Raw genomic sequence first — 57,095 nt, 5'->3', positions numbered from 1 at the left:
CCACAGTCCAAAGACATGCGCTATAGGGGAATTGAAAAAGCTAAATTGGCCATAGTGTATGTGTGTGAATGAGTGTGTATAGATGTTTCCCAGTACTGGGTTGCAGCTGGAAGGGCATCAGCTGTGTAAAACATGTTGGAATAGGCTAGTTGGTGGTTCATTCCCCTGTGGCGACCCCTAATGAATAAAGGGACTGAGCCGAAGGAAAATTAAAGACTGAATATTACACTGTAACTTTTCATTTATTCGCAAAGCTTCATGGGATTGTAGTTTTTTTTCATTGTTCTTTTTTAAATGATTATTATTTTATGCAAAGTTAAGTATCTTACAAGGTTATAATATATTCCATAAAACAAACACCAAACATTAAGTTATATGAATAGTGACTATATATTGTTTAGCCCACATCCCCCAGTTAGGTGTGAATAGGTATTTATAATGCTGCCTTGAGTTCTTTAGTTTTGCGGATTTTAAATCAAACTGGACGCAGTGGCGCAGTAGGTAGAGCTGTCGCCTCACAGCAAGAATGTTGCTGGTTCAAGCCTCGGCTGGGTCAGTTGGCGTTTCAGTGTGGAGTTTGCATGTTCTCCCTGCATTCGCGTGGGTTTCCTCTACAGTCCAAAGACATGCGGTACAGGTAAATTGGGTAGGCGTATGAGTAGTGTATGAGTGTGTATGGATGTTTTCCAGAGATGGGTTGCAGCTGGAAGGGCATCCACTGCGTAAAACATATGCTGGATAAGTTGGCAGTTCATTCCGCTGTGGCGACACCAGACTAATAAAGGGACTAAGCCGAAAAGAAAACAAACGAATGAATGAAATCAACCTGAAGTACTTCTGATTTCTAGTAATTTTTTGATTTACTTTCACTGCATAAGTGCCCTCCAGCATCGTGAATCTCGTCTCTCCATCACCCCCCTCCCAACACTACTGAAATAGTCACTGAAAAAGCCATTTTGAAACTACAAACATGGCAGATGCAAAAGACTACGTTAATGATTATAGCCAGTTTGTCTGCAGTCAGTAAGTCATTAACTTTTGATCGCATCATGCAAACATCCAAGAAAATTCTCGGCATTAAAAACCTGCTAAAAATGACAGATTAACATCCACAGTTTAGGAACTTAAATAAATGTGGAGGATATGAAGATGATCAACAGGGTAATTTAATTAGGTGGGAGAACCATTAATCAATGTTCTCTATTAATGATGTTAACTTCTTCTCAAAAACAGTGGGCTTACTTTTTTTGTGGTGACCAAGGGATGGCTACAAACTGAACACTGAAACTGAACTCACAAAATCGAAAAAATAAATTAAATAATGAATTCGTCAGCACTCTATATATATATATAGCATATGTATATGTAGCATGCGCATTGTAAGGGCAATATGCTGAATTTTGTTTTATTGTACAGTAGAACTCTGTCACAACATACAATCGTTACCGTTTTTCTTTATTTTTAAAGATATATTTTGATTTTATTGTGAACATATACAAAAAATACACATTTTGTAGTTCAGAATGATGTCCAACTTGTTATATCTGTATAACCAAAGTTATCAATATGATATACTATGAACGTGAATCTGTGAATGCGCCACAGCCTCTCCTGCCTGAAACACATTTATTGCATTAACTTTCGTTTACTTTAGTTATACTGAACTGTGAATCTCTCAATTAACTGATATTGGATCCTTGTTAACTTACACAGTGAATTATAAACATCACTCCTCAAAATGAGCAAGCAAACTTAATCAAAAACTATAATAAATATCATAATTTCATCTTTAACTTGAAAACATATTCTCTTGCCTTTTTGTCGTCCTCAATCTGAAAATAGCTTGCGCTGGCAGCCAAACTCAAATTAAAACACTTTAAACGAATGAGATGTCAAACAGAAACTGCCAGTATAGCAAATATAAATTTGGGGTGGGATCTGAGGTGGCCAATTAAAATCAAGCAATTATTTTATCATTCATATCCTCTGTTCAAGTGAATAAAGTGCTTTAATGATCCAAATATTTTCAGTTTTTGTAAAATAACAAGACAACCTGAATGTCAAGAAAACGTTCCAGGGTAACCAACAGAGAACATTCTGGAAACTATTTTGGTAAATTATTTTTTTCAGTTCTCAGTTTAGATCCAGTTTAATTCTTACTGGATTAGAATGAAGACTAAAACCAACACAGGCTCATTGTGAACATATACCCCCATAAACATTTTTGGAGAGCGTAAATTACGTAGCCAGAGCTACGTATGCCTGCGTTTTGTCTATAAAATGAACTGTACGGGGCACCATTGGTTTCCGTTTTTTCCCCTGCTACTAGCTTGGCTTACCAGACCGCGACAACAGGGTTTCAGTCTGTCAAAGAACAGATCCAAAGAGCAGGTTAAATCAAAAACAAATTCAAAAAATAAACAAGTAAATGACCAAGTAAGTATCCACTTTTGCTCCGCTTCAAATCATGTGTACAGAGTCCGTTTGGGAAACAGCGTCTATTTACTAATATGGAGCGCATTTGACAGTCATACACGCTGAACAGACTGTTTTAAAAGGGGTAACGGCGTCTGTAATGGAAAGGAAGGGAATACAGATGTTTTTATATTTATTTCAATATGTTTTTATACCTAAACAAAATGAGAGCATAGAACATATTCATATTCAAGAGCAAGGGGTGCCCCCTGGTGCTTCAGCAGTGTGGGTTGTGTATAAGGAGGAAAGGCTCTTTAATGTTTATTGCCAGGCTTCATAGAAAGATTAAAATATCTAAACAATTCCCAGAAAAAACGAGAGGGTTGACGGGTATGTTGGGTGGGGGATTGGTTGATCAGTCAGTCAGTCAGTCAGTCAGTCAGTCAGTCAGTCTGTCAACGGCGGCCTCTGCTGGATTTACACGAGAACAGCAGGCGAGAAAGGCACTCGCAAGAGGGAAAAAAAAGCATACACATCGCCCTCTAGTGGTTATGTGAAAACAAAAACTTAAAAAAAAAATGTACCTCCTGGAACGTATTTGGCGCTCTCCAGAAATTTATATAGGAGTACATATCAATAATGAGAGTCTGGGTTAACTAAAACACAAGTCATCATCTTTAAAGTGACAGTTCACCCAAAAATTCTGTCATCATTTACTCCGCATCTGTGTTTTAAACCAGTTAGCGTTTCTTTCTTCAGGCCAACGCAAATGAATAAGATATTTTGCAGAATGTTGAAAACCAGCAGCTGCTGACCTCCATATCTAGATGCCATTGGCTGCCAGTTTACAACATTCTTCAAAATATCTTCTTTTTGTTCAACATAAAAAAAGGAAAAATAATGTGAGTACATTTTCATGTTTGGGTGAACTAACTAACCCAGGGGTGGGCAATCTCGGTCCTGGAGGGCCGGTGTCCTGCATAGTTTAGCTCCAACCCTATTCAAACAGACCTCCCTATAGAGTTCAAGTGATCTTGAAGACATTGATTAGTTTGTTCAGGTGTGTTTGACTAGTGTTGGAACAAAACTCTGCAGCGACACCGCCGCCGGCCCTCGAGGATCAGGTTTGCCCATCCCTGAACTAACACTTTAACCACTGCAGTTCTTCCTTTAGGATTAATAACATTTTATTTAAAATCGACTGTATATTTACCCACTAATGTATATCAGTACGTAACACCTATAATTTAGTTTAATTATAATGTCTAACAATCATTCACACATGTTGCATGAGAGCAAACAGTCCTCTAGTTAAACAGACATGCATCAAAAAACTCATAGGCCTGACACTACGAGGACGTTAACTGTACCATTTCACCCATCAGCGATTTTCCTCTACTGCACTGTTTGGGGGTCTTTGCATCTCTCTGAAGCCTCAAGCTGGTGATTTTGTTGTCCAGCTCGTCCATGAATCCCTCATCCACAGACTCGCTGTCTCTGTCGTCCTCCAGTGAGGCGCCCTCTACAGGCAGAAACACATGCAGCTGCGTGCGGGACGAGGAGGACATGTTTGAATGCTGGCTCAGGACACAGGTTTTTCCCCTGATGGATAATGTCTCGGGGTTTACGGGCTTGCTGAAGGGCCTGACGAGCGGCTGCGGGACTCTGTTTTCTGTGGTTCTCCTCTGAGCGCGAGTAAGTGTCTGTGCAGGTTTGGGTATCGGCCTGAGAGGCTGGGAGAAACGCATGTACACTTGATTGTAGTCCTCAGGGCACTTGCTGGAGGGGAGAGACGGAGCGCGGTTGCGTAAAAATGGACCACGGTTTTTGGACTGGAAATCTGCCCTCTGGCCTGGAGTGAACAGGGATGGCTCACTGATGCTGGGAAAACAGATCGGAAACAAAGTTTATAAGAATATTTCAGGGTAAAAACTTTTTTCGGAGAATTAATGCATTGCTGAAGAATGGTCCCACAGGTGACATTAACTAATGTTCTTACCAATGACTGTATAAATATTCTTACACTGGAATTAATAATTTGTTACAATGCACATATTGTGTAAATACTTTTTTTTACATTGCACTTATTGTTGGTTAAACACATGCAATCTATTTTTTACATTTGTAATTACACTGTTGACCATCCTTTAAACCAGGGATCACCAACCCTGTTCCTGGAGAGCTACCTTCCTGCAGAATTCAGTCCCAACCCTGATGAAACACACCTGAACCAATTAATAGTACCTAAAGCAGCAGTTAATAATTACAAACAGGTGTGTTTGGTCAGGGTTGCAACTGAAATCTGCAGGAAGGTAGCTCTCCAGGAACAGGGTTGGTCACCCCTGCTTTAAACCTTAACCCACCCTCATATATCACCAGACCTGCCCCTAACTCTACCAGTATCCCATCTAAAGTGCATCAGAAGTGTTCTGCAGTACATCATCAACACAGTAATTTCATTGTAATTTAGGGGCACCTAATGTAAAAGGGAACCAAAAAGTATGTAAGACTGTGTTAAAGAACAAAAACATAAATAGGATGAAAGATTTTTATTTCAGCATTTTAAGACATTGACAAGAAATACACATTGAGCACAAAATCAAATATGAACATTTTTGAAGACTGGAGACACACATTTATATATATACACAGATGAAGTCAGAATTATTAGCCCCCCTTTGATTTTTTAAAATATTTCCCAAATGATGTTTAACAGAGCAAGGACATTTTCACAGAATGTCTGATAATATTTTTTATTCTGGAGAAAGTCTTATTTGTTTTATTTCGGCTAGAATAAAAGCATTTTTTAATTTTCTAAAAAACATTTTAAGGTCAAAATTATCAGTCCCCTTTAAGCTATTTTTTTCCAATAGTCTACAGAACAAACCATCTTTATACAATAACTTGCCTAATTACCCTAACCTGCCTAGTTAACCTAATTAACCTAGTTAAGCCTTTAAATGTCACTTTAAGCTGTATAGAAGTGTCTTGAAAAATACCTAGTCAGACATTATTTACTGTCATCATGTCAACGATAAAATAAATCAGTGATTAGAAATGAGTTATTAAAACTATTAATTTTAGAAATGTGTTGGAAAAAAATCTATTTTCCAATTAACAGAAATTGGGGAAAAATAAACATGGGGGCTAATAATTCTATACATACACACGTACATACAGTAACTGACAAATGTCTTGTCGCTGATCCCAGTTGTAAGAGCAACAAATAATAACTTGACTTCTTGTTGATCATTTGGAAAAGTGGCAGAAGGTTGATTTTTCTGATGAAATATCTGTTGGGCTGCATCCCAATCATCACAAATACTGCAGAATACCTATTTGACCCAAGATTCTTATAGAAATCAGTCAAGTTTGGTGAAGGAAAAATTATGGTTTAGGTTACATTCAGTATGGGGGCGTGTGAGAGATCTGCAGAGTGGATGGCAACATCAACAGCCTGAGGTATCAAGACATTTGTGCTGCCCATTACATTACAAACCACACGAAAGGGCAAATTCTGGATAGCGCTCCTCTTACCTCAGCCTCCACATCAAAGTTCCTGAAAGCAAAGAAGATCAAGGTGCTCCAGGATTGGCCAGCCCAGTCCCCGGACATGAACATTATTGAGCATTTTTCTGGTAAGACGAAGGAGGAGGCATTGAAAATGAATCTAAAGAATCTTGATGAACTCTGGGAGTCCTGCAAGAACGCTTTCAGACATTCCAGATGACTTTATTAATAAGTGATTTGAGTCATTGCAGAGATGTATGAATGCAGTCCTCCAAGCTCATGGGAGTCATACACAATATTAATTCTGTTTCCACTGCAGCATGACTTTATATTCTGTACTGGACATTATTTCTGTTAAAGACAACTTTTGACTAAGCAAAGTCAGACCTTACTGTCCTAATTAAATAATTACAAGTCAAGGCATGATCATATTTTATTTTGGTAAAATAAGCATAATCTAGAGGCCTTTGCCTTTCATATAAGCCACTTCTTATACCAAATGATCAACCAGAGGTCAAGTTATTATTTGTTGCTCCTAAAACTTGGATAGGCGACAAGACTTTTGTCAGGTAGTGTACAGACACACACACAGCTATGACAATTTTTCACAATAGTACTGTTTTTTATAATAACACTTATTTAGAATATGCAGATGAGCATTTGTGACTTATTAAGTATGTGTGAGATAAATTAGATGAAATAGAATAATCTATTAAACTACATAAGATGATATTAAAATGAAAAATGTATAACATACACTGACTGAAACATTAATATAGAAAAGTATTTGTGAGTGAATAAGATACTTTGCGATTGTGTGTTGTAAGATCAGTACTAAGATTAAGAAGATTTGCTGCCTGTTTGTCATGTGCATTTGGCAAATATACTAATTTTAGCACATTTTCACTAACAGTTTTGCAAACTAACAAACAAAAAAGCTTGCTGGGTAGGATTACTTGAGGGTTGAAAGTAAAAACAGCGTGACACCCCAGACAGGTCAGTTGGGATTTCAATGTGGAGTTTGCATATTCTCCCCGTGTTGGCGTGGGTTTCCTCCAGGTGCTCCGGTTTCCCCCACAGTCCGAAAACATGCAGTATAGAACTGAATTAACTAACATATTCTGGAATAGTTGGTGGTTCATTCCACTGTGGCGACCACTAAGATAGAGACTAAGCCCAAGGAAAATGAATGAATGAATGAATGTTAAATAATGATATTTTGGGGAAAAAAGATGTACTTTCTGCTTGATTCACAGTGTCCAGCACACATTGTACTGCCGCCTGAGAAGCCCAGTGAACATTAGCTGCTGTCACTGGATAATCAGTGTAATATAGCTGCTGTTTTTTTTCCAGCGAGCTCGCTGGGTGTGTTGACATGTAAGAAGAATGATTCTCAAGTTTCAAGAGGTTTCATTCTCCATTGTGCACAGCGGATTTGACACTTCCTGTTATTGCCTGATGAAGAGACGCGTCTGCACTTACACGTGAACAGAAAGTTTCATTCAAACCACTTTAAAATAAAAAAGCTCCAATTCTAGGGAGTGAATTGCTTCATTTAAAAGAATAGTTCACCCCAAAACACAAACATTTACAATTTCATTCATTCATTTTCCTTCAGCTTAGTCTCTTTGTTCATCAGGGGTCACCACAGCGGAATGAACTGCCAACATATCCAGCATATGTTTTATGCAGTGGATGCCCTTCCAAATGCAACTCAGTACTGGGAAACACTCATATACACTCATTCACTATGGCCAATTTAGCTTATTCAATTTCCCTATAGTGCATGTGTTTGGACGGTGCACTTTAAAAACTGCTAGGTTAAAAAACAAATTTGGGTTGTTTTGGTAACCCAGCATTGGGTAAAAAGGAAACAAACCCCGACATTTAGCACATTTTAGCATTTTTTAACCCAACTATGCTGGGTTTTATGTAACCCAAAATTCAATAAATTGAATCAAGGAACTGGTGATTAAAATGACTAAAATAAAAACAATTCTACAGCAATGCATACTTCAGTAATGGAGTTTTATTTACGACACAACATATAAAATGTGTCCATATGAGTTTAAGACTTTTCCTCATCTCCACCTCAGCATTAACCCTTTGACTGTCTGCTCTACCAAATGGTTGACCATGCTTTGTCTGTTTTGAAAAACGACTGTTAAAATACTTAAAAAATAAAGATGATTTAATATTCAAAAATGTTTTATTTTTAATATATATTTATATTAAAAATAAATTGGTCTTGCGCTTAATTGTTTTCAGATTTTTCATAGTATATGTCAGGAACACCCAGAGGACACTTACGTCAACACGGTGAGAACATGCAAACTTCACACAGAAATGCCTACTGACCCCGCCGGGACTTGAACCAGCGACCTTCTTGCAGTGAGGCGACAGTGCTAACCACTGGGCCCCCATGCCGCTTTTGTTAAGATATTTTGAAGAGAGCTGAAAATCTGTCTCGCATTGACTTACATAGTAGGAAAAACAAATACTCCAGGAGTCAATGGTTTCCAAAAGATCATCTTTTGTGTTCAACAGAAGAAACTCAAACATGTTTAAAAAAAGTGAAGAGTAAACAATTGCATAATTGTTCAGTTTTGAATGAACTATGCTTTCACTTCAGAACTTTAACACTAATATTAATTTAAGACTAAAAAAGACATGTCAAGGTTAAAATGAAAATATAGTTCACACAATTTAACAGCACTAAAAATACAGGTTTCACACAATTGCTTCATGTTGTCTCAACACAAATTGTTCAAGTTAACTTAAATAAGCAGATTGAACACAAATTAAATTATGTTGTCCCACCAAAAAACTCAAGTTGAAAAAGTTAGTGAACTCATTGCCTTCAAATCATTTAGTAAATAAACTATGTGCACAATTATAAAAATTAATTTAAGTCATCTAAACAGTTCTAAAATACAACAAAAATATTTAGTCTTTAAGTCTTACAAAGTTTAACTTAATATTTTTAATTAATTTGATTGATGCAAGTAATGATGACTAGATAAGTTCATTAGAATCAACAAAAAAGTTTAGGACAGCAAGATTTCTTTTACAGTGTAAACAAAAAACAATTGTTTGTTTAAACTACTCATTTTAAAACAAGCTGAAAAAACACAATTCTTGAGTGTCTGGACAGCTTAATTGTTCTATGTTCAATCCACTTTTATCAGTAAAAACTCATAAGATGACTTATTTCATTCGTGTTACCCCAGGACAAATCGATTTTGCAGAACCAAGGATTTTTTTTTTAGCCATACTAGAACAAAAGACAATTAAGACCCGTTAGAAATTATTTTTGACCTACAACTAAATATTTAATTGAATTTAAGACTTTTTAAGACACCCTGTTGCTAAATTTAAAGCCATAGCTCAGCTAAAAAAGAAAACATAATTATCCTTTACTTACCCACAAATAGATTGACTCATTTTTGAGTTTGCTCAACACAAAACAATGTATTTTGAAGATTTTATGGAAACCAGAAGTCATTGACATACATAGCAAGTTGAAAAAAAAAAATACTAACATTTTTCAAAATAGCTTTCTTTCATGTTTGACAGAAAACAAGAAACTCAACCAGGTTTAAATAAATAACAGAACATTAAACTTTTGAGTGAACTATCCCTTTAAAAACACTAGAAAAATGTAATAATGTCAAGACAACAAATATTTTAATGTAACTTATTTTAATAAGATAGTCAGGCTTCAACTAAATTGTTTAGGTCTTACAGTTTAATTTAATATTTCTAGACAGTTTGATCGATGCAAGTTCAGATGACGAAGTTAATTTGAATCAACTAAATGAAGGCAGCAAGAATATTAGTTTAAACTACTTATTTAAAACAAGCTGAAACAACACAATTCTTGAGTTTTCTTTCGGGAAATGTTCATCGTTTTATTTTCAATCCACTTAAATTTGTAAAAACTCATAACTCATTTCCCTCATGTTGTCTAAACACATATTGATTGTGTGGAGCCCAGCATTTTGTTTGCAGTGTACAATTAATGGCTTTTCTCAAATTGATCCAGTGCTCCCAGTACAGAGCCCCAGACCTGGAGGCGCCAGGTATCATCTTACCTGAGAGGCACAGTGGTGGTCCGACCATGTGTTGATCTGGATAATGAAGGAAGCCTGAAATCATCCCTGATCCGTGCGCCGGGAAGAGGAAGCGCTGAGCCGGACAGCAGGTACGTCTGGACCAGACTGCGGTTTCTCTGCATCGCCCACTGATGCTTCAACTCCACCGTGCTCATGTTGAGTCCAGAAGCTCCTTTGGCAGCACTCATGTCTGAACGGACGGCACCAGACACACTGCAGCCGCCCCTCAGGGGTGCATGTGTTCACATACGATGATCAATCATTCACGAGCATTAAAAATACATCAGGCAAGCCCATTGGTCGCACACCACCAAATTCTGCCTCCCAGTCTCCCTTTCCCCTTGTTCAGTCATCAGCTTACAGTGCAAAGAAACACTACAGCATTTCTTAGAGATGCTGGAGCAGACTTGATACTTCTTATATTTAGTTTAATTAATCCCAATATAGGCGGTTCATTCCGCTGTGGTGACCCCGGATTAAAAAAGGGACGAAGCCAAAAATAAAACGAATGAATAATCTCAATATACCAATTAAAGTGATGGTCCACCCAAAAGTGACTTATAAATTTACATGTTTCAAACATATTTGAGTTTCTTTCTTCTGTTGAACACAAAAGAAGATATTTAAAGAAAGCTGGAAACTATTGGCTTCCATAGTATTTCTTTTCCCTACTATGGAAGTCAATGGTTACAGGTTTTCAGCATTCTTCAAAATATTTCCTTTAGTGTTCAAGAGAATAGTAAAAATAAATAAAAATTTGGGAGCACTTGAGTAAATGGTGAGGATATCGTCAAAGAAACTATGTAAGTCAATGGTTACAGGTTTTCATCTCCTTTAGTGTTCAAGAGAATAGAAATGTATAAAGCTTTCAAACCACTTAAGTGAAGAAACAGTCAGGAAATTGTCAAAGAAGCTGAAAGTCAATGGTTACAGCTTTTCAGCCTTCTTCAAAATGTCTTCTTTAATGTTTAAGAGAACAGAAAAGAAACAAAGCTTTGGCATCACTTGAGTGAACAGTGAATAAATTGTCATAAATGAATTTTGGAAGTCAATGGTTAAAGGTTTTCAGCATTCTTCAAAGTATCTTCTTTAGTGTTTAAGAAAATAGAAAAGAAACGTATAAAGCTTTGGAAGCACTTGAGTGAATAAATAGTGAGTAAATTGTCAAAGAAACTATGGAAGTCAATGGTTACAGGTTTTCAGCATTCTTCAAATTATCTCCTTTAGTGTTCAAGAGAATAGAAATGTATAAAGTTTTGGAACCACTCGAGTGAATAAATTGTCAGAAACTATGGAAGTCAATGGTTACAGGTTTTCAGCATTCTTCAAATAATCTTCTTTAGTGTTCAAGAGAATAGAAAATAAACGTATAAACCTTTGGAAAAGCTTGAGTGAATAAATAGTGAGCAAATTGTCAGAAACTGGGAGTCAACATTACAGGGTTTTAGCATTCTTCAAATTATCTCATTTAGTGTTCAAGAGAATAGAAATGTATAAAGCTTTGAAAGCACTTGAGTGAATAAATAGTAACTTGTCAAAGAAACTATGGAAGTCAATGGTTACAGGTTTTTAGCATTCTTCAAATTATCTCATTTAGTGTTCAAGAGAATAGAAAAGAAATGTATAAAGCTTTGAAAGCACTTGAGTGAATAAATAGTAACTTGTCAAAGAAACTATGGAAGTCAATGGTTACAGGTTTTTAGCATTCTTCAAATTATCTCATTTAGTGTTCAAGAGAATAGAAAAGAAATGTATAAAGCTTTGAAAGCACTTGAGTGAATAAATAGTAACTTGTCAAAGAAACTATGGAAGTCAATGGTTACAGGTTTTTAGCATTCTTCAAATTATCTCATTTAGTGTTCAAGAGAATAGAAAAGAAATGTATAAAGCTTTGAAAGCACTTGAATGAATAAATAGTGAGTAACTTGTCAAAGAAACTATGGAAGTCAATGGTTACAGGTTTTCAGCATTCTTCAAAGCATCTTCTTTAGTGTTCAAGAGAATAGAAAAGGAACTTAAGCTTTGAAACCATTTTAGTGAAGAAACAGCGAGTAAATTGTCACTTTTGGATGAGTTATCCCTTTTAAATGTTTCTTGTATTAGAAAATAATCATTATAAGTAAACTAGAATGCATGTAGCAACAGTATATAGTTTAACACTAACCTAATTACTGAATGATATAGAGTGACTGTCTAATTTTCAGTCTAAAACTATGAATTTAGTATTTTATTGAAAGTCCTGCACTTTAAATGGTCATTATTTGGTGTATTTGTTGAAAAAAACACTGGTGGAAACCCATCTAACCCACATTCACTGTAGCAATCGTTGCAGACTGCAGGTTTGTTTTCCTTTTTGATCTTTTTCCAGAAGTAGGCATCAGCCAATGGGACACAACAGTGATAAAACAAGAGAAACATAGCACCTTGACCTTAATTGATACTGGACAGCAGCCTGGGTGCTACTGGGTTACAGAGGTCTGTCTGTGTTTATAGACCTAGCGAACTCTCCAACACACAAAGTGTTTTTCCTCTCACTCCGCAGTTTAAGTAATAGACTGATATGCTAATCTAAAATGGCAACATTCTGATAAAGGTACGTGATTATCATTAAAAAGAAAAGCTTAAACAATCATAGAAGGAATTTTAAGTTTATTTAAATAAAAATAGATATATTTGAGGCATCCAGAGCCATCTGCCAGATTGCGTCAGTCTCCAACATGTCTAGAAAAGAAAAAATAAATAAAATGAAATTAGTTATGTGCTTACATCACACTATTTGACACATTGTTTTAATACAGCATTTCACACCTAAATGCATAAATAAAAATATTTATGTTGTCATTTTTATTTGATATACACAAGGATAAGCAATATGTGCATATTTATATTGTGTTTTCCTTACAGACCTGCACATTTCTATCCACTGTGCAGGAACATCTATCACTGAACATCTGGGGCTGTGAAAGTCAGTCGACCGTTCAGAGAACAGCTTCTTCGGTTTAAGATCTAAAAGAGAAGAACATTTTACTTCATGCAAACACTTGACAGATCATTTGGTAGTCACTGTGATAACTCACCCAAAAATAAAAATTCAGCCATATACTAACCCAAAGTAGCCCATTTTCTTCTTTATATTATAACATATAGAGAAATAATAATTAGGGATGCACCGAATATTCAGCCACTGAAAGATTATCACAGAAACAACATGGCCGGAACAGTATTTTGTGATGACGCAAACAGAAATTGTGGCTTGCACATGTTGTCTAAAGCAGCATATCTGCGGTGTCTCTATTCGGATCCTCTGCACTTCATTGTGACTATATTCGATCTAAAAATTTGATTCGGAAAAAGCAGCGTGCACACAAAATTTTCCAAATCGATGAACGGATCGGAGAACCTGTAGGAGACTGAGCGCACTCGCATGCAGGAGAGGGATATCGGAGCGCACAAGAAAAAACAACAACTTGTCTCTGTGGATTAGAATGAAGAGCATTTTTCATGCAGAAATCCTGCAAGTAAGTGTCTCAAATTATAATAGGTAGGCTATTCTGTTCTGACTTGAGCTACTGTATGCAAAAATCTTAATTCATGCACTGACCCTGTTTAAACACACTCTCTCAAATGTCAGTCAGACGATAAGCTCAACCTCTCAACAACTAGATGTTCTCTGTCTGAAGTCCCCATCCGGAGAAGTGATAACCCATTGTTGCAATGGCCTAAATTTATATTTTAATAATTTGTAATTTTATTTATTCTTTGACGCTTTAATATTAATTTATGCAATTGCAATGCTTTGATTTCAGTAAGATTAGTACATTCATAAAAGCGTCTGCTAAATGACTAAACGTAAATAGCTATAAATGCAATGGTACTAATAATTAGCACAATTAATTTCAGTGTTTCAGTTTCTCGCCTTGGTTTCCTTTTTCAGTTTCAGCCTAGAAATTTCATTTCGGTGCATCCCGAAATAATAATATTAATAGTAAACTCTTTACTGAAAGGGGTAGTTGACAAAATAAAATTTGCTTCCTTCATCTACTCCTCCTTGACTTATTCAAAATTAGTTTGAGTTTTTTTTGTTTAGCAAACAAGATTAACACCACGTCAGCAACAAAAAATATCATGGCAAGAACATTATCAATAAACATACAATTAAAAACAACAAATGAATACATAAATTATACAGGATTTTTACCGTCTTGACATGTCGCTAAATATCTCGAGTCCATCTCATTCAAAAAGCAGGACAGTACAATAGAATGTTTTTGAGTCCACAAGACATTTTGAAACATGTTTGAAATCTGTAACCATTGCCTTCCATAGAAAGAACAAATACTATGGATGCCAATGGTGGCCATATCCAAACATTCTTCACAATATCTTCCTTTGTGTTTAACAGAATAAAACTGGTTTGGAACAAGTCAAGGGTGAGTAAACGATGAAAAGTTGATTTTTTTTGGGTGAACTAAACCTTTAAAAAGATGACAATCTGGTTTTTGACTGCCTTTGTGCGATCATTGAAAATCTCTGACTAACAGCACAGCAAACATTTAGTGAGAAATCAAGAAATAAATCTACTGTCTTTTAGAAACGTCAGTCAGTCAGACCATCATCCAACTCCATTTTTTTGTATTGTTAGTCACGGTCTAGATTTCATTCTTATTATTTTAAAAAGGTTTATTGTTTACATGTCAAATACAACAAAATGCAAATTTTCGTCGTTTACCTAAAGAATGCTTTATGCCCCCAATAATCCTAGTTGCTATTCTCTGCACTTATGAATGTGAACAGGACTTTTTTTGATCCCAAAATGCAATGCCTACATTTAAATTTTTGGGTGATCTATCAGTTTAAGTGAACCCAAGCTTACCCATGTTTTCAATCGCACGATGCTTCTTAACCTGCTTCAATCACCCGAGAGCCCTGCAGTGAGAGACAAACAGTGAGAATACAGAAGGATAGTAATGCAGCAAGTCCTACTTTAGTACTTTACACAATTGACTTCTAAATATACACATATATAGAAAAAATACATTGGGTTAACATACAATATAATATAATTACAGCTATTTTAGTTCTTTCTACAAAAATCAAAACTCCTGCATCACCAAAACTACAAGCACAAATAAAAATGTGCAAGTAACTGGCTAAGAATGTTCAGAATTACAGCTAGAATAATACAAATATACCTAATATTTATATATACACTGCCAAAGAGCCATTATTATTTAATCTCATGCAGAAACAATGTTATGGTTGCTGTAAAGCTCAATAATTCACAGGGTAGATGATGAACTCATTTCCATACAGACAACAACACTTCAAACGCAATCCCGGATTGCTAAAATGTGTAAGGTTAAAGACCTGGCTCTCTGAAGTAGCCATCAGGACAAGGGCAATTCTGGCATCACACTCCATAGAGGTTAAAATAAGTTATGGTCCTTATTATAGTTATCAAAATGACAGGCTGGGACCAAGGCAAATGGATCACAGTGCAGACAAACATTTACCCATCCACCCAGAGTCAAAAAGGCTGATCCAGTGATACACGTATGTGGTGAAGAACCATCCACAGGAGCAGGAACACGCACACATTCACAAGACTGATTTTAGGGCACCATTAATACAGTGTTGAGCAACTGCTACAATACATTGCTGGAAATCAGTCACTGCAATGAGTGTAGTATGTTTTTGAAGAATGAAAGGTCATAGTAGAGCTTAAGCATGGTTTCATTACCCAGTATTTCCCACCCCGGTCCACATAGGGAAGTTTGTTGTAAGTGGAGGCAGCAGTATTGTGATATCCAAATATAATGAACTGCAAGGGTTGAGCAGAGAAAGACTGAGGACAGAAAATCTTCTTAAACTGCCATAAACTCAGTTTTTTTGCAACAAGACAAACTTAAAGGCTTCGCAATATAGTGAAGTAGATCAGTTTACACACTCAGAGACCTAAGAAATGACGAGTGGCAAAGACTAATGGGTTACAGTCTGAGAAATCAACTGTCAAAACTGGACGAATGCCAAATGTGTGCTGATAATACAAACGTCACCCAATATCAGAAGCATCATGAGTGCAGCTAGTTGAATACAATTACAAAAAAAAATAGCCGAGACGTTTACCTTTACTTTCAGACAACTGTTGTGATGTTTCTATTCTAGGAAGAAAAAGTCATGCTTTCCACACACACAGAAAATAGTAATCAAACTGATTTAACATTGAGAAATGTTCCTTGATCAGTCAATCAGCATATTATGCTATGTTCAATGTACACAATATCATCTCGTTTTGGCATGATTCATTTGGTCATCAGGAAATTGTGGAATAGGAATTTTGCTGTGGAGTGTTTACTGTTGGTTTTCCTCCTTTTTTAGGGGATTAAAAATAAAATGGAGGGAATAAGATATGAACTTCTTGAAATCAGTCACTGCCACAATGACATTATGCATATCTTTAAAGAGCACCTATAACAGGTTTTTCAAAATGACTTTCTATACAGTTTGTAACAGCTCTAAGCGAATTAAAACTTCTAGTTGAGGTTTAAATCAGAAAGTAGACCAATATTAAAACTACTGATTCTCAAAAAAAATAAAAAAATAAAAAAAATAAGAGTCAGAGTTGTTTATATGAATGTGAATTGTGTTGGTTTCAAATCTTTCATTTCCTTTTGGAAAGGGGATTGGGATGATCATGACTGATCACTGAGAGATGGCCAGAGATGAGGAGCTGTGAAGAAAAAATGGTTCAAATTTATTTTCACATCCCTATACCACAGTACAGGCAAGCCAACCTTTTTCCATTTATGATGATTCATACAGTAACCTAGCCTGCAACAGGATTCACTGACCATTTATTAAAGGAAGATTCCGCTCCAAATACTATGTATGAGACTACGTAGAGTCAGTACACTAGTTTCCTTTCTCCAGATCACCACCTGCTAGTGGGATTAAAATAGTTGTCTCCATTTTCTCTAGCAAATATGCTTTAAATTGCATCTTTTTACTTGCCCTGCATGGCTTGTACTGTTTCACTTCTTGGCTAAATCGTTTATGGGGCTATTCAACATGTGCAGATTCCTTTACTGATTTAAATGTGTTTCTGAGATCACAATACCCAGGCATTTGTCATTGCTATGGCCACAATCAGCTATTCTTACATGCAAGGAAAACACTGCTTTTGCTTTTTAAGTCAATGGTTTGAGATGTGCCCAGCAAACGCACCTCCAATGAGCTCACAGTCATGGCGCAGTCAGTTTTAAAAGTAGTTCAGCTTTTTTTTGATTAACACAATGTGTTGTTGTTGTCATTACTTGGGGTTATGGTTAAGAATAGAGTAATATGCTTTGTGTTTAACTGCATTGTTTTAATAATTCTCTATACTGTAGTCTAAACAAGGCACTGTTGGTAAGTCATGGTGGGCATTTACTTTTGGTCTCGTGATGAATGTACTCATCCAATCACAACAGCATGGGTCATCGGACAACATATAGCAGATTTAAGTCATGCAAAGAGAGTTTGGAAAAAATATATATGAATCAAGGAACAAATCATATGGGAGTAGATGGGATAATAAAGTAACAATAAATGCATATTATAAGACAATGAATGTATCTGTTGTTGGAGACCCCCAAAACCAAAATATACCTCTTATAAAGCCTAATAGGCTCTTTAATATGACAAGAAATAACTGGTCTACAGGAATCAACACCCAAAATAAAAAAATAAAGTAAAATAAAAAAAGCCAAAAACTTTGTGTAGTCTAAAAGTGACATTTCTCAAAGAATTTTTTTAAGATTTAATGTGTTGCTTTATTTGATAGGACAGTAGGATGACAGGAAATTAAGTGAGAGAGAAGGGGAGACATGATCTGGAAATGTACCCAAGCTGAGATTCGAGCTTGGGACAACCAGAGGCCTGTTGTGCCATATATGGAGGCACCAACCACTGGACTATCGGCGTCTAACACGTTATTCTCCAGTATGACATGACACTGGTTTGGGGCTGCTTCGAATTCAGCCTTGCAATAGCAAAAATAAACAGCTTACTGAAAATAAAAGTGTTTTCAAATTAGAATATTACAATTTTCTCCACATTTTGACAAAATTAATCAGGGGTGCGAACTCACTAGAGATAAAAAGGGTGACAACTATTAATAGACAATTCTATACAGATCAGTAATACGTAGTTTAGTAAAACTGATACGTAGTGGGTGGGCTTGAGCGGCAGCTGGTTTAGGCAAAACTAATGGGGTAGGTGGAGGGCGTAGTGGGCTACACTTACCCTAATAGTTCATAAGTATTTCACACAGAGGACAGTCATGCATTTGCTTCCAAAATGAGGTGTCTAAATGATTATAGATATTTATATTGCAGCCTTTGTGTTTAGAGCCTGCGCCCCACCTCAATTCGATTTTTATAGACCAACAGGATTGATGTAAATGACTCATTTCAAGACGCAAACTAAATTTCACCAAAAGGCAACAGGTTTGCACCACTGATTAACGCAAAAAAAATTAATAAATAAAAAATCTATCTGCATGTGCAACAAACCAACATTTAGATTTTACTGCTCAAGTTTAAAATCACAAAGGAAACATACACAACCAAACAAAGCATATTTCTATAGCTGCTAAAGAAATATAGCAGCATTACATTAGACTTTTTTGCTGCAGCACTGTTATTGCACTACTACAATATGTCGGTTTATCAAAGGGAGAGTTTCAAGTAACCAATTTAAAAATTATGTAGTAAATAAACAAACAAAATGTTTTGTTCTGGAGGAATCTTCCAAAGGCATAATTGAGAAAATCCTCTCACAAAAACCACACAATTCACCAGTGTCTTTATAGCTAAAAACAGAACTGAACTAAAAACAGGGGCAGCATATTATAGATGCATGCTTTCGTTCATCCCTCCCCATTCCCCAAGGAGCACTTCTGCATCTAAAAGTACATGGTCACAGCACCATCCTATGTTGAGGTGTGCAGTACTGAAATGCATGATGCCTGTTGAAGCAGCGCTACTGTGTGGGAAAACCTTACAGAGTAGCTACAATACACACAGAGGGAGTCAGAGTAACACAAGCATTTGCTTACAAAAACCATTTCTGCACTGTGAAACCATTTTCAGGAGTGTGATGCCAGAACTCAGGTAGTATTTCAACACGGCTGATGAAGGAAGTGAAGCACTTTATTTTCATGAAACAAAAAAAAGACAAATCACTTACCTTTTCCGGTGATATGCAAGCATACCTCTTGATGCAAATAACTCCAGGCTCAACTGTCCACTGATCTGTAGAACTAATCCTCAATGTTACCAACTGCTGGAGTCTGTGGGTAAGCTGGACACTGGCCCCTAATGCTCAGCTATAGCACCACCATTCACTCAATACACAGTACAGACAGAGACAAGCTCTTGCCACAGTTGCTAATATCTCAAGAGCCTAAAATGCATATTTCAGTGTTTTCTGCCAAAAGGAAGAAAAAGTTAACCATAGAGTCTGGTTATGCAGTCAGTGGTATCCAGTGCAGTCTCAGTGTACTGTTTTGACTACATGCAAGGGGATTACTAGGAAAATAAAACAGGCTCTTTAAAGCAGAAAATGTTACATTTGTGTCTTGAAATTTATTTTATTTGAAAAAAATAATAATAATAAAAAATTCAAGTTATAAGAATCAGTCACCAAATGATCAATCAGAACAACAATGGCTTATGTGAGCACTGGCCCAACATCAAGTATTTCGACGGGATGCATTGATCATCCACCTACAATAAAGCCTCTTTTCCACTGAATGGTATGGTACAGTTTAGGTCGCCTTTACCAGGGCTTGCGTCTTCACTTCCAAAATGGTACCCTTTTGGTGGGTATGGTGTACAGAGTTGCAGTCGACATCATTCTTGCTTGAAACGTCAAAGTAAAGCTATACGGGTGGTTCACATTTATACAAAACAGATGCTTTACACACTTAAATAGATCTACTTGTGTATAAATGATATTAATGATAACTAACTTTTCCATGAACATGATTTAAATATGGTAGATCAATATCAAAATAGTACTGTAACTGCAATTATATATATATATATATATATATATATATATATATATATATATATATATATATATATATATATATATATATATATATATATATATGAACACACAAAGGGAATAAGTCTCTAAAATGTTACTAATTACAAAAACAAAAATACCCAAAACATACATTTAGGGCTTTTTTGGGTAAATGATACAAAACCTATAGAGTAAGCACAAACCTCTCATCTTTATTCTTTACCGGCACATGCAAGTTAAAATCTTTGATAATAAGATTGTTTATAATAGTTTATAAACAATTTTATAAATTTTATAGTATTCTTTCCGCACTTCACTCTCGCATTTGTCCGTTTCTGAAAGGATCAGATGTCAGAAGCACTTACACAATCACGCACACATAATTATAATCAGCTCAAGTTCGTTATTTTAAATATAGACGAGTGATCGCAAGTTGAGCCCTCTAGAAAAAGTGAAACCACTCATGCTCTCGTAAACAACAGGACACACAGCGGATTCATCTATTCTTGGCTTGGAGGCTGCTCATCAAGATAAGATTTGTTTGAACTCGGGTAGACCATGGTTTGCCATTATAGGTATATATTATTACGGTGTAATGTCTCGGCTGTGAATTTAAAAACAGCATTTTCTTTGTTTTCATTCTCCTGGCTTGTACACAAGCTAGTGTTGTTTCTCTGTAAACCAATAGCATTCAGCTGCACGTCTCACTCGACCTTTTGGTACCCTTTCGAAAAGGTACAGTTCACTTTTGGTACCTTTTTGACAATGGAAACAGACATAAAAGCATACTGAACCCTTTCCATACCACTCAGTGAAAACAGGCCATAACTCACGTGTAAGGACTGCTAGTGGAAAAAAAAAAAATTCATGTTAGCATTACAGTTTTACTTCCATGTTAGAGGTGAAATTATGACTTAATTTAAGTTACTAAACAAAACGATTATAAAAAATATCAAAATAGCCCCTTAAATTAATAGAAATATATGAAAAGACAAAAATATTCCAATAATGTGAATGCCCAATTCAAAAAGCTTCAATGTGGAAAATAAAATTGTTTCAGTCGATAGAATAAATTCAATTAATACAACTAAAAAAGTCATTTACTATACCTTGCATCACTCCAAACCTACATACATTTCCTCTTACTGAAGTTGTGGTCCCATATGCCATAAAAAAAAATCCACATTTGTCTTGTACCTTTTAGAGTCAACTGAATTTGATCTTTTAAAATCATCCTGAAGGGGACCCTATTATCCAAAGTTGGGACGATAGTTCTATTTCGGTCTCTAACGGTTCATAAAAGTATAAAGTATAAAACAGCACAAGCAGTTTCCAACAAATATTCCTAAAACTATCTTTTAAGAAAGGCTTTGAGCTCCATTGAATAATGACTGTTAAAACTTGCTGTGGAGTTAATGTTACTCAAAAATGAAAATTATACAGGTTTGGAATGAAACAAGGGCGAGTGATTTTTATTTATTAACACTGCTTTAGATTTAGTGTGAGCGATTTCATCAGCTATTTTTTATTTTTATATTTCATCGCTCCTGGATTTCAAAATAAATAGTATTAAACAAAAGTAGCAAAACTATCAAGATAAAAACAGTAACCCACACCCTCCCTACAGTAGCTTGCTTGCAGGACTTGGCAGACTGTAAAGTAACCATGCGTTGTGCACTTACCAAGCGGTAGTGTGGTGCTCTTGTAAATTGAGAAGTCTTTTATATTGTTTTCTTCCTTCCTGCTAATTTCCAAGCAACTAGCAAGCTAAAGTTTCAGGTAGGAATAAGAACACTTCCAACACAAAAGGATTTCATTAAGAAAGTCAAAATAATGTGTGAAATTTGGAAACGTTGCATCAGGATCTTCCTCAAAGTTAAGCATAATCTGTGCATTCATCACTCCTGTAGAGCGACAAAAATCTGGTACAAACATAAACAAACCGCAGCCATACGGTATTGCATGTGTTTTTAAATTCAGCTTCTGCAATGACTGTTTGATAAGATTCATTAATAAAAAATAAAGCAGGTTTTGGCGTAAGATTGAAATTTACCAGTACTACCAATTTATTACTTATTTAATTTTAACCAAATAAAACTGCTCAAAGGATCTTGAATTAGTAAAAAAATAAAATAGAAAATCAACAAGCCTTATGGCTTCATGCAGAAAGCATTAAGAGGTGCATTGAGTAATTAAGGTTTTCAAATGATAGCAACAACAAAATATTGAAATTCTTGCTTTAATTGTTAATAGAACTGAAGACTGCAAAACTAATGTTAACAATTTCATCACTCTGAAGAAAACAGTGAGTGACTAATACGCCAATAATGGCAGTAAAGAACAAGTATATTTAAGTACAAAAACCAAAGTGCCAAAATGATGTAGAACCTACTCACATCATGCAATTTGCATACAAATTACTTTAGCAATAATTGTATATTTACAAGAATAATATGACATAATTAATAACAAGATGTCTTGTTAAACTAGGTATTTAATTAATTAGTTGCTACAATTTCAATGCACTTTTTAGTCTAAAAATACATTTAAATTAGCAATATATTTGTACAAATAAAAGAAAATGTCTCTGCTTCTGAATTGATTTAAACAGAACTGTTGAATTGGTTAATTTCTGTCAGGTACTTTGACAGTAACTTCAAATTATCTAAAAAGGAAAAGTAATCCCACATTTTGTTTTCATGGGATACGAAACTTAGTTACTTTAGTTACTATTTTAAATTTTACCCAATACTAGTTCTGAAAGGTTTGTACTCATTGATATTCAGGGACAATAACTATTCCAAGCTTTAAGAAGTCATTTACAATTTAGGGTTGCAAATGATGTCTAATGTGAAACATCGCGATGGACGATGGCATCGTTGTCAAAGGCGGAGGTGAATTAATTATGAATAAATAATTAACTCATAACAAATTAATTATATGTAGCCTACTGTTTCAACTACCTACTGTAGGTAAAACACGGTGTTGATGTGGATCATTTTCATTCTAAAATGCCATTTTAATACTAAGACGTATTAGCGTAAACGGGGCCTCAGTGTGTGTTTTTTGTGAGCGGGTTTGCGACAGGGGCGGGGTGGAAGATCGCCTATGCCAGCTCAGCATCGTGTTGTCTATTGGCCATTGGCGATGGCATCGTCTATCGGCCTAACCTAATTACAAGTAAGACCGTTTTTAAGAAATCGAATTCTGAAGTTTCATCTTTAGAATGACATCAAAAACAAAGTTTGAAGCCATTTTCTATTCCAAATAAACTTGAGAAAATAAGAAATCTGAAAAGAAAAATGAATAATCAACTTAGAACTGTAGGCTTTGATAAACTCTTCTAAAAGTAGTGTAAAAACTATAAAAATATAAAAGCAAAGTGTAATTTTTTTTTTTTTTTATCAAATTGGACAAAAATAAGCCCAAAAGATATAATTACTGGTAAGTTAAAAACTTCATGTCAGAGGGTCTTTTGTAGTGGAATAATATATAATTATTCGGTCAAAATCAAATGACCTAGCCTAAGAGAAATTGCAAACTGACCAAACTGTTGTAAAACATGGCATTGTAAAAACACGAATAATAATAGGCATATAATACTGGTGTCATCAAAGATGGCTTGTTTACTTGCTGCCAAGTGTCTTGGTAGCAATCTTAAAAGCTTTTAAAGATGTAATGCCTCAAGACACTAACTTTGACAAATACAGCAACTAGTTCTTCCCTTGAAGTGTTTACTGAAGATGATGGAAACGCAAGTACACCTCCTGGAAACCAATAGTCAGCCAATCAGACTAGAGCCTGCTGCTCTGCAAAACATCTAGCCATTTTGTAGACATGTGCAGACAGCTGATGAGTGGGTCCTTATGGGACTTATATAGGCAAAACATGGCTAAAAATCCCAAACTCCAAACTCGAAGATACTTCAGAAGTCACGAGCAAACCTGTTAAGAAAAAAAAAAGTATAGACAACCAACAAAAGACAACACAATTTTATCACAATGTATTTTGGAATAATCTGTATGTGGAATTACCTTTTCCCAGCTCCATTCTTAAGTTTAAAATTGCTTTAATTACATAAAGTAATCATTGATTATGGCATATAAATGTTAGCAATTACAGGCCCAAATTCTTGAAAAACTTGGTTTAACTGTTAATAAAAGTGAAGATGGTCAAAGTTAATGTTAGCCATTTCTTCACTCCAAAGAAAACAGTGACTTGTACTCCAATAATGGTAGAAAAGAATAAGTACAAAAACCAAATGCTAAATATGATGTAGAGGCTACTCACATCATGCAATTTGCATATGAAACAATATATGTTATAAAACAATAATTGTATATTTACAAATAAAAAAATGACACTAATAATTACAAGATGCATTGTTAAACTAGCTATTTAATAAATTCATCCGCTAAAAGGTTTAAAGCCAGTATGGCTTTTCCCCCTAAATATAAACTTCAAATTATCTGCAATATAGAAATTAAGCTTAAATATAAATTAAATCTATAAATGTGTCAACTACAGTAGCAGAGCAAGTTTAAGTGCAATGTCTATCAATTAACTTACCAAAAAAGTTGTGTAGATGTATAAAAGTTTCCAGCAAAATAAATGTTATTTTTTTTGTTTAAGAAGCTTTGATTTTCTTTTTGAATTTTGCTTATACAAACTGTAGAATGAACCTGCATGCCTGAAGTCACTGCAATTAAGATGTTAAGGTAGTCCTTAAGCTTTTTTGCATTAGAATTTTTTTTTATATAAAGTTCTATGTAGTGATAGAAAAACACTGAGATAAAGCAAGAAATTTTGTTTTCTTGGCGTTTTAAATACTAATAACTTCACTACAACACCAGAAAATAAAACAGGATCTCTGAGGTGGTCCTGTGAATGCTATATAAAGTACTGCTTAATTTACATTGATATTATCAAGCAGAAAATGTCATTATTTCCCTCCAAAATAATCCATCGCAACTAGAAAATTATAGGCTTGGAAAGGAGGAAGTAAAAAAACAAGACATTTATTGGTGAAATATCTTTATCACCTGGTAACCTTTACTTTAGTTCTACTTGGATAAAAATTAGAGCCCCAGGACAAACGCCATAACACCAAATAACAATTTCATTCAAATTACAATATATATTGCAATTTATATATTAACTGGTGTTAAAAAAAAAAAAAAGCAAAACCATAGTCTGAAGGACTTGCCCAAAGCAGCAGCAAACAATATACTAGGCCTGGGTATAGTTTAACACAAAAAAAAAAAAAAAAAAAAAAAAAAAGACAAACACCCAGTGATGCTTTGAATTCAACACTACCTTTCCTTATTGAAATAACAATGGTCCTAAAGAATTTCCTCTTTTACATTTCTCATTTCCATTGCTTCTGAGAATCCAGTAGGTTTAACGTATTGATAAATAATGTTAGGACAGCTATTTCAATGTAAAGCTGTGATTGAAGTGCCTCTTTAGTTATGAAATAGTTTGACAAGAAGCAGGAAGTTTATGGGCCAATGTCATCACCACAATGAAATGGTCTATACTAATTTTATAAAATTTGTTTAAACTGGATAGAATGATACATGTCTGTTTACAGTTTTAGTGTTTTTCCCTTTAACAGCCAAACTCTTAAACAATTTCATGTTAGTATGTGAGGTTCACTGCTGCATTCCATAAAATGCTTAAAAGTTCATCTTTTTAAGAAGAGCTACAAAGTGATGCAAGGATGTCTGGTTGCTCCTTTTGGTTAATAAGGATTTTTCAGTCAAGTGAACCAAAAAAATTTAAAAATACTTTATGCATTGAGTAATATAACTCTGATGTGACATCCATTTTAAGTATCCAAACTATTTTTATTTGTTTTTTGCAATTCAGTAAGTGGCTAATATGTATTGAACTCAATACACAGGTATCAATATACCAGATTCCATCCATTTCCAATAGGTAAATCAAACTATTTTTTTCTCCAATCCCAATGGTTTGCTGAGGAATGCTGTTTTTGTAAAAAGCTAGAAAATGCAACAAAAACTATTAGGATGACTCTACTGAAGTTTCCAAGAAGTCCATCATGAGCCAAAACGTAGTAATCCCACGTAATGAAATAGGAATTCTTCTGTTGACCATTGGACACGATGTCTTTGTTGTGCAATCTTCCTTCTGGTTGGAACTTGTAACTGAATAACTGTCTGTCAGTCAAGACTTCCTCGCCAATACTGCTTAAATTTTTTTTACAGGGCTGGTTACGATCGGTCGAGTCCAGTCACATTAGGCACTTTTGATTAGGATACTCTTCGATGATTGATCAAAAGTTGATCACTTCATGCATTCCACTGTCCACTCCAGATGCCTATAGAGCTATCCAAACCAGCCATGGTCAATTGTAGCATGACAAAACAAGGACTAAATTATTGGAACGGTTTATGAAAAAAAAAAAAAAAAGTGAAACTGCAGATGAAGAGTAAAACAACTGAGAAAATCGAATGGATGTTTGGGGGAAAAAAAAAAATTGTCGAAGATTACGTTTACTGAATGTCATTTCTATTAACGTTAAACTGGCAAATGCAATTTCAAAAGTTTGACAGCATACAGAGCATTGAATTTCTTCTGAGTGAAAGATGAATAAGAGTCGCATCTTTCACTTGATCAGACCTGTCAATCATATGTGATAACTCCTGCCTTCCAAATGATGACATCCTGGATGCTTCTTTGTTCAAAGTTCCATATACAAAGAACTAAAACATCTCTACAGATTAGACAAAGCCAAACAAAAATGATTATGAATAAATACATTGTGTGTTTAGAGTTATTTTAATAAAAGATAATTACACACACACAAAAAAAGGCAGCAGCGTTCAGTTAAAAAAAAAAGAAAAACACTGGAAAAATGCATGACTGCCCATTACAAAAGTTACAAAAAATAAAGTTTCATGTTAAACGAGTTTTTAAAAAGCGAGTTTAAAAAAGTGAGTTTTGCACAAAACAGTACAGATTGTAAAAAATTAGCTGCTATCAGACAGATTAGCATGTTGTGCTTTGTGAAAGCAATTTGCTGCCAAATTGTTACACTATTGAGCCACATTCCGTATGAAAAAGCCTTAACTTTAAAAAGCATGGATTGGTGGAAAAACTGAATAGCTGGAAAGTTCCAAAATTCCATTAACAAAAGGCATGGATGGGGAAAATAAGGAAAGCTTTAATAACTATAGCAAATTTAAAATCACTAATCTGACTCAATCTCTTATTTAAAAAAAAATCTTAATGGCTAATATGTAATTTTAGTCAAATTGAGGGTGCTTTCACACCTAGACTTTTGTTTCTGAACCTGGGATGTCACTCCTACTGGTAAATGTGCGTTTCATATCAAATACTAAAGTGAAAGCATAACTATTAACTATTAACGAGAGCTGTTTATTCACTGTTTAACTAATGTCTTGGTTTATCTGTTATTTCTCTTTGTAATGTAAGGCCTATGATGCATAAGCCAATGGCTATGTATGAAAGAATCTTACTTCTTATAGATACCTGGTGATGATGTCTGTGGGTGTCACCATTCAAAATTAAAGCACAGCTTTTTGCTTATAATGTCTTCTTGCTCATCGTCATAAATTAAAATAAAGATGCACGAAAGCAGAGCGGGCTAAATAAACTGTGGAACTCGGACCGATATAAGGGGAGTTTATTCGCACGTGACTTGTTTTAACCATTTTGGTTCGTTCAAAAACTTTGCAGTGGGAAAGTGAACCAAACCAAGAACAAAAAACAAACAAACATTGCAACCATTTAATCCCTGTTTCGGAACAAAATAATCGATCCACAGGTGTGAAAGCACCCAGAATTTCTAAAAAAATAAATAAAAAATTTGCACAAAAAGATAAACAAGCCATAAAGCAGTTTACTTTTAACTGGCTGTTGAAAAGATATATCAGAGCTTAAAAATTGTAATATAAACAAATCTGTAAGATGTGCAACTAAACAACACCATTTAAGATTAAGAAGATATACTAAATGCCTGTAGGAGCCAGATAAACATTTCTGACCCAAAATTAAAAACTGTGCCAACACCTGAATGGGGTTTGGGAGAACCAACTGCACTCTTTATTGAAAATGTACATGAAGTATTTTAAATGTGAATGGCACAGAACACAGCCATAGAAAGATCAGAACAAATTTACAATATTCACCAGTATAACACAAGCAACATGACAAGATAAAGACTAGTACGAGTAGGGATTACATGTTAGAAGCACTATGCTTGTTCTGACTTCAGTTGTTTTATTATTAAACCTATTAAGAATACAAAATAAAAATATGATGAAAAAAAATCTTGCCACAAATGGGATGAGTTTTCAGGCTAAAACTGCAAGAAAATTCTTTAAACTTAAATACATCAATTGTGACTCTAAATCAGAGTCTCTGGAATTCCACATACAAGCTTTGCTTTTAAAGTGCCAGATCAGAAGCGTGGCTTCTTGGCAGGTCCATCAAATTCCTCACGGACCCTGCCAAATCCTGAATTTCCAGCACCAATGCCCCTCTGACCCCCTGAGCCACCTTGCTGGAAACGATCATTGCGCTACATTGACCGTTTCAGTCATGTATCATTTAGTTTGACAGAAATTACGAAGTTTACGTCCATCAGTAAGGGGTCAAAAGAAACCAAGCAAGTTCCATGAGTTCATATATTGAGCAAAGAATAATAAAAGTGGGATCCAAGGAAAACAATCGGCGAAACAGTTCCAACACGCAGATCCACAGGTGCCAGAGGTGACATAGGAAAAGGAAGAGAGGGTAATGTATTCATTAGTCAAATCCCATTACATTGCATTCCAACAGCGCTGCTATGATAAATACTGCAGGATAGAGAAACTAGCCTCGTTTTGAACCGGTCAAGGCTACGGTTATCATGAGTTTTGGATTACCAAAACATGGTATTACTTCATACGATTATGTACTTTTTCTACAAGACAAAACTCCTTAATTACACATGCTAACAAGAGCACGAAATTTGTTTCAAGATATTTGTGATGTAAACATTTTTCACCAATTTGAAAATATATGCTTAAGAGTTTTACATAATTACATTTGAAAATCTGTAATAGACTTATTTAATTCTAGGCCATTTAATGAACTATTTAGCATTAGAGAAATATGTTTAATATTTAACTAATTTCATATTTACCGTATTTTCTAAAACATAAGTTCCATTTTTCTTTTACTATCTGATACAGATGCCAAAGCGGCAAACTTGCACAATGCATCCGTATCTTGATTTGTGGCAAATGAAGGGGATAACACAACAATTTGTATAGTGCATATCCAAAAGTTTAATTTGCTAAAACAGTTTAGGCTTAATATTTATACGTTTATATGAGTATTTGTAAGAATTTGTTGCACGTTCTTTTTTTCCATTTTTTATTTTGAATGCAGTTAAATTATGGAGTTACAGAACAAAAAAACACATTTATAAATGTTTCAAAAGGGCTACCGGTAAGGAGACCACCAGGTCACTATACTGTTGCGACAACAGATGTGATTGTGGAATTTGGCGCAAGAGATGCATTTACTATTAAAATATATAAATACTGATTTACAGAAAATGTATTGCCAATAAGCTTTGCATTTGTGACTGGTACTAAAATGTATGAAGTTTGAGTCATGCAATCCCTCAGGACTAATTCAGTTTACAAAGTGAACCAAGTAATACATTTAGCAGCATTTTACCAAATCCAGTGCACCGTACACTTGTATTTAATAAGATTTGACAGCTTCAAGCAGGACGTTTTAGGGCTGGGCAATATGGCAAAAAAATGCAATCTCGATAATTGTTTTGTCCATATTGAAGACAACAATATATATTTCGACATAAGTTAATACCTCCAGATTTAAAAGAGTACCGCAACAATGACTGAAGACAAATTCAGAGTTCCATTAAATGGCACAACATTTTCAGCTGATATATCTTCTGTGGTCAAAAATTTGCTACATCAACACACTTCGAGATTCCCATTGTTGCAGTTCTACTGTGTGATTGCCTCTTAGATCAATATAGAGTAAAAAAGTCCAGAGTTTATCATTGTTATTGACAAATTATCACAGTTCAATATAATATTGTTCAATATAATATTGTTTATCTGTTTATCTATATATTCTTTTTCATTGTGACCACAAGTTGGAAAAAAAAAAACAAACATGAATGTTCACTATGGTCGGTTATTTTTTCCTAACGTGCCTATATGACAACAGTGCAAATGGCTATTCAGAAAACCATTTACACTTTGTAGTGTTAACACGTTTTTTAGTTTCAGGGTAGAAAACAAGACAAAATGTAATGGGACACAACGTACATTTTACAAGACAAAATGTTTCCCATTTCAAGATTGTCCTACAAAATGCAGAATGGGTGGTCACCCTACCAAAAGCTACCGGTAGCTTTTATTTATTTTATTTTTACATTTCTGAAAATTACAAAATGCAGCATACACCAACGCAACTTAATTGTTTTTCACACAGCGTAATTTGACATGGCTGAAAGAGAAATGTCACTTATTTCCAGAAAATACGGTACAAAATTGATTTGCCGCTTGTAAATGTCAAAGCATGCAGTTGCGATAGTTGATTGGGTGAAAAATATCTGCAGTGTAACAAATGACATCCTGAGTTTGCATTTAAAATAAGCAGCATTTTCTTATTTACATGTAATATTGTTCAAATAAATAGTGTAACTTTGATATGGCCAAGAATGAAATGTCACTTATCTCCAGAAAATACGGTACAACATTGATTATACGTTTGTAAGTGTTAAATCATGCATTTGTTTTAGCTGATTGGGTGAAATATATCTGCAGTGTAAAAAAATGACATCCTGAGATTGCATTTAAAACAAGCAGCATTTTCTTATTTACATGTAATAATATGTTCAACTGAATAATTTGACCAATCAAAAAAAAAAAAAAAATGCTGAAGTGGATTCCAAAACTCTGATCATAAATCCTCAAAATCTGAAAACATGGTAGTTGAATGGGTTTTTCAACACTGCTGCAGCATATTGATAATCTGTATAAAGATCTGCCACTACATCATGTTGATGGGTCAATTATTTCTACAAAAATGATTGACCACTTAAAGTCAACATGAAACTGCATTTGCAACCCATTTTTCTTTCACTAGGCAATATTTCAAAGTGAAACATGATATTCAAAGAAAATTCTAAATCTGTATTTAGACGAAACTCAGATTTGTACATTAATGATACTTTCGATTGATACACAAGATCTCATAGGCCTGAATTTACTTTGCCTTGGTAATATTCCCTCATAAAGGAGAAAAGTCTAAAGAGGAGCATGTTATAAAATTACAAAGATTGTTGATTAGAATAACTTTTACAAAACACTTAAAAAATCATTTGTGGTCCATTTTGATTTCATGTTGACTTTAGAAGTTAAAAATGAGTAAAAGAAGTAAAAAGAAAGATCCTTGCCCACTTTACACATTCACATACAAAACGAAATATACTTGCCTTTGAACACATAAAAAAAAAACATCACAGCTCAATCAAAATAAAATTCCTTTGCTAAATGCAAAATCCAGTTGTTCGTTCCACTCATAAAGGTTCAATAGAATCGAGATTTAGATCAACAGTTTGAGATGTATGCACACAGATTCACTTCCAAATTTTACGCATTTACTCATGTCTCTCTAAAACATGGCAGATAAACGGGTCCTTCTTGCTGAATTCTATTGGAAGGTAAACTCATTCCCACACTTTTAAAATCAATGATTGTAAATAAGTTTTCAGAATGTTCAGTTATAAGCTTGATGCAGCAAAAGCACCAATCAATCATGCAACACATCTTCAGGTAAATATGTAGTATAAATTGTGTCAGTATGTATAGACTTCAAATGCACAAAGGGGCTATATGCAGAATTCAAAAACCATTATTACCAGCTACAACAAGGGTCACTGAGCGTATGCACAAGCAGAATGTTGCTGGCTGCAATTCACTTATTTACTAGAATCTGAAAGGAGCCCCTTTCACACAGTAATACCAATAAATTGCTGTAAAATTACCAGAGCTGAATTAAAAAAACAATTAAAAACGCATTGTTCACACAGGAAATGGGAGTTTTTTCCCTTTCTTTTTTGAGAAGCTCAATACACATTACAAAATACTGGTAAATTCTGCAACATCAAAACCAGAAGAAACCTCTAAGCAGTTGCGCTTGTATTTGTAAGCATGGAGTCAATCTTTTTTGTTGACAGCTTCATTCCTTTCAAACTTTCTCATTTCACACAGCTGCGTTTCAAAAGACAAACAACAATTAAGAGTATTATATTAAAAAATATATGTTTGCTATTTATAGCAATTGTCTACAGTGGTGTTGAAGTTTGAATGTGATGCAGCTTGTCAGACCCTCTGTATAACAAGACTACCAAAATCCCCAGTTGGCAAATCACACAAAAAGTCTTTGAATAAGTACAATTAAACTGACAAGAAGCTTATTGTCTAACAGACGCGCATAGACCTCTCATGTCAGCGTGCTCTGGACTTGTACATGCCGATATAGCAATAAAGATAATTTTCTGTCTCTTCACATAGACACACGAATTTGCAGTTCACTGAAAATGTTACAACTTCTTATTTTTTTAAAAGGGCCGGTTTACACACAATCTCTTTACGATTATTAACTGGTAATTTTCTGGAAAAATTTTGTGTGAAAGGGGCTAATGACATAATTCCCTCACTTGATAGCAAAATTTATTTCAGCCTTTGATAAAGTTGGGTAATATATTGTTGGTAAACTGTTAATAAACAAGATGCCACGTCTGCTGAGAGCAACAGCACTATTTTTTAACAGCTATACATGTAAACAACTAGCATGCGGATTGTAACAATTGTAACAAAAGCATCTGCTAAATGTAAATGTGTGTGTGTGTGTACACATGCGTTAGCGATGTCATAAATTTCTAACTTTAATACGTTAAGAAAAATATTGATATTCACTACCATTTTCAATATTGCAAGGAATAATCCATATTTAATTTACAAAATATTAAAAAGTAAAAATAAATATTATTCTAGGCCTACGCCAACAGCCCTAGAGTCAAAAAAGCACAAAATAAAATATTATATACCGAGATATCACACTAAAGACTATTACATATTCTTATTTTCTGATTTAAATAAAAGTGACACCGCAGTAATCACTTTCTGAAGTCAAGCCTTTCTGTTTTGCACTTCATTATTGTGCACTGAATGTTAAATAAATTAATAGTGGACACCGAGGAGATGTGGCTGTGTACTGTAGAGCCCTCACGTGCAGCATATGAGTCAACTGCTGCTGGTGAGAAAAGAGCCAAACTGGTATTGATACAAACCAAAAGCAGGACTGTATCGTTTTAAATATTCCAGTATCGATACTTATGAAAATATCAACATTTTTTACACTAGTGTGTGTGTGTGTGTGTGTATGATGTAGTGCATGAGAAGCTCAGCAACTAACCAGTATCATTTTTGCAATTGTAATAATTTAGGCTATAGTATGGATTAATCTCTTTTTTTGCATTATGCCATGATTTTTCCGTACAAATTAGCTCTTCCTTCATTATCCTGAACATTTTCTAAACATTTGTCTTCATGTCAGAACAGATGAAAGGTTCCTGTTGAGTAAACATAATGCCATTGGGATATAATGCCACACCTTTGATAATAGTCTGTTCGAATAAGACCAGGATGTACAAATTCTCACATATAGCCCCTTTGAAGTATCTGTGCAGTTACATTAATCCAAGCTATTGTATTGGTCTTGTTTAGAGATGAGCATTTGGTGATTTGTGAATGCGTACCATCAAGTAAAACTCCCAATCTCCTTTATGTACAGAAAATATGTATAAATCCAAACTCCATTTTCTCCTTTCAAAAGCAACAAAATCCAAATACGAATGCCAACAAAAACCAACCAGCACTTTAAAAGCTCAGCAACATCATCGAGACTGTAGATTCATTTCATATCTATTTTAGATTAAGTTGCTTTTAAAATCCATCAGTACTAAATGCCCAGTGTCTCAAAACTACAGAGAGCTACAAGCATGGAAATTGCATTTCCACGTAATTACCATCGCAACACTGACATGCCTTCGCCATGGATTTGCAAGAGTAAAAAACTACAGTACTTCAAGACAAAAACAAGCACAGCATTTCATAGGGTATTGCTTCTCATTTCGTTTCACTGGGTGTTTGATGGCAGATTGCAAAATTAAAGACTACACATCAAACAGAGTGCAAAATGCCTGTCTTTATTGGTCGTTTAGACAGGACTTACAAGTAGGAGTCGTAAACATATGTATAAAATACCTGGGCTTTAGTACAGACAGACTAGTAAATCAACAAAAAGAAAAATGAGGAAGCTGAGCTTAAGTGTGGTCAACAACATCTACCACTAGATGGAGGCAATATAATCAAATCCCAAGGAAGTAAATAAAAGCGCTGTCCACTGACAAGCCTATAAAAAATCCATCCACTTACAAACAGAAAAGTCCCTCATTTCTTATAAACCACTACAGGTCACCTCAAACAATATAGACCAAAAATGACCCCCACACACACACACGCTCACATTCACTCATGCTTTCAACTCATGAAAACATTACCATTTCGTTGGACGCTAGGCCCCCTTGTGTTGATCCACTTAGTCCCTGGTGTCCATCAAAGCTCATTCCGGTCAATGAGAACTTCTGGTTTGGTGATCCAAATGACATATCTATTCAATTTTTAAAAGGGGTAAACATTAGTGTCAATAACCCTGTAAAGCACAACCTCAAATGTATATTTTTATAACGGCTTACAAACCTCACAAAGACTATAAACTGGTTTGTGTATGTTTTTTTGTTTGTTTGTTCCATGCTACATTAGAATTTAAAATCATATAGCTTGATTTATAGTAAGATTTATGATAAAGAACTTATGCTTACTATAGGGTATATGCAGGAATCCTAAAGGTAATTTCAATACCTTTTTATGACTTTTAAAAGACCTTCTCAGAATATTAAGACCTCATTGCCACTTCCAAGTTCTAATCAGTATCATACCTTATAAACAGTTGTAGTTAAAAAAATCTCTTGCACGGTTGTGCTTCATTGAACTTAGATAAGCTCGGAAGAAACAAACCTTAAAGAATAAAATATGTTGTTGTCTTAAGCTAAAGGTTTCAACGACTGTTTTAAACTCGTTTCCAACCCAGGTATGCAAACTTGCATTATCCCATTTCGCCATCTGTTTTGTTTTATGGCAGGGCTATTTAATTAGTTTGTCATGGGGCAAGTTCACGAAAAGCATCCCAAATGAGGGGCCGGGGAGTTATGACTTGCAATATAAGAGCCTATATGTTTTATTTTTGCTCCTTAAGACATCCATATTGCATTTTTCTATATTAAAATGTTAATATACTGTATTTTGAAACTAGATTACATCACTGCAATGTGGCTTTTTTTAAACAAACATTCAAATGTTGTATCTCAAAGTACAACAAAAGCAGTTTAATTTTGGTAATTTTAATTATAGATTTTGGTTGTACAATTATAGTCTGAAGATAACCGTTTCACGGTTATCACATCTAATGTAAATTTAAGCTTTATATTAGGTAAGCATTTAAATGAATTGTTGTTATCATCTGCGTTCCTACATAATTATTTTAATAATTTGTGATAATTTGTCTAACATATCTTTTTGTTTACATTGCACTGAAAGCCACGCACAACTCTCTCCGCTATGGGGTGAGATGTTTTCTACTTGGTGCTTCTGAAAGACGCTACGCTTGTGCACGCATATTGGCATATACTATAATATTGGAAATAACGAACTTGTACATGGAAAAGATGCGATATGTGAATGGTCCACTGCTATACCAGTGTGGGTGCATATAGCCTCAGTGTAGCTATATAAGCGCAGAACTTTAAACTAGCACAAAGGTGGCATAACTGCTGTTAGGAAGCCTTTAAGCTCAAGTATCCAAATGTCAGGTGACTCGCGGTCTGTGCAGCCTTCAAAAGCAGCTCATGCTGTATTAAACAGACGCATGTCACTTCATAACTTTATTAGTCGTTTTTCAACTGACCTAAGTTTATTTTTAATGTCTTGGTCACACTATTTGGAGGGCCAGAACAAATTGCCTCGCCGGCCGCCAATTGAACAGCCGTGCTCTATTGGTTCGCTACATGTGGAGAGTGTCACATCACCTTCAAGCGTTTGTTGCAAACTACGTGACATCACCTGGGCAGAGGAGCTTGGCTGGACGCACCCGGCTCAAACCAATCGATGAAAATAAATATATTTATGCTTTTTTGGAGTCAAACACTTTGGAGAACGCTTGAACAAAATTTAGGACATCGTAAAAACAGGATTAAGACTTTTTTTATACCTTTTAAGTGCCTTAATTTTCTCACAATTGATTTATTAACTCTTAATTTATGATCCTCCGGACACTTTGTACTAATATTTACAAGACACTTTGCTTAGTAGGGTTTAACAAAAAAAAGGAGAAACACTAATAATAGTTCTTTCTGGAATCAAAACAGCATGTTTATTTAATGAACTTCTAGATCTTCAATGCATCTTACCAGACAATCCCATGCCTCCACTTGTGTTCATTCTCATCTCCCTGTCTCTCTAATGAAAAAACAGGTAAAAAAATAAAAATAAATAAAAAACATTTGTAAGTACTCAACCAACCTCGTATTTAAAGAGTTTACTAGATGCATTACTTACATTATCCATGAAGTTGTTCATTCTGTAAGATTCCTCGCGTTTGCGCCTCAATTGTTCTTCGATTTCCCTCTGCCGCATCATCTCCTCCTCTCTCCTACGACGTTCCTCTTCTTGCCTGTTTGTCATAAACAAATCAGTTGACTGCTTTCACAGCAAGGGCCTCCAGCACAATACACAACATTAGGCATACCTAAGCTGCATCTCTTTACGCTTCTGCATCTCCTGACTGTGCAGCTCCTCCATGCGGCGAAGTTCCTCTTGACGTCTAAGGAGATCTTTAAAAAAAAAAAGAAAAATTGTAACAAAAAAAATCATTATTCATTCAATAATCTTTTTTTAAGTGTAGTTGAAAGCCTAAGCACAAATACTGTACTGTAAACTGAAAGAGCCCCAAATCTTACCCTGTCTGAGCATGTTCGCTTGATGCTCATGATATGCATCGTCCATCTCCGTTTCCAGCTTCTCACGGGCTTCACAGATGTTTTTCTCCACTTGCTGCCTCTGCTGTTTCTCCATCTCATCAAGGGACTTCCATCGCTGGGAGTATTCATACTCAAAGGTGCCAGGACGGGCAAACCGAGGAGGTTGCTCTCGTTCCCTGTGGTCAAACCAAAAGCCATTAACAATGAGGTCTCTCAGAGCCTGATCGCAGCTGGTATTTAGATTATTATCATGCTGATCACGAGAGGTCAAAGGTGGCACATTAACATTCACACATGGTGTTTAAATGAGTCTATTCTGTCCACTTTCAACCACTTCTCTGATGAGGGAGGGTCTGTGGACTAGTTTGGCCCGTTTCCACTGAGTGGTATTGTATGGTACACTTTTATGGTTGTTTTCACTGTCAAAAGGTGACTAAAAGTGAATCGTACTGTACAACTTAATAAACACCCTTCGCACAACAAATGAATACTAAAAGGCAGAGCTAAATGCACAGCTGAAAGCTTTTGGTTTACAGTAAAGCGTCACTCGCGCATACACAAGAAGAAGAATGAAAACAAAGGAAACGGCATTTTTAAATACACAGGTGAGACATTACATCCCAATACTATATGCATATAATAACAAGCCATGGTCGACCCGAGCTCAGACAAACCTTGTCGTTGTCTTGATGTACATCTGCCATGTCCTGTTTTTGTTTTACGAGGCCAAAAAAAGTGGGCAGTTTCACTTTCTCCAGAGAGCTCACTATCGTTTCTGTGTGCGTCTATATTTAAAATAATTAACTTTTTGAGCTGATGATAATAATGTGTGCATGATTATTGAAGTGCTTCTGACATCCGATCATGATTTTATAAACAGAAAAAGGTGAAAGTGAAGTGCAAAAAAAAAAAAAAATTAAATAAAAAAATAAAAATTCCAAAGGAGAAGACTGAAAACTAAAAGGAGCGGCGAACGACTGATTCACCAACCTAAAACATGAACAAACTGCCATGTATAGCTATTATCATCGCCTTCTGGAATACTACGAACTCAGAATGACAGATTTACTTTCTAACAGGAGGTTTCACGTGCTGGTAAGGATTAAAGATGCAGATGAGAGGTTTGCACTGACTGGGCTATATGTTGCGTGTCGTTTTTGAACCCAAATAAGGACTAAATGTATGCTGTGTGTAATTTTTCTGTAAATGGTAACACATCCGAGAATGTAAGGGACTGTATGTGTTCATATGTGTTGGATTTATTTATTCATTTAATAAAATTGCAGAAGTTACAGTGGGCTATTTTACACTGTCAATGATCTGCAGTCATAATCAAATTGTGTTAAAGTTAGTATTTATTAGTCAAGTGTTTATGTGCATTAAGCCACTGTTTTGTAAGAAGTGCTTCTTATATGATACGTAACGACCTGTAACGCTTTACTTTGATATTTTCTTGAGCGAGAATGGCATTGACCGAAACTTTCTGTTGGACACCACACCCACCGAAAGGGCACCCTTTTAGACAGTGAAAACGCAAACCTGATAAAGGTGACCAGTACCAGTCAGTGTAAACGAGCCAGTATTAGCCTTCTCTGATTTTTCAACATAACACTTCTAAAAAATAAAAAAAGAAATCAAATTTTTTTTCTCAGAATTTAAAAACAAAAAATATAAAAAAATTACAAGATAAGCAACCTATAGGTTACTTAACCCAGACTAAAGAAATCATATTAACTTTTATTTTGGTCCACTCCTATTATACCTATACATTTTGTTTTACAGTTTTAGCATATATACATATGTGTGTGTGTGTGTGTGTGTGTATATATATATATATATATATATATATATATATATATATATATATATATATATATATATATATATAAAATTTAACAGAATATTTTTAAACATCAAAAGGTTAAATTAGGTGGAAAAAAACAATCACCAAAGGATCAGGAATTGATGTTGCAAAAAAAACTAATAATACAATGGATGCATCATCTTTAAAACTAGGATGCCTGAATGTTTTGTAAAATTATGAAAAAGTACTAAAAACCTTTGCTTAAAATAAAACAATCACAAAACTACATCTCACATGAAAAACAATAGTTCACATGCTGATTAGATTTCACGAATCTGATTTGTAGTCATATTTAGAACTATTCATTTTTGCAACAAAAATAACAATTAAATAGATTGGGACTGACAGATCATTTTACTTCATGAATTTGTTCCACCGCTAATTCAAAATCTAAGATTGCCAGCGAAAAAATGTAACTAGCCCTCTCGGTTTATGAATGAACTTAAAAAGTGGAAAGGAAGTGGTCTTTGGTGGCGGTTCAAACACATTTAGCCACCTGCTTTTGCGTTATGTAACGCAATGCTTCTGGAAGGGGTCGAAAGTGGATCACCTAAAAAATGTTTTACACATGTACTAGGTTTTCACCAACTGTGATCAGATCGACAAAATTGTATCCCCCACACCGGGTGTGTGAACAGGGCCTCGCTGCAATCAATACTGAGGAGGTACCTTCTGTTTTCAAATCACCCCCACCCAAATGCTCGTCACACCATCTGCCCAACTTAATTTACATCACAAAATGACCACGAATAGTTTATAGCCACTAGAAAGCTCTAAACTGATTGCATGTCTCAAGTGAACCTAATACTAGTCACAGAATGTCAAACAGATGTGATCAAACATTTGGAACCTACTTTTGATAACTGGGGTTTTTCTGTGCAAGCTTCTCGGGCAAACCGTCCTCGTCATCATACTGCTCCAACAATTCAACCACAATTGGACGGGGGGACCTAAAAGGTAATCAATAGTGTTAAAAAATAGCACTCTAGCCGCAGTCATTTATAATGATTCTACTAACTACACATACACCAAAAATACTTACGATGTGAGAAGGAACACCCCATCACTAATGCGATCCATGGCCTTGCGGGCAGCTGGCTTAGAAGAAAACTCAACAATGCCTTTCCCTGTTGAGCGTCCACGGTCATCCACGATGACTATAGCCCTTTCCACCAGTCCAAACTGAGAGAATGCCTCCTCCAGCAGCTCATTGGACACGAACGGAGATAGATTTCGCACAGAAAGTGCAGCAGAATGAGTAGCGAAGCGAACTCGGAGTGGTCTGCCTTTCATTGGAGTATCATCCAACTCTGCTTTCGCAACCTCTGCCAAGGCACGGGATTCCTAAAAAACAAAATAATTAGATTTGTGTATGCTACAAAAACAGCTTACTTTATATCACATGGAGTAAGTTAAGTCTTACCAGACGGATGAATCCAAAGCCTTTGCCTTGATTGATGAAAATCTCACTGGGTTCCCCATACTTTGCGAACAATTTCCTGAATTCGGGTTCAGTGATGTCGTTTGGAAGGTTCCCGATAAAAAGACGACAACGTTGGGTGTATGTTTTCTCCCCAGGCTTGCGCAGCAAAGAGAGCGTTGCCTTCAATTCCTAAAACAAACATTCACACAACAAAGATTAGTTGAATACAATCTAAACTGAAGCGAGAAAAGGCTAATCTTTAATCTTCTTCAGATTTAACTGTACATCTACGAAATTAAACCTTGATTTCACCAACTTACACTAACCATAGCTCAAGAATTTTAGTAACGTTAAAGCAGTTGCTAAACGTTGTGTAATAAAACATTTAACATTTGAAGAAATGTTCCAAAAAGGTGTCAAAATATACTCTTGGAAATAATTACTTTAACTTATAATCTCAACCAAGCAGTTAAAATGCATTTTTATACTGAAATGGGCGACGAGGAACCGGTGCGGCGTTCAGCCTTTGTTAAAGGCTCTATAAAATGGCGGATCTGCCTCGGCTACATCCTAGCCCTTTAGTAACCGACACATGTTTCAAGACGACACATTTGCGCCTCTAACTATTGCAAATGGTAATATTTCTCACTAAACGACTTTATTAGACTTAAAACGTTCATATATTTACCTGGGGCTGAGAGCTCTGCTCGTTTGCGGGAGTCTGTTTTTGTTGTTGTTGCTGTTGCTGCTGTTGTTGTGCTGGTGGGGGTGTTGGTGCTGGCGTCTGCTCTTGCTTCAAGGGAGCAGGCGGCTTCTGGCCATTCCCCATCGCGGGTTTGGGTAGGTTCTTCCTTTGCTGGTTTTGAGGGGAAGCTATTTCTGGCGTCTTCGCGTTATTCTGTGCTGGCGGAGGAGACTGAATCTTCGGCGGAGGAGACTGGATCTTCGGTGGAGCAGACTGGATTTTCGGCGGAGCGACGGTGGGAGTCTGCTGGGGCGTCGGGCCTTTGTTGGCGGCCTGCTGGGCCTGACCGGGGCCTTGCGCAGGAGGAGTCTGCACGACGGGCTTGTTCTGTGCGGGTTCCTGCGGCTTCTGTTGTGTAGATACCTGGTTGCCTTGATTTCCCTGATTCTGCCTAAATCCACCACCCATTTGTGGGCCTCGGTTTTGAAAATGGTGCTGGTTTTGATTTCGAAAGTTCGGGTTTCCCATTCCCATCCCCATCCCCATTCCCATTCCCATGCCCATACCCATCCCCATGCCCATGCCACCGCGCATCCCCATTCCTCCGCGGCCTCGGGGCTGGAATCCTCCACGATTACGAGATCGGTCACGAGACATTATCACACAGAAGCGGACGGGATAAACCGTATAAAAATGAATATTGGTGAGTTTTAAATCACGTACTAAATGCAACTGTAACGATAAACACCGACAAAGAGAGGAGCACCCTCACGCTCGGCGGCAGCTTTGTAAAATGGCCGCTGGCTGCAAGAAAAGACTGTAAAAATGGGAGAAATGACGTGAACGAGAAACTCCACCCCTTAAAGTGCCAACGTGTTGAAAGCGCACTCTAGTGGCGCTCACGAGTAAGACAAGACAATGCAGGAGGTTTTTGTTTGCAGACTAATATAATGTATTCACTAAAAAAAATTACATTTGCTGTTTGTTCAAATTACTTATTTAAATAGAACTGACAACACATTTTTTGTTGTGTTTTTGTGGACAACTTGATTGTTTTATGTTCAATTCACTTAAATTGGTTAAAACTAATAAGTTAACTTAATTCCTTCACGTTGTCCCAACACAAACCGAGAAGTGGAACCCAGCATTCTTTACAGTGCACTGGAAATGTCCATTATACAATGAATAAAATAAGCTTTAAAGTAAACAAAACATCATAATGTATAATATAACTCAACAAAAATAAACAACGAAGTGCAACTATATCAAACAGGATCTTTTGTTAGTGTAAGTAACATAATATTCATTAATCAAATCATACAATTTTGTAGCCTTGTCACCCTACATTATTTTTTAAGCCTCTATAAAGGTAGCAAACTCCTTTTTAAAGACAGTCATTTGGAGAGCTATTTTCGAAAAATGTACATTTATTAATGAAGAGTTTCAGCAAAATAAGTAAACAATTTTCAGATATGTGATATTGTTTGTTGTTTAAATGTACTCCTAATTTCACAATATTTCAACAAATAAATGGAAACATTGAAATGTATTATTTTATCCACATCAGATCAGAAAGGTTTAACCAGGTAACAATGAAGAAATAGAGGTTCAACAGTTTATATTGTAGGAGGTTTAAGAAACAGTTTCTAGTAAATAATAATAATAATAATAATTATTATTATTATTATTCATTTTCTTATCGGCTTAGTCCAGGGAGAACATGCAAACTCCACATAGAAACGACAACTGAGCCGAGGCTCGAACCAGCGACGTTCTTGCTGTGAGGCGACAGCACTACCTGTGCCACTGCTTAGCCCATAATTATTATTATTATTTATATAGTGCTTTTCTGAACGCTCACAGCGCTTTACACATTTTTGGTGGAAATCTCCTTATCCACCGCCAATGTGCAGCATCCACTTGGATGACACGAACGTAGCCATATTGCACCAGACTGCACACCACACACCAGATGATTGGTGGAGAGGAGACAAAGTGATGGAACCAATTATGATGGTTAGGTCATGATGGACAGAGGCCAGTGGGCAAATTTGGCCAGGTTGACAAGGTTAAAGCCGGTTGTTACTAGATGAAATATTGTTGCAGATGGAAGTTAACGAAAATGATTTATATTGTTTATTAAATTTCTTATTAATTGGACTATATTAACCAGGGTCGATTTTAGGATTTTCATTTTAGAGGGGCTCAGCTCCTTATAAGGTAGTATATAAAAAAAAAAAAAAAAAAAAAATATATATATATATATATATATATATATATATATATATATATATATTTTTTATACTACCTTATATATATATATATATATATATATATAAACACACACACACACACACACACACACATATATATATATATATATATATATATATATATATATATATATATATATATATATATATATATATATATATATATATATATATATATATATATAGCATAGCATATATAATATATATAAAGCATAATATTACATTTATAAGTAGTAATTTAATAGTAAAACATTTTAAAATGTTTGTTTAATATGGGTTGTGTACTAGTGTTCAACTTACATAGACAGGCCCGTTTGAGTTCTGAATAAGCCAAATAGGCTCAACCCCCCGTTTGCTATATAGTTCTACTCAGCCCCCCTAAAACTTTTGCGATTAGCTTATAAACTGCAAACTAAATTATCGCCTCTGTCCCCTTTCAATTTGATAAGTAAACGGCGGCAGAATTTCGGCTCCTTGTCTTTTTTTTTTTCATTTGATCATCAAAGCTGTGGACAGTGATAGAACGAGGTGTTTGATTATTAATAAATGGTTATACAATCTGCTTATTTGCAGTTCTTTGATATAGATAACCTTGTATCAACTGTATCCCAATGTCACGGGGGAGCAGTCGAGTTTTCTCCTCATCAGCACAGCTGTTTCCTCCAGCGAAAAATGTACCTCTTAACGAACATTTCGCTGTTTTGATTTCAAAATAAACTACAAATATTAAACACTTTACAGTTCATGTAGCATTAACTATAGCATACAGTTTTGCACAGAAAGGTGGTAGGACCTGTCAGGACCTGTGTTTAACGTCTCATTCGAAAGATGCCGCTCACTGAGCAGTATAGAGTCTCCATCAATATACTGGGGCATTATGGACCCACACAGACCACGGATTAAGCACCCCTGGTGGTCTCACTAACACAACTTTGGCCCAATCCCAACTTTATTTTTGTATATTCTATTTTATTAGGGATTATAGATTGTGAAATTAAGCAGTTTTTTTTAGCATTTAAAAAAAAAAAAAAAAGCATGACGGTAAAACATGTACGCCGTTATGAATTTATATAAAAATATGTGCTTGTTTGTCGTAAAAATTTGTAATAATGACAAAAATACTAATTTGTGGATTCTTCTTACCTCCGAGTTCAGCAGTACTGCCGTTGTGGCTGGTGTATTAAATTTTCTTACCCCTTGGTTTCGAGTGTAGTCCTGAAAAATCTTAAATCAAAGAACTATTTACCCCTCTTTCCCTTAGCCCTACGTCTTCAAGCTAAAGAAAATTTAGACACCCCTACCCCTTGAAGTAAAGGCACAAAATGAGGGGTAAGGGAAAGAGCTAGAATTGGGATTGGGCCTTAGTGAGTAAATTCTGTCCTCATTTGCTTACCCTTTACTTGTTTCAAACCCATTAATTTGTTTTTTCCTTCAGTTATATTTAATATTTAGGAAAGTTAAAAACCTGCAACATTGACTTCCACATAGCATTTGTTTTTTTCCTATGTGGAAGTCAGTGGATACAGGTTTCCAACTGTCTTTACATTTTTTTTTCATGTTCAATAGAAGATTGAAACTTATAAAACAAGTAAAGGGCGAGTAAATGATGACACTTACATTTTTGTGTGATTTATTCATTAAAAATGGAACCAACAAATAGTTAAAGTCACTACACTTCTTTAGTTGATTGATCTTGTGGTCATTTCTATACATTCATATAGCACAGTGAAAAAAAAAGTGTCTTCAAGTCAGGTTTGGTGGTTCATTTTACTGTGGTTACTTCTGAAATAAAGACTAAGCCGAAGAAAAGGAATAAATAAGTCAGTGTTGAAATTAATTAGATTTATTATGAAAAAATTACATTGAATTTTACATTTTAGATATATAATGGCTCATAATTGAGAAAATAAATGTTAAAATATAATTTATTAAGTTTTTGGAAAGGGATACATAGAAATTTAGAATATATCTTAAATTTTTCAATTGATTTTAGCTTTGAGGTACTTTATGCTGTCAATGGACTCCTTGGACAGAAAAAACAAACATAGAAATCCTTGCTTCAAGTAAAAAAGCCATTACTAGAAGCTGTTTGGAAATATTAAATATTATTGCCATCATGCCAAAGATAAACATAAATCAGTTATTAGAAATGAGCTATTAAAACTATTATGATTAGAAATGTGTTAAACAAATCTTCTCTCCGTTAAACAGAAATTGGGGAAAAAGTAAACGGGGATAATAATTCAGGGGGGCTAATCATTCTGACTTCAACTGTATATACACTTTATATTTATTTCAATAAAGAAAAGAGAAATATGTAGTTTCATTCAGGCAGTCTTTTAAAAATAAAGATTTCTAAATGGTTCTTTGTTGCTGTAGTAGACGGGTCTTTGAAGAAACTTTAACATCCATGGAACCTTTTCAACTCACAAATGGTTCTTTGCACTACACTGAAAAAAATGCAGGGTTCCACACAATTCATTCATGTTGTCCCAACACAATTTGATTAAGTTAACTTAACACTTTTAACAAATTTATATGGATTGAACATAAAAAACAAGATGTCCCAATGAAATCTCAAGAGTTGTTTTGTTTCACCTCATTTTAATTAGTTTGAAGTGTTTGAAATGGTCCCACAGTAAACTACCATAACAATACTTTTGTGTTTTTCCAATTTAACATTACATAATCTGACAGACTTATATGAGACAAATTGTTTTGCCATTAAATGTTTAATCTCTCTTCCTGGATTTTCTTTATTTACTGCATTTAGATCATGGACCTTCTCATAGATGATTCTACAAAGATCTGACCTGTTAAAGGTTCTTTAAAGAACCATTAAAATGGTTCTTTGCATTACCAAAAATGTACTTAAACACTCTCAGAAATAAATAAGGTACCATTATGGACCCTTCAGGTACAAATATGTACCTTTTAAGAAGGTACTGCCCCAGTGACAGTTCCTGTATATTTAAAGGAACCATTTGGTGAAAGGTTCTATAAAGAACCAAAAGAGGTTTTTCTATGATTGCTGTGAACCCCTCTGGTTCGTTGTGGAACCTTTTTTTCTAAGAGTGTACCTCATGGGTTTCTGATTTTTTTTTTTAGCCCTTGTATGGTTTTCGGGTCTGTGAGACTCGTTTTCAGTCTTTTTTTCAAAAGAAAAATTAAAAAATTAATTATTTTTTAACCTGAAATTCATTGGCTTTGGCTTATTTTCTGTGGGGGGTAATGTACCTCCCCCCAAACATTTACATTACAAGGTGTTCGGGTCCACTAGACCCAGGTCTAATAAAAGCGTTGAAAGTGTGTGTTCCTACACTCTGTCTTCCTCCTGTCTGGTGCTGCTGTTCCCCCCCCCACCCCCCCTTCCGCACAAAGTTGCAACATTGTTGAAAATTCCACCATCAACACTGTCTGCTCTTACATTCCCGCACATTTTACCCTCTCTCTTGCGGGAACCAAGCTTTATTTTCTCATAACCCTGTCCCATCTGCGAATTTAGGGCACAGTCCTTTAAATAAGACGTTGCCAGTGTGGTTCCTTATCACAACTGATCAAGATGGACAAAAGATTATCTGCTGCGAGGGCCTTGAAATTGATTGTGGAAGAGAGAGGAGCTCCTGATGATGATGTCCATGACCATGATGGGAACAAGAAAAAACAAATCTGTGAGTTTTATTTTTTTTCATAACATTATTAAAAAATAAAAATAAATAAATAATAAAAATAATTAAATAAACGAGAAGCACATTAATTTATCAATATGATCTAACAAAGGTGAAGGGGAAAATAACCACGTTTGTTGTTCATATGGTTTGTAATTGGGATTAAATAAACACTTGTTGAGTAATTTAACATAAAATCGTTTGATAGTGTTAATTTGGAAAGCCAAAACTAGCGGGTCCACCAGACCAATGAAAACTGGTTGAGTAACAAAAATACGAACACAACACAAGGGTTAATCTAAAAATCAAAACCTGCTGCTTTAATTTTTCTTTCCACTAGAGGTCAGCATCAGCTCACACAAAAACGTCTTATTTATTTGTTCTTAGTAACTCTTTCACTCAGTATTATTTAGAGTGGAAAAGTCTTGTTATATAGAAAACAGTCAGAAATAATAATTTAAAAAATCAGAAAAAAAGTTAATTGAAAGAAGTTGATGAAACGCAGGAGTCTTTTAATTTCCTCATGTTTAATCTAAGATGTCTCTCAAGTAGTTGCATAATGTAAAATAATTCAATAAAATGGCATATTAATGTAAAGCATTTTCGTCTCCTAGATAAAAAAAAATGCAGTATTCTGAATAATATCATTTATGTTCATGCCATTTCGTTCCAATGCATTTTAATGAGATGCCACAAGAAAAGATGACAACTGTTACTGAATCTTGCTGTTAAAATTGACAAGGATGTGCTCTAGGTTGTTACTAATGGGTTTCGCTTGAAACATCTGATTGCTTCTGACGCATTTGAGAAAATCAAACAAATATGATTACTGTCATTTGTAACTAATACAGGAATAAATATATGTTAAACGCATACATCAATTAGTCTGTTGCGAGCAATAGTTTCTGCTCTGTGCGCTCAGAGTTAATTCCCAGGCTGATGAGAACACATTCATTTGTTGGTGCTTCAGAGCAAAACAACAAAGGGCTTCGGCGTCTTTAAAGTGTCAGCTCTGTCAATTTAAATGATCATTTTTTTCATTAATTACTTCAGGATGACAAGCGAAAAATATAGTTTGGGTCATTATTATGGGTTGCATTATCTTGACAGTCCAATTTCGTGACTCAACTTCAAACAGAAGTTTCTTGGCCTGAAGCTAAACATGCCCTGAAGCTTTTCAACTTAAGCTTTTTTTTGACTCTATAGCTGAACTGAAGTCTAGTTGCTGACCCTCGATGTGACATTGTCTGTTTCAATTTAAATGTACTCTCAGTACACTTGTCCCAAGTACTACCATTGCATTTCAAGTATTTTCCTAATAGACACTGTGCTTTTCAAATTGTCTTTCTGCAACATACTCCTCCGATATGCTTTGATTTCGATGTACATTCCATGTACATTATACTCATTAAAGACACAGCATGTAATTTTCACCACTAGAGGGCGCATATTCACAACAAACAAAGATGTATGCTGCATCCCAATTCATTCGTATACTTATTCTACACCCTACTCTCCTCTATGTCTTAGTGTTCTGCAATCATGCTTGAAATGTTGATGTGATAAAGCTTTTTCCGAAGCAGCTTATTCGTTTTTTTTTTACAAATTTAAGTAGTTTGAACATGAACCAATCAAGTTGTCCCCAAAAAACCCCAGGAGCTGTGTTATTTCAGCTTATTTTAAGTAAGTAATTTGAACAAACAGCAAAAGTCATTTTAATTTATTTTATTTTCGGCTTAGTCCCTTTATTAATCTGCGGTCACCAAAGCAGAACGAATCACCAACTTATCCAGCATATGTTTTACACAGCAGATGCCCTTTCAGCTGCAACCCATCACTGGGAAACATCCATACACACTCATTCAATACGGACAATTTAGCTAACCCAATTCACCTATACCACATGTCTTTGGACTTGTGGGCGAAACAGGAGCACCCTGTGGAAACCAACGCCAACACAGGGAGAATATGCAAACTCCACACAGAAACGCCAACTGACCAACCGAGGCTCGAACCAGCGACCTTCTTGCTGTGAGTTTATTGTGCTACCCACTGCGCTAAAAAGTCACTTTTAGAATTAAAAAAAGATATACTATTTACTATATTGAGAGACAGTCAGTGCTGGGACTCAAACCTGCAACCTTCTGATAACAAGGCCCACACAGAATCTGCGCGCGCAGAATTCCGCAGATTTTCCACAGTTTTACAGCAGAATTCCGCAGATTTTTAGCCCATCATTAATTCTGTTTATTTACTTGAGTAAACGTGTAAATCTGAATTTATTCAGTTTATATTCAGTAATTTATTACTTTTTATTTAATATATTAAGATTTTAGTAATGATACCACTTTCACATATTTTGGAGTTGCCCAGCCATTAGTCATATTGGAAGGACGTAAAGCATGTAATATGTAATATTTCTGGTGATGATGTGGATCTTTCTTTTACAACAATTTATCTGGGAAATATTGCAGTCAACTTAACGGTAAAAGACAAATACTTAATAAAAATACTCCTAGCAACCAGTAAGAAAACTGTCTGATCTAATGTTCAAAATATGAAGAGGATGACTTTTTCTTTAATCACTTAAACCTGGTCCGTGACGTCATCGACTTTCGCTTTCAGATTTAAAGGGCTCGCGTTGCACCAGACCCCCATAAGTGGTGTCGTTTTAAAGGGTAGAATCTATATTTTATGCACATATGCATCACTTTGGTTTTTATTCTACTATATAAAAGTTATTTACACTTATTTACTTACAGTATTTTGGATACCCGAGCTAGGTATTTTACATTGGTTCATTTTCATATTTTTTCATATGACACATGTACAAGTTATAGCTCAAATGAAAGCTCTTGCCGGTGCTCATACAGTTTTAACATTCATTTTACTGAATTATATTCATATGCCAAACAGTTGTTCAATGAATTGTGTTGTTTCCATGGCGCAGAAATGTAAACAATACATTCATGATCAATAAGCAGCCCCAGATAGCACAGACAGCTGTCATCTCTTACCTTATGCTGTGCCCTTCAGGGCCATTCTCCTCTGTTTTTGAGGTGATGTGCATGAGTAATCATTTTATATGTCTGATGTGGTCCAAACACAGTAAATTAAGTTTGATCAAACAAAAAAACAGTGAAATATGAAAACAAAGATCGCTCCCTGTGGCGTGTACAGCACCTCTCATCAGTTGGAATGCAATAACTTTTGCATAGATTATGGTAGAGACCTTTTTCTTTTCCCTATGATTACAGACATGTGCAGGAACCACCAAAATTAATTACAGCACGCTAGACCTCACAGAACCTAAAAGGTACACTTTCAAATTTGAGTTTATAAAAAAAGAAATACAAAAAGCGCCTCTTTTTTGGGTGTTTATTATAACACAGATGACACATACAGTTATTTAAAACACTTTCAATAGTGTTTTATGAAAATTCAAAGGGTTTTCTTTAAAATGATACCAAATTCTTGCATTTACACCTCTGCATGTGGATTTGGGAAGCTTTTAAACTTGGGTAGGCAAAATCCAGGCGAAAATCCCCAAATAGCAGCAGAGTTTAAGTGGTTAAAACTACAAATGGACAAATACCTGCAATATTGGGAGAAATGGATCGTACTTATGCCTTTACAGAGTGTAATCTGATTTATGTATTTGTTCATGTGGCCTGTAAGGAAATATGTGACCTGTCAACCGTTCATTTAAGTTCTGGTGTTTTATTGTATTATTTACTTCATTTTATTTTTTTTATCTACTTTTTTCCCTTGTTTTTTTTTCTCCTTAAAAAAAAGAGAAATAAAAATAAAGTATAAAAAAATCATCACGATCACATGCAGGTTATTCTTTCTAACCAATAGGCAACGGCTGCCCCCAGGCTTAATCTTAAACCAATGCTTGAACATAAACCTGACCCTCACAGAAAACTTCAGACATTTTTGGAATTAAAAACAAACAAACACTGGTTAGTATATTGAAAGCCCGTCAGTGTTGGGACTCAAACCTGCGAACTTACAATCACAAAGCCAACCTTCTAACCAATAGACTATACGGCTGCCCCAACTATGAACATGAACAGGAACATGACCCTCACAGCAAACTTCAGACATTTTTGGAATGATATACAAGGTATATTTTAAGTATGGTATAATTTAAGCCTTTGGTCTTCTAAACCATGTTTCATTATAGTCGTTGCTGCACTTCTTTTCTTCTCCAGCTCATTTCCTAATGTAGTTGTCTAATAAACATGATTGCTGGCTCTTTGATGAATTGCTTTGTTCCTCTTTATATGGTTTGGTTAAAAGCATGAATGTAAATGAACATATCTACCCAATATAACTGCAAAAAAAAAAGCATGCGTTTCCATTAGCCAAATATATTTTTATTTCATTTAACAACTGCAACACACATTTCCATTGATTTAAAGAGCGGATAGGGTGAAGATCAGTAGTCCTAGCAGCAGAAAAAGGAAATGTTAAGTATTAAGACTATGTTTATCAGCCACTTGATGGCTCTAGTGCCACGCTGCTGAGGAGAGATTGAGGGCCAGATATATTAAATCACCTAGCTCATGCTATAGAAGTATACAGCTTCAAGGGGACTCTAAATGAATGTACCATGTAAAATGCCCAAGAGAAGTGATTTTTTTAATAATCACTTCAGAGCAATGAAACAATTTTTTGATTTAATTACTTTGTGTGATAATGTAATTGTTTTGTCACTGCATGCTATTTCATGCGTCTGATTGGTTGTTATTTTAGCATTCTCATAGTCTTGTAATTATGCTTAATGATGGTCACAAAATGTTTTGAGAAATCAAGAAATGATGTGTTCAAATGATTAGTGATTAATAGTCTGACTGCTAGGGCTGCTAATGCTATAAACAACACAATAACATCAACATTTAACACATATTAACTCAGAATTTAGAAAATGTACATATAAAGTTGAGGAAAGGTTTACTTAATCAGGGTTTTTGCAGATTTCAAGTTAAATTTAAGATTTTTAAAGACATTTTTAAGACCATTGTGAATGAAATTTTAGATGTATACAGAGTTAAATGCTAAGGATTTTTTTTTAGAATATCCCAGTTTGAAAAGATTTTCACTTGCTCCATCAAAAAATTATTATAATTATAATAATAATACAATAATAATAACTTAATAATAACAAATCTAGGTCAGGTCACTATCCTCAGCAGTAAATAAATGGAAAAAATGTTAAATTATAAAAAAATAAGTTTTATTGAGATTGGGATTGTTTGTAATCGTATATGCTAAAAATTGATGGTAAAAAATTAAGACCTACAACACAATATTTCAGTAGATTTAAGACTTTTTAAGGCCTAAAATGTAGCTTTTGTAAGTTAAGACATTTTAAGACTTTTTAAGACCCAACGGAAACCCTGTTAATACACTCTAAAAATACTAACAAACCCAACTGTTGGGATTAAACACACTCTAAAAAAATAACAAACCTAACTGTTGGGATTAAACCCACTCTAAAAATACTAACAAACCCAACTGTTGGGATTAAACACACTCTAAAAATACTAACAAACCCAACTGTTGGGATTAAACACACTCTAAAAATACTAACAAACCCAACTGTTGAAATTAAATACACTCTAAAAATACTAACAAACCCAACTGTTGTGATTAAACACACTCTAAAAATACTAACAAACCCAACTGTTGGGATTAAACACACTCTAAAAATACTAACAAACCCAACTGTTGGGATTAAACACTCTAAAAATACTAACAAACCCAACTGTTGGGATTAAACACACTCTAAAAATACTAACAAACCCAACTGTTGGAAAACACACTCTAAAAATACTAACAAACCCAACTGTTGGAATTAAACACACTAAAAATACTAACAAAAAATACTAACAAACCCAATTGTTGGGATCAAAAAATTGTCATTTAATCTAAATAATAATAATAATAATAAAAACTAAATGTTGAGTTTATTCTTATTTGACCCAATATTGGGTTATGACAACCCAGCATTTTATAGTGTTTACAAAAAAAAAAAAAAAACACTGTAAAAAAAACAACCGCATTTTGGGATTCACAAGTGTTTTCTCTTTATTTACGTTTGTGAATTGCATTATGGGATTATGGGATGTCGACATTTGATGTTCAAGACTAGAGTTTGGCAAAATGACTTTTTTTAAATTAAATTATTAAAATGTACACTACCTGACAAAAGTCTTGTTGCCAATCCAAGTTTTAGGAACAACTAGTAATAACTTGAATTCTAGCTGGTCATTTGGTATCAGATGTGGCTTATATGAAAGGCAAAGACCTCTAGATTACGCTTATTTTACCAAAATAAAATATGATCATGTCTTGATTTTTAATTATTTAATTAGGACAGTAAGGTCTGACTTTGCTCAGACAAAAGTCTTGTCACTTAACAGAAATAATGTCCAGTATACAATATAAAGTCATGGTGCAGTGGAAACAGAATTAATATAGTGTATGACTCCCATGAGCTCGGAGGACTGCGTCTACACATCTCTGCAATGACTCAAATCACTTACTAATAAAGTCATTTGAAATGGCAAAGCATACTTGCAGCACTCCCAGAGTTCAATTCTTTGGATTCATCTTCAATGCCTCCTCCATCTTACCCCAGACATGCTCAATAATGTTCATATCTGGTGACTGGGCTGGCCAATCCACGAACACCTTAACCTTGTAAAATGACAGAAAATCTACTGGAAGTTTATTGCAAGGATTTTATACTGTACAATATTAGAAATAAAAGTGAGCTGTCACTGGGGTGGTACCTTTACAAAAGGTATAAATTTGTACCTAAAAGGTTCATATTATACCTCAAGGGTACATATTGGTACCTAAAAAAGTACAAAATTGTTCCTCTTAAAATTTGTAGGTACTAATATATACTTTTAAGGTACCAATATGGACCCTTCAAATATAAATTTGTACCTTTTGAAAAGGTACCACCCCAATGACAGCTCAGTTAACTTTATTTCTGAGAGTGTAATAACACCATCCCAGACAATATATCGCTTGTAATGATTAAATGTCCCATAATGCAATTCAAAAGAAAAATAAATGAGGAAATTAAAAAAACAATAACAAAATACCGAAACCGCCAATTTAGAGATATTTTTACAGTGCAGTCACCATGCATTAAAGACATACAGGAATATATGAAAGCTTTCAGCAGAATAATTAAATATGTTGCGTATAAGACAGAAAGGGAATGCGGCTTTAAAAAAATGTATTAAAGTTTAATCGAACAGACTAGCAGCAACACTATTTGTTTGCATCTCAAATGGCTTTACAGCTTTAACCTTTTGTACAAAGTCAACTGTCTCTTTTTAAAGACTGAATTCCCAAAAAACCTCAGAACAAATATTTTGCATTCAGAAACTCTATTCACAACAACAGAGAAAATATAACTACTTACTACTTACAAAAAATACATAAACAATTGACAAAGAAGGCATAAATCAGCCAGAGCAACAATATAAAAATCAATTGCACATCTTTTATGGTGCGTGTCATAGCAGCCTGAAAGAGACACATTATTAAATGCGCAGTAAATATGATGCCATGTTATTTATTGGCCCATATAAACCAGAGAGGTCTGTATGCAGGTATAGGTCATGTATGAGCAGTCAGAAATAGAAAAAAAAACAGTTTAGATGGATCTTTCCTCTCCGTCCTGAGGGCAGTGGAGTGCACATGCTGTGTGAAGGATGAGTGAGGCTCTTCCTGATGACAGTGGACTTTTTTTTTTGCTCCACACGCTGAGGATATTTTCAATGGCAGGTCCCACTGGGCACTTTTTTTTTTACCATGCTCTCCTGTCAGAGCTTCCATACCAGGCTGTAATGTTGTTTGTCAGGATGCTCTATATGACACATATGTAGAAGCTGACGAGGATGGAATCTTCTGGCGAGTTTTTTTATGGACAGCTGTCTGGAATGCTTTATTCTGAATAGTCAAGATGCCGTTTAGATATTCTACCTATACAGGATGCATAGAAATATTTGCAAATTATATATTAGATACAAGATTAAATATGGATTTTAAATACAAGTCAAAATTATTAGCCCTCCCTTTTTTCAAATATTTTCCAAATGAAATTTAACAGTGCAAGGAATTTTTCATGGTATTTTCTATAACTTGTTTTGTACCGGAAAAAGTCTTATTTGTTTTATTTCAGCTAAAAATTCAATATTATTAACGCACAATATTAAAGATCAATATTATTAACACACTTAAGCAATTGTTTTTTGATTGTCTACAGAACAAACCATCGGTATACAATGACTTGCCTTATTAACCAAGTTAAGCCTTTAAATGTAACTTTAAGCTAAATACTATAGAACAGTGGTCATCAACTTGTTCCTGGAAGGCCGGTGTCCTGGAGATTTTAGCTCCAACCCTAATCAAACACACCTGAACAAGCTAATCAAGGTCTTACTAGGTATAGTTGAAACACCAAGGCAGGTGTGTTGAGGCAAGTTGGAGTAAAATCCTGCAGGGACACCGGCCCTCCAGGACCGAGATTGGTGACCCCTGCCATAGAATCTTGAAAAGGATCTAGTCAAATATTATGTACTATCATCATGGCAAAGATAAAAGTAATTATAGTTATAGACATTACAGTTATACTGTAGTTATTAGAGGTGAGTTATTAAAACTATTTTATCTTAATATAACTAAAAAACCAATGATTTTTAATTTTGTGTCCGATCTGTAAAAATACTGTTTTCTTCTAGACCGCAACATTCTGAGCTTAGATAGCAATAAGAGTCTCCGGTCGTTCTTGACAATGTTTTTTTCCACCTATAATGAAAATTGACTTTTGTAAGCTGTTTAGACAGATCTGTGTGAAGGAATAGTGTGGCCACAGTCATATTGGAGGGATATAAACACAATAAGTCTCTTTTTTAAAATTTCCTGAAGTTAAAATAGGATCCAAATCCATTTCGAGGCGCACCGCAACATGAAGTAGAAGTGCCGTTTTCCCGCTCACCAATTTAATTGACCGCCGTGTATAAATATGTCTCCAGAGTAACGCATATAATCATATCAGCAAGACAGGACGTGCCCAAAGCAAAAAAAAAGATCTGTTCAGCTCTCTGTGATCATCAATCATCATCAAATGTGATCAAGAATAAGTTTTATAAGATTCAAATGTTTTTAAACAATGTAATAATAATAAAAACTAAGCATAATTCAACACCAGAGCCACATGTCAGTACAATTATGAAAGTTAAGAATATACCTAAATTAAATCTGGAAAAAGAGGTAAAATAGGTGCCGTTTAAAGCAGTTCATCCAAAAAAAAAAAAAGCTTCTACTGTATTCATTCTGGAATCTTTCTAAACCTATAAGGTGTTCTTCGTGAAACACAAGCTGAGAAATCAAGCAGAAAGTCATTTAAAGGGGCAGTTCACAAGCAAATGATAATTTCCTCACCATTTACTTACATTCAAGAGGTTCTAAAGTTTTATGAATTTCTTTATTATCTTGAACACAAAACAAGATATTCTGAAGAATGTTGGACATTGACATACATAGTAAGAACGAAAAATATATAACGGAAGTCCAACGTTCTTCTGTATAAGTGTTCAACAGATGAAAGAAACACAAACAGGTTTACAACAAGTAGGGGATGAGTAAATAATGACCGAATTTTCCTTTTTGGGTGCACTGTCACTTTAAGATCTGCTTACTTAATCTTTCGGTGAGATGAAAAGAGCCATCGTCTCTCTTTGAAAATCGGACATCGGCCTTTTAGTGTTGGAGACATTGTGTTAATTGCTAACTGTAACTAAGGTCAAAACCCACATGACACAGGAAGTGATTAGCTCTGCAGGCACAGAAATAATGA

The 57,095-nt window shown here is 35.1% G+C and overlaps 2 protein-coding genes across 3 annotated transcripts; both read right to left on the bottom strand.

Annotated features, from left to right (window-relative positions):
• Nucleotides 1-1,434: 1,434 nt before the first annotated feature.
• On the bottom strand, nucleotides 1,435-10,315 carry LOC137488547 (uncharacterized). The gene is made up of 2 exons (XM_068215325.2): nucleotides 10,020-10,315; nucleotides 1,435-4,296 (listed from the first exon to the last, which is right to left on the bottom strand). The coding sequence occupies exons 1-2, from the start codon at nucleotides 10,226-10,228 to the stop codon at nucleotides 3,765-3,767; spliced, it is 741 nt and encodes a 246-aa protein (XP_068071426.1). The 5' UTR covers nucleotides 10,229-10,315; the 3' UTR covers nucleotides 1,435-3,764.
• Nucleotides 10,316-12,674: 2,359 nt separating this feature from the next.
• On the bottom strand, nucleotides 12,675-42,060 carry sfpq (splicing factor proline/glutamine-rich). 2 transcript variants are annotated; one of them, XR_222585.5, is made up of 12 exons: nucleotides 41,269-42,060; nucleotides 40,581-40,769; nucleotides 40,200-40,501; nucleotides 40,012-40,107; nucleotides 37,273-37,469; nucleotides 37,062-37,146; nucleotides 36,872-36,986; nucleotides 36,724-36,772; nucleotides 34,759-34,868; nucleotides 14,914-14,966; nucleotides 12,947-13,046; nucleotides 12,675-12,761 (listed from the first exon to the last, which is right to left on the bottom strand). XR_222585.5 is itself a non-coding variant. In NM_213278.2 (10 exons), exons 1-10 carry the CDS (start codon nucleotides 41,920-41,922, stop codon nucleotides 28,564-28,566), a joined length of 1,917 nt encoding a protein of 638 aa, NP_998443.2. In that variant the 5' UTR covers nucleotides 41,923-42,047; the 3' UTR covers nucleotides 28,178-28,563. The 2 variants fall into 2 exon arrangements, 1 of the variants encoding a protein (NP_998443.2); NM_213278.2 differs by lacking the exons at nucleotides 12,675-12,761; nucleotides 12,947-13,046; nucleotides 14,914-14,966 and adding an exon at nucleotides 28,178-28,683 and having other exon boundaries at nucleotides 41,269-42,047.
• Nucleotides 42,061-57,095: the final 15,035 nt, after the last annotated feature.

Source organism: Danio rerio, chromosome 19, assembly GCF_049306965.1.
Source record: "Danio rerio strain Tuebingen ecotype United States chromosome 19, GRCz12tu, whole genome shotgun sequence".
In the NCBI taxonomy this organism is placed as follows: Eukaryota; Metazoa; Chordata; class Actinopteri; order Cypriniformes; family Danionidae; genus Danio; species Danio rerio.
Note: the sequence above shows the minus strand (reverse complement) of the source record. Positions and strands in the feature narration are given on the sequence as shown.

Bases quoted from the DNA above. Each gene is read 5' to 3' on its own strand.
- sfpq (NM_213278.2), bottom strand. From the start codon at position 41,922: ATGTCTCGTGACCGATCTCGTAATCGTGGAGGATTCCAGCCCCGAGGC. The intron at 40,108-40,199 runs GTAAGTATTTTT...ATTACCTTTTAG, and splicing joins GGGGTGTTCCTTCTCACATC to GTCCCCCCGTCCAATTGTGG. The intron at 37,147-37,272 runs GTAAGATTTGGG...TTTTTTTTAAAG, and splicing joins AGCGAACATGCTCAGACAGG to ATCTCCTTAGACGTCAAGAG.
- LOC137488547 (XM_068215325.2), bottom strand. From the start codon at position 10,228: ATGAGTGCTGCCAAAGGAGCTTCTGGACTCAACATGAGCACGGTGGAG. The intron at 4,297-10,019 runs GTAAGATGATAC...CTGTTTTCCCAG, and splicing joins ACCACCACTGTGCCTCTCAG to CATCAGTGAGCCATCCCTGT.